Source organism: Bufo gargarizans, chromosome 1 (genome assembly GCF_014858855.1).
Source record: "Bufo gargarizans isolate SCDJY-AF-19 chromosome 1, ASM1485885v1, whole genome shotgun sequence".
Classification (NCBI taxonomy): Eukaryota; Metazoa; Chordata; class Amphibia; order Anura; family Bufonidae; genus Bufo; species Bufo gargarizans.
In genome coordinates this window covers 370,964,382-371,036,470 of record NC_058080.1, presented here as the reverse complement: position 1 = coordinate 371,036,470, position 72,089 = coordinate 370,964,382, and positions in this window count along the sequence as shown.

Sequence of the window (72,089 nt, the reverse complement as noted above, 5' to 3'; positions counted from 1 at the left end):
CGTACAGAATATACAAGTTTTGGCGCCTTTATATTAGGAGTGCCTGGACTGGCTATATATAATACTCGTACTATAAATTCTATTGCATGTAACTTAGCTAAATCTCTGAATCGTACCTCTATGTCATGGTCTTACCTCCTTGCTGTTCCCTTCGTTTGACATGTGCTGGCGGCCATCTTGGTTTCTGGGTTTTCTTGTAGCCTCCCACCCTGCGGCTCCTCCTTCCCACTGGGAGGAGCTGGATGCCCAGCTCATATATATAGGAGGTCTGTGGCTTCAGTTCCTTGCTTGGTCCTCCTGTGTTCACATGCTTCCAAGACTGCTGCTGCTTCTGGTTCCTGATCCTGGCCTCGTCTGACTACCCCGTTGATTCCTGATTCCGGCTTCGTCTGACTACCCCGTTGGTTCCTGATTCCGGCTTCGTCTGACTACCCCGTTGGTTCCTGTTCCTGGCTTCGTCTGACTACCCTTCTGGTTCCTGACCTCTGTCTCCGCAAGACCCTGCTTCGGTTTAGCCATCCGTTCGGACTTTGCTTACGGCTTGCTCTTCAATAAAACCTTCTTATTTTCCACTTATCTCTGTTGTACGTCTGGTTCATGGTTCCATGACATTAGGACCAAGCCATGAATTCTGACGGTACAGGGCCACCCTCGCTACCTACGCTGGTTGCCAGACTTGATCAGCAGGATCACCTGTTGGGTCTGTTCGCTGTGGCGTTGCAAACCCTGCTTGAACGCACGGCTCATTTAGCTTCCGTTGCCGATGGGTCGGTTGTCGCTCCTGGGCCCGCTCCTACTGCCGCTCCGGTTGTTGCGCCAGAGTCTACCCTGACACCCGTTGCTGCGCCTGTGGGGTTTCAGGGTATGACCGGTTCTGCCCCCCTTCCACAGCGCTTTGGGGGAGAGCCAACTCAGTGCCGAGGTTTCCTTAACCAGGTGGGCATTTACTTCGAGTTGCTGCCACATGCCTTTCCTACTGAGAGATCAAGGGTGGGCTTCTTGATCTCGCTGCTCTCGGACAAGGCCTTGGCCTGGGCCAGCCCTTTATGGGAGAACAACAATCCGGTGGTTGCCGAGTTTTCCGGTTTTGTTGCTTCCCTTCGGAAGGTATTCGATGTGCCGGCTCGTGCTGCCTCTGCTGCGAAGCTCCTTATGTCCATCAGACAGGGTTCACGATCCGTAGCTGAATACGCCATTGAGTTTCGTACCCTGGCAGCAGAGGTGGGCTGGAATAATGAGGCTCTGGTCGCTGCTTTCTCTCATGGTCTCTCGGATGCCTTGAAGGATGAGGTTGCAGCTAAGGACCTACCAGTGGAGCTCGAGTCTCTTATTTCTTTCCTGATTTTGATTGACACCAGACTCAGGGAGAGACCTTCCTTTAAGGAGAGCCTGCGGAGGTCTCCTAACAGATTGGCGCCTACGTTTGCTGTCCCACCCGTGCCTCCCTCTCCTCCCACGCCTCCTGGGGATGACTTGTCTGGGGGTGAACCCATGCAGCGGGGGTTTGCTCGCCTGTCTGAGGGGGAGAGGGTACTCCGGAGACGCGAGGGCCGATGCATGTACTGTGGTCTCGGTGGGCATTTTCGGTTGGCATGTCCGAACCGTCCGGGAGAACGCTCGCACCTGAGATCCTGTCGGGGGCAGATCTTGGGTGGAGTCTCCTCGTCCCCGGTTTCCCGTGTTGACAAACCACTGATCACGGTTGTCCTCTCCTGGGTCGGGGGCTCGGTGACGACCCAGGCGTTGGTGGACTCTGGTGCTGGTGGTTTGTTCATTGATAGAGTGTTCGTTGCCGCCAATTCCATTCCTCTGCAGCCTCGAGGTTCCCCACTGGCTCTTGAGGCGATAGACGGCAGACCCCTTCTGCCGCCACACGTGACTCATGAGACCCTTCCAGTGGGGATAGCCATTGGTGCCGTTCACAGAGAGTCGGTCTGTCTCCAGGTTATTTCGTCTCCACACTACTCGGTGGTCTTGGGGTACCCCTGGCTCCAGAAGCATAATCCGACTTTCGATTGGAGATCGGTCGAGATCCTCTCGTGGTCACCGCAGTGTGGGGCTAGTTGCATCCATGGGCCTGTCAAGTTGCTGTGTACTTCCTCGGACTCTCTGTTGCCTCCTGAATACGAAGAGTACCGGGATGTATTCGATAAGGTGCGCGCGGTTGCCCTACCTCCGCACCGCCCATACGATTGTGCCATAGAGTTACAATCCGGTGCCGTTCCTCCTCGTGGCAAAGTCTATCCACTGTCGGTAGCGGAGAACGAGGCCATGGAGGAGTACGTGAGGGAGGCGCTTTCACGCGGACACATTCGCAAATCCTCGTCCCCGGCAGGGGCTGGATTTTTCTTTGTGAAAAAGAAGGGCGGCGAGTTGAGGCCTTGCATCGATTACAGGGGTCTCAATCGCATCACGATCAAGAACGCTTACCCGATACCCTTGATTTCCGAGCTGTTCGATCGCCTCAAAGGGGCCACGGTCTTTACCAAACTCGACCTGAGGGCGGCATATAACCTGGTAAGGATCAAGGCGGGCGATGAGTGGAAGACCGCGTTTAACACCAGGACCGGTCATTATGAATCCTTGGTTATGCCCTTTGGGTTGTGCAATGCGCCCGCAGTCTTCCAGGAATTCATCAACGATGTTTTCCGTGACCTGTTGCAGCAGTGTGTGGTGGTCTATTTGGATGACATCTTGGTATATTCTGCATCCATGGAGGCCCACATTCTGGATGTCAGACGAGTGTTGCAACGCTTACGAGAGAACAAGCTGTTCGGTAAGCTTGAGAAATGCGAATTTCACCGATCCCAGGTAACCTTCTTAGGTTACATCATTTCCGCTGAGGGGTTCTCCATGGATCCTGAGAAGGTTTCGGCTGTCTTACAGTGGCCCCAGCCCAGTGGGCTTCGTGCCCTGCAGCGCTTTTTGGGCTTCGCCAATTATTATCGGAAGTTCATCAGGGACTTTTCCATGCTAGCCAAGCCTCTCACGGATCTGACCAGGAAGGGCAGTAATCCTCAGGTCTGGCCGCTCGAGGCCATCCGAGCTTTTGAGGCTCTAAAGTCCGCCTTTGTGTCGGCTCCGATTCTGTCGCATCCCAACCCTGGGTTGCCTTTTGTCCTCGAGGTGGACGCGTCTGAGACGGGAGTAGGCGCCCTCCTGTCTCAGCGTAGAACACCAGAGGGCCCTCTGCTTCCTTGTGGGTTTTACTCCCGGAAACTGTCTTCCGCTGAGTGCAACTATCAGATTGGTGACAGGGAGTTATTGGCCATCGTGCAGGCCCTTAAAGAATGGAGGCACTTGCTCGAGGGCTCGGTGGTTCCGGTTCTCATCCTGACGGACCACAAGAATCTGACCTACCTCTCTGAGGCCAAGAGATTGACACCATGTCAGGCCAGATGGGCTCTGTTCTTGTCACGTTTTAATTACGTGGTCTCCTACCTACCCGGCTCCAAGAACATCAGAGCGGATGCCTTATCACGGCAGTACTCCGAGCTGTCCGGGGAGGAGTCGATTCCGACTACGGTCATACCCCCGAATCAGATCCTGGCCGCTATTCGCACCAGCCTGACTTCTCCTCTGGGTGAGCAGATTTTGGCGGCTCAATCTGGTGCTCCCTCCGGGAGACCCAACGGCAGATGTTTTGTGCCTGAGGAGTTACGCACTCGGTTGTTGCGAACCTACCATAACTCCAAGGCCGCGGGGCACCCTGGAAAGAATCAGCTGTCCTGGGCGGTTTCACGTCTGTTCTGGTGGCCTTCTCTACGTTCCGACATCGCCGCATATGTAGCGGCATGCTCCGTTTGTGCCCAGAGTAAGTCCCCTCGGCACCTTCCGTTGGGCCTTTTGCAACCCATAGCCACCGGGGAGCGTCCATGGTCACACCTGGGGATGGATTTCATTGTGGACCTCCCTGCATCCCGAGGCCATACGGTCATTCTCATGATTGTGGATCGGTTTTCCAAAATGTGCCACTGTGTTCCTCTCAAGAAGTTACCCTCTGCACAAGAGTTGGCCTCGATTTTTGCCAGGAAGGTCTTCCGGTTGCACGGTTTGCCCAAGGAGATTGTGTCGGATCGGGGGAGTCAGTTTGTGTCCAGGTTCTGGCGCGCCTTTTGCTCCCAGTTGGGGATTCCATCTCTCTTTCTCCTCGGCCTACCACCCTCAGTCCAATGGGGCCGCAGAACGATCCAATCAGGCCTTGGAGCAATTCCTTCGTTGCTATGTCTCCGATCACCAAGACAATTGGGTTGACCTCCTGCCTTGGGCTGAGTTTGCCAGGAACACGGCGGTGAACTCTTCCTCTGGGACGTCTCCCTTCATGGCCAATTATGGGTTCCAACCTGCCGTGTTACCGGAGGTATTCTCTCCCCAGGATACTCCGGCTGTGGAGGATCACCTTTCCGTCCTACGTGCTTCTTGGGTACAGATCCAGAGGTCCCTTGAGGTCTCTGCGCAGCGCCAGAAACTCCAGGCTGATCGCAGACGAGCGCCCGCTCCTTCCTACCAGGTCGGAGACCGCGTATGGTTGTCCACCCGCAACCTCAACCTTCGAGTGCCCACTCCCAAGCTGGCGCCTCGCTTTGTTGGTCCCTTCCGAGTGCTTCGCAGGGTAAACCCGGTAGCCTATGCCCTTGCGCTTCCTCCTGGCATGCGGATCTCCAACGTGTTTCATGTCTCCCTGTTGAAGCCACTGGTGTGTAATCGTTTCACTTCCTCGATTCCTCGGCCTCGTCCGGTCCAAGTGGGCAATCGTGAGGAGTATGAGGTGAGCAATATCCTGGACTCACGCCTGGTCCGCGGCCGGGTGCAGTTTTTGGTCCATTGGCGTGGTTATGGTCCAGAGGAGCGTTCCTGGGTTCCCTCCGCAGATGTCCATGCTCCTGTCTTGCTCCGAGCCTTCCACGCACGCTTCCCTCAGAAACCGTTCCTTACTCCGCGGAGGAGGGGCCCTTGAGGGGGAGGTACTGTCATGGTCTTACCTCCTTGCTGTTCCCTTCGTTTGACATGTGCTGGCGGCCATCTTGGTTTCTGGGTTTTCTTGTAGCCTCCCACCCTGCGGCTCCTCCTTCCCACTGGGAGGAGCTGGATGCCCAGCTCATATATATAGGAGGTCTGTGGCTTCAGTTCCTTGCTTGGTCCTCCTGTGTTCACATGCTTCCAAGACTGCTGCTGCTTCTGGTTCCTGATCCTGGCCTCGTCTGACTACCCCGTTGATTCCTGATTCCGGCTTCGTCTGACTACCCCGTTGGTTCCTGATTCCGGCTTCGTCTGACTACCCCGTTGGTTCCTGTTCCTGGCTTCGTCTGACTACCCTTCTGGTTCCTGACCTCTGTCTCCGCAAGACCCTGCTTCGGTTTAGCCATCCGTTCGGACTTTGCTTACGGCTTGCTCTTCAATAAAACCTTCTTATTTTCCACTTATCTCTGTTGTACGTCTGGTTCATGGTTCCATGACACTCTATCGCCTTATCAGACATGCTTTTAGATATACAAGGCGTAAGAGGAGCAGTGCTAGAAACTAGATTTGCTGTAGATTATCTGTTACTGAAACATAATATAGGATGTCAAGATTTTAAAGGAATGTGTTGCTTTAATTTATCTGATCATTCCAGATCAATCCAGTCCCATATTCAAGCGTTACATGAAATTGCTAATAATATCAGTAAAGATGTTGATTCATCCTTTTGGTGGGACTGGTTATTGAGCTGGCTGCCGGATTTGAGTTGGTTATGATTATTGATCAGTATTATAATTATAATTGCTTCCTTGATTGCCATATGTTGTTGTATCCAATGTAGCCCGTCCTTCATACAGATGTTTTGTGTAATTTGTCCAAAACCCACAGACCCTGGACAATCATATGCTACTTACCTCTCTATGAGAGAAAGAAGATAAGTCATATTCATGACTTAAGAGGGGATTGAAGGGTTAAATAGAATTAGCTGTATGAAGGACAGGAGGTTGGGTGACATCATATTAGAGGGTGACTCATTTACATTTACCTTCTGTCTGTATAAGGAAATGTTCCTAGTCAGCATTATTATAATGAGAGCTGCAGCTGTTCTTGTATGTATGGATGGATGTATATATAGACCTGTATTGTAAGGAATAAATAGAACTGTTACTGACATCATACTGCATTTGTCACTGATAAGTTCTCCAGGCCTGTCTTCGGGGACAAAGGAAGGAATCAAGGTGCATTGAGAAGGAAATACCCTTTCAGGTATCAGGGCTGCGGGTAGTCTACTCACCGGTGCATCATCCATTTGTTCGTTCTGCAATTCTTCTAAACATAGTGAACATAGTGTCCTCCGTGCCACCCCTATGATACAACTTCTTAAAAATTTGTTTTTTTGCAAACATCTGTAAGTCCTTTACCGCTGTAAATAGATTAAATCCGGTTTTGGGGATAAAATTAAGACCCAAACTCAACACCTCCAATTGCTCATTACTCAGAATATGATTAGATAAATGAATTACCTGTAGGCGTTGATTATTAGGATCACCGGTACCCTGGAATCTCCTTGTTGGTGGGCGACTTCTCGCTACTTCATTCCGTTTTCTCCCATATCGTGTGGCATATGTTCTCATATTTGAGTCTGAGTTACTTGCCTCGTTATCGGTTGAGAGGAGTGACGACATAGATGCACTTCTGCTCCGTGGTTCGGCCCTCTTCTGTTTCCACTTGTAAATCCTGTTCTGATCCAGGTCCTGTAAATCTCTTTGAAATTTACTGGTCTTTCTTTCCTTAATTTGTTTCTCCCATTATTTGAAAGCTTCATCGACCTCATTTTGACTTAGTTGTTCTTCCAAATTCTTCAGTTCATTATCAACCTCTGCAAGCATCATGTCATTTGTGATAATGAGAGTCTGCATGAATGTCAAGGAACATAGATTGCAGGCTTCTTCCCATTTAGTATTTTTTTTTTTTTTTTTTTTTGTCAGACCCCTTTTTTTTTTTTTTTTCTTTTTATTGGGAAAACTACAAAACATTTACAATAAAAAATTTATTACAGTCTCTCAATTCTTAGTAACCCAAGTGATTATATGTGCGTATATTCCACTCATCTTTTCAAAATATTTAGAAAACCCTCCCCTCCCTCCCTCCCAGTTTGTGGTGCGTCAAAGTAGGACCCTTATATATAAAACAACTTGATCTCAGCTAACCAGACCTCCAACCACCCCATATCCTGGTCCATTGATATTCATTTTCCCTCCGTCTGTATAAAATTTTTCGTAGTTCATTACCTTATCAATTAAATTTATCCATGTGTTTTTGTTTGGAGTAGATCGGGCAAACCAGGTGCGGCTGATCAAAACTCTAGCCAACATCAATACTCTACTCAAAAGAATCTTTTGATACTTATGATTTTTTAATTTGGAGAGATCATTGAGAATAAATAGTTGTGGTTCAAAAGGAATTCGAATTTTTAGTTTACACATAATATAGTTATTGATACCGTTCCAGTAGTTTATAAGTTCTGGACAGGTCCATATCATATGGAGAAAGTCTGCTCCTACAGTGTCACATTTGGGACAGTTGGACGTGTCTCTTAACCCACATTTGTTCATCCACAATGGAGTAATATATAATCTGTGGCAGATATAAAATTGTATCAGGACATGGTTAAAGTTCTGGGATAGTGAAGATAGATTCCCAAAAATATTATCCCACCCTTCTATTTGTACATTCGGACAGTCCACCTCCCACGCTTTTTGTCCTGGAGAGTGTATGTCACTAAACCGTGCTTTAAGTAATAACTTATATATATTTGAAATTTTTATTCTGGAATGTGTACCTCCTACCCAATCATTCAAAAAGGATACATTATCTATATCCAACAGCCGCTTATCATCCAAGCTGGATAACACAGAACGCAATTGGAAATACCTAAACCATGAAAGATTTTTTAAATTTTGTATCATTTCTATATAGGATTTAATTTCTCTATCTTTAACTACCTGTGAGATATATAAAATTTTATTCTTCTGCCAAAATGTGTCAGCTGCAATTTCATCCAGCCTTTGTAAATACAAATTATGCCAAAGAGGCGTAAATGTAAGTGAACCCTTAACTTTCAACCATGTCCTAGTTGTAGCCCACACCTTAAGGAGTAGTTTTATAGTCTCTCTGTAGCCTTGCTCATAGCTCTTCAATAGGCCAGATTCCAACAAGGAAAAAATATTATTGTGGGCATGACTATTTACCAACTTCCCCAGTAGTGCGCTATGCTCTGATTCATAGCACCTCAATAGCTGGGCTGCAATAAAGTATCCCTTAAAGTAGGGGAGATTTAAACCCCCGCACTCCACTGATCTATACAAATACTCCAACTTAATTCGAACTCGCTTTCTTCCCCATATTAAATCATTAATTAGTCTCTCTATAAGTTTAAAATGTTTGTCTTGTATCCAAATAGGTGTATTCCTGAGCACATAGAGCAATTGTGGTAATATCACCATTTTGACTAGTGAAACTCGATCAGCTCTAGATAGGGGAAGTTTCAGCCAAATTCCTATTTTAGCTCTGATCTTTACTATTATGGGGATCAAATTAAGTTCTACAAAATTTTCGACCCGAGGCGATATCGTCAAACCCAAATATTGAAAAGTATCAACAATATCCAACTGTGTAACAGGAATCTCTTTCTGTGGTAGGGGGTCTATTGGAAGCAGACTAGTCTTGGTCCAGTTTATAAGAAGACCAGAAACCTCACCAAATAATTTAACCATTTGAATAATCCTAGGGAGAGTGGTTTCCGTATGATCTATAAAAAACAGAACATCGTCTGCATATAGTGAGATACGATCTTGTGTTCCTAGCGTACCAAATCCTTTGATCTGATCGTCCTGCCTAATGGCCATCGCAAGGGGTTCGATATATATATCAAATAATAAGGGAGATAGTGGGCAACCCTGACGGGTGCCTCTGTTTAACTCGATACTGCTACTCAAAATTCCATTAAGACTCAATTTAGCCCTTGGAGATCCATACAATAGCCTAAGAGTACGTATAAACCTCTCTCCAAAGCCCATCCTAGCAAGAACCTTCCAGAGGAAACGCCACTCCACCCTGTCAAAGGCCTTAGAGGCATCTAATGACAGGATGGAGCGGGCGGTCCCCCCAGGGGCCTGGATATTAGAAAAGAGCCGGTGTAGATTATAATGTGTACCCTTATTTTTAATGAAACCGCTCTGATCCGGATGGACTATGGAGGAGATGACCCCAGAGAGCCTTGTAGCAAGGACCCTCGCCAAAAGCTTTACATCTGCATTAAGCAGTGAAATTGGTCTGTAAGATTCTAAATCTAGAGGGTCCTTGCCTTTTTTTGGAATTAGTATCACTGTAGCCTCCATCATTGAATCTGGCAACCTCCCATCCTCCATTGATTCAGTAAAGACCTCCAGTAATCTAGGAAAAATACAGTCCCCATATTTGCTATAAAATTCATATGGAAGCCCGTCTGAACCAGGAGTAGAATTAGGTGAACATAATTTAATAGCTCCCTCAAGTTCCTTAATTGAGACCTCCAGTTCTAATGCTTTCTTTTGGTTCTCAGTAATAGTTGAAAAGTTAATCCTATCTAGGTAGAGATCTATCTTATCGTCTGTAATATTAGAATCAGCCTTATACATATCAAGAAAATAATCAAAAAAGGCCTTCTCCACCGGACCCTGACCAGTAACTGTTCTACCATCCCTCACTCGAACCTTCTCTATATGTTTTTTAGGTTGTTGATTGGAGATTACTCTGGAGAGTAGCCTACCGGGTCGCCCAGAATCAGTAAAATATTTTTGCCCTTTAAAGAAAAGATTCTGTTGAGCTTTATCCAGTAAAAAATTAGCATATATTTGTGTGGCTTTTTGCATATTTTCCCTATTTTTCTCCGTCTTATTTATATGGAAGGATTCTGTCGCTAAGATCACATGTTTCTCTAGATTTTTCTGTTTTTTTCCATATTCTCTTCTAAGATTCGTGATATTACTAACCATCAATCCCCTCATGTACGCCTTAAAGGTATCCCATACCACTTGAATTTTTGCTGAGCCGTCGTTGATATCCCAGAATCGGCCTATTTCATTTCGAATTATTTCATGTGTCTTTATGACTGATAGCCAGTAAGGGTTTAGTCTAAAGGGAGGTTTTGATATATATCTATCCTGAGAGAAGCATAATTCAAGTACTAACGGGGAGTGATCAGATATTGACCTTGTTTCATATTTCATTCGTTTTATCAATTTCATATATTTGCTATTTATCAGTACTAGGTCAATTCTAGACAATGATTTACCTGCTTTACTAAAACATGAAAAAACCCTTTTCCCCTGTCCCAGATATTCCCAAGCGTCCTCAAATCCAGCCTCCAGGCAGAACCGTGCGAGGGGGGACCCCTGGACCGTACTGTCACCCCTAGCACTCATAGAGACCCTATCACGTAAAGGATCGATGACACAATTAAAATCACCAATAATCAATGTTGGACATTCTGGCCATTTATCCATGAATAATAGAAGAGAGTTAAGAACCAGAAGAGAAAATGGCGGAGGGATATAGACAAAGGCCAAAATACATAACTCTCCCCCTAACCTGCAATATAGAAAAATAAATCTTCCCTGTTGGTCGACAGAGGATGCCTCACAAACGAAGTCAATAAGTCTATGTATCAACACCGTAACACCTCTCGAGTAATTGGAGAGGGTAGAATGATACGTATGCACAGCCCATCCCCTGTCGACCACTCTAGTGGTCTCCTCAGTAAGATGGGTCTCGAGCAAACATACTATTGCTGGTAGATGGGCCTGAGTCAAGTCAAAAACCGCTTGTCTCTTACCTCTTTCCCCCAAACCACGTACATTCCAAGAAAAAATTCTAATCATCGTCATCAACAATGGTTAAATGGAAGATTAGGAGAGAGGGAAAAAGGAGAAAACAAGATGGAAAAAGAGAATAATAAACTGAAAAAAAAGGGAACCACACCTACTTTGACGCACCACAACCCAACCCCCCCCCCCTCACCCCCCTCCCACAGGCAACCCACCACATATTGTAGTAGATTTCTTTCCTATGACCAACCCTCGACCCTCCCCCCAGTCAACCACCCCCACACCGCCATTTTGAAGCAAAGAAGACTACATTTAGGGGTATGAGCCCCTTATATTACTAATTATTCCCGTCAATTCATAACCCAATTGAGTCATCGATTGTTTCGCTCAATCCAGTCCGCGGCTTCTTCTGAGGTATCAAAAAAAAAAGTTTTATCTTCAAAAATAATCCGCAGTTTGGCCGGGAATATAAGAGAATATTTAATATCCCTCTCTCTTAGCTTCTTTTTAACAATCATGAATGTGCGTCTCTTTTCTTGTATTTCTTTCGAAAAGTCAGGAAAAAAGGCCAGTCTAATCCCGTTATACACAACCGGTGAGGATTCCCTCGCCCTTCTCAGGAGGACATCTCTGTCCCCTGAAGTCAGTGACTTAGCAAGGATTGTCCGAGGTTGTCTCCCTGGAATTGGTTTTCCTCCTGGGACCCGATGAGCTCTTTCAATCATGAAAAGAGGAGAAAATGACTCTTTACCAAAGTTCTCAAGAATTAGTTTCTGTACAAATTCGGTTGGATTTTTTCCTTCCTCACCCTCTGGAATCCCTATTATTCTCACGTTATATCTTCGTGACCTATCTTCAAGGTCCACTACCTTTTTCTTCAGGAGATTATTTTCCACTTTAAGTATAGAAACTTCCGTATTTATTTTTTTGGATTCCTTCTGTATAAGGGTGACAGAACTTTCAAGGGTGTTGAGTCTGTCTCGCATTTTGGTCAATTCATCTTTTATTAGTCCCACATCAACTTGAATAGATCCAAGTTGGGTTGTAACCACCTGTATTAAATCTCCGTTCTGTTTAACCGCTAGGAGTATTTCTTCCAGCGGGGACGAATTGTCATCAGGGATAACTTCCCCCATTATTCCATCCTCCTCCTCAGGGTATCTAGCGCCTTTTTGTATTTCTCGCTCAGTTACCTCTAATTCATAATTTTTTTTTTCAGAGAATTCCTTTTGTCCGCCCCTCGTATTGACCCTTGGGGATTTCAGAAACTGGTCAAGTTTTGTTGGTTCAGCCGTTCTAGACCCATGTTTCTGACCTGATAGATCGGTCGAACGCCTTGGGGCTTTTGGGCCCATATCTTATTCCTCTTTATTTTTTTTTATTTTTTTTTTTTTTTTTAATATATATTTTTTAGATATTTATTTGATTTTTTTTTCCCCTTATTCCGCCTCCTTTCTCTCTTTTAAATATATACCTTTTTTTTTTTTTTTTTTTGCTCTCCTTCTTTCTCTTTTTTTTTTTTTTTGTTCCTTTTCTTTTTCTTTTTTTTTTCCTTTTTTTTTTCCTTATCCCCCTTTTCCTTTTTTTTTTTTTCCTTTTTTTTTTTCAGTGCCTTCTTCTTAGTTCTTGTTTTTTTTCCCTTTTTTTTTTCACTCTTCCCTTTTTTTTTATTTTTTTATGTCCACTCTTCTTTATACTCTTTCTCCTCTTATTTCCTTTTTTTTTTATTTTTTATTTTTTATTTTTTCCCCCTTCTCCAGCTTATATTTTAGACTTTAAAGTTGGCTTTCTTGTGATCTTATGATCAAATGCAGCTTATAATCATATGCAATCATACACAACTTATTCAAAGTCCGTTCAAGGTTAGTTGGAGTCAGCAGTTTATAGGGAGGTTAGTCACTAGAGGAGAGAAGCTTATAGCTTCTTCAAAAAACCATCAGATATGAGGGAACACAAGGTTACTCACTGACATCAGAGCAAGGGGGGGTAGCGGATCAGGCAGGAACCGGAGGCACACTCCACGGAGGTAAAGGAGAGAAAACCTCCAGACGGCAAAACTGTTCACAGTGAAATGGAGAGCAGGAAAGGAGGCAGGTAGCGGCAGCATCAAGCACGGCACAATCAAGAAAGAGCCGGAGGCAGCCTGAACCTAACAGCCGATATCAGCAGCGTGGCAGGCTTTGGGCAAAAGGCAGCAGCGCTGATCACACGGTCCCGGTCACAGAGAGGGTAGATGGAGGATTCGGCACACAGACGCCAGCATACTCGAAGCGGCAGCGAGGTAGCAGAGCAGCGGGGAGAGCCGGGAGCGCGACGTCCACTACGTCATCACGTCACCACCTGTATTAGTATTAAGTTGTTCCGTGCCAAGATTATGGGACGGAAAAACTTGTACTCTTAGGCCACGCGGGATCAAATTCCTCATAATGTACTGCTCCAGTGATGTTCTATTCCACCAAATTTTTAGGCGTCTATGTGAAAGATTTTTAAATTTCACCTTAAGTTCCCGTGAATTCCTCTGTTCCACATCCTGTGAGCGACAGATGCCGCTATTAAAAATACTTTCTGCCTGGGACGTCCACGAGGCCTCCCGGACTGAAAAATCCATTATAATTGATACTGAATATCTGCAAAGAGAATAAATTCACTTGACAGGAATACACACCCAAATCGCGAAGTGAATAAACCCCCGGTATTGTTGCTGTCCAGACTAACTATAAGTATTTACCCAAAACTAGACTCAGAACAGCATAAATTATAGAAATACAAAATCTTGTATTGGACATACACTTGTATAAAACATAGAAATCCATATACATAAGCAGCATTACATCACACAGGATGATCTCCACAGGTCTGTCACATTGTGTTACATATAACTTTGCAATAAGAATTCCCAAGCTGTAAGGAAAGGTAATCAATACCAGCCTTTAGTCAATATATATATAAATTGCATAGTGCCTCAACTAAACATAGGGACATAGGGAAAAGATATGCAGTAAAGGTAAATACAGACCAAACAGTCCTGGATCCCAACACGTGTTTCGCGGTCGTTTCTCAAGGGATACAGATCATATATACTCTGCAAATTAGGTGAATAAAAATCACATGGGCTGCAAATTAACATCTAGAGGCAAAAACCGGAAGTGCGATGCGTTCCACACTAGAATGCATCGCATCACTTCCGGTTCCGTCAGTGTCCGGACACTTCTCTTATTCCTCCTAATCTAAAACCAATGATGGGGCAGAAAACACACACACATACATTTAAAACCGAAGGGGGTAAAAAATGGTGATAAAACTGTGTGGGGATCAAGCGGAGACTGGCAGAAGTAGATCGCTCCACAAGGGAGCGCATCAAAAAAACGGATATCCGGTATACGTTCCACCGTGGAACACATCGGCCCCAAAACCAGCGGCATAGTCTCCTCCAACCTGAGAGCATAGGACAACCGCAAAATCCCACGAGATCAATGAGATGAGATACATGATGTGTTCCACGCCGGAACGCAAGCGACACTCTGCTGTTAGATTATATCCGAGGTTCATCATTAGTGATGAGTAGGGATGAGCGAACTCGAACTGTATAGTTCGGGTTCGTACCGAATTTTGGGGTGTCCGTGACACGGACCCGAACCCGGACATTTTCGTAAAAGTCCGGGTTCGGGTTCGGTGTTCGTCGCTTTCTTGGCGCTTTTGTGACGCTTTCTTGGCGCTTTTTGAAAGGCTGCAAAGCAGCCAATCAACAAGCGTCATACTACTTGCCCCAAGAGGCCATCACAGCCATGCCTACTATTGGCATGGCTGTGATTGGCCAGAGCACCATGTGACCCAGCCTCTATTTAAGCTGGAGTCACATAGCGCCGCCCGTCACTCTGCTCTGATTAGCGTAGGGAGAGGTTGCGGCTGCGACAGTAGGGCGAGATTAGGCAGATTAACTCCTCCAAAGGACTTGATTAACTGATCGATCTGCAGCTGTGGATCATTGAGCTGCTGATCCTCAATTGCTCACTGTTTTTAGGCTGCCCAGACCGTTTGTCAGTCACATTTTTCTGGGGTGATCGGCGGCCATTTTGTGTCTTGTGGTGCGCCAGCACAAGCTGCGACCAAGTGCATTTAACCCTCAATGGTGTGGTTGTTTTTTGGCTAAAGCCTACATCAGGGTGAAGCTGTCACACCAAGTGCATTTAACCAGCAATAGTCTGTTCATTTTTTGGCCATATACAAAATCAGGGGCAAGCTGCGCCTGTCACCAAGTGCATTTAACCCTCAATGGTGTGGTTGTTTTTTGGCTAAAGCCTACATCAGGGTGAAGCTGTCACACCAAGTGCATTTAACCAGCAATAGTCTGTTCATTTTTTGGCCATATACAAAATCAGGGGCAAGCTGCGCCTGTCACCAAGTGCATTTAACCCTCAATGGTGTGGTTGTTTTTTGGCTAAAGCCTACATCAGGGTGAAGCTGTCACACCAAGTGCATTTAACCAGCAATAGTCTGTTCATTTTTTGGCCATATACAAAATCAGGGGCAAGCTGCGCCTGTCACCAAGTGCATTTAACCCTCAATGGTGTGGTTGTTTTTTGGCTAAAGCCTACATCAGGGTGAAGCTGTCACACCAAGTGCATTTAACCAGCAATAGTCTGTTCATTTTTTGGCCATATACAAAATCAGGGGCAAGCTGCGCCTGTCACCAAGTGCATTTAACCCTCAATGGTGTGGTTGTTTTCTGGCTAAAGCCTACATCAGGGTGAAGCTGTCACACCAAGTGCATTTAACCAGCAATAGTCTGTTTATTTTTTGGCCATATACTACATCAGGGGCAAGCTGCGCCCGTCACCAAGTGCATTTAACCCTCAGTAGTGTGGTTGGTCAAGCTGTGACACCAAGTGCATTTAACCAGCAATAGTCTGTTCATTTTTTGGCCATATACTACATCAGGGGCAAGCTGCGCCCGTCACCAAGTGCATTTAACCAGCAATAGTGTGGTTATTTTTTGGCCATATCCCAGTCTAATTCTGTCACTAAATCCATACCGGTCACCCAGCGCCTAAATACTAGGCCTCAAATTTATATCCCGCTAAATCTCTCGTTACCGCTGTCCTGTTGTAGCTGGGAAAGTTATTTAGTGTCCGTCAAAGCACATTTTTTGTTCTGGGTTGAAGTACAATTCCCAATTTAGCAATTTCATAATTTAGTGGTTTCTGCTATATCAGAGCTATTTGAAATCTATCCCTAAAAGGGTATATAATATTCAAGGTGCACATTGGGTCATTCAGAATAACTTCACACACACCCGCTACTGTGTATTTTCAAGTCTAATTCTGTCACTAAACCCATACCTGTCACCCAGCGCCTAAATACTAGGCCTCAAATTTATATCCTGCTAAATCTCTCGTTACCGCTGTCCTGTTGTAGCTGGGAAAGTTATTTAGTGTCCGTCAAAGCACATTTTTTGTTCTGGGTTGAAATACAATTCCCAATTTAGCAATTTCATAATTTAGTGGTTTCTGCTATATCAGAGCTATTTGAAATCTATCCCTAAAAGGGTAGATCATATTGAAGGTGCACATAGGGTCATTCAGAATAACTTCACACACACCCGCTACTGTGTATTTCCAAGTCTAATTCTGTCACTAAACCCATACCTGTCACCCAGCGCCTAAATACTAGGCCTCAAATTTATATCCCGCTAAATCTCTCGTTACCGCTGTCCTGTTGTAGCTGGGAAAGTTATTTAGTGTCCGTCAAAGCACATTTTTTGTTCTGGGTTGAAGTACAATTCCCAATTTAGCAATTTCATAATTTAGTGGTTTCTGCTATATCAGAGCTATTTGAAATCTATCCCTAAAAGGGTATATAATATTCAAGGTGCACATTGGGTCATTCAGAATAACTTCACACACACCCGCTACTGTGTATTTCCAAGTCTAATTCTGTCACTAAACCCATACCTGTCACCCAGCGCCTAAATACTAGGCCTCAAATTTATATCCTGCTAAATCTCTCGTTACCGCTGTACTGTTGTTGCTTGGAAAGATATTTAGTGTCCGTCAAAGCACATTTTTTGTTCTGGGTTGAAGTACAATTCCCAATTTAGCAATTTCATAATTTAGTGGTTTCTGCTATATCAGAGCTATTTGAAATCTATCCCTAAAAGGGTATATAATATTCAAGGTGCACATTGGGTCATTCAGAATAACTTCACACACACCCGCTACTGTGTATTTCAAGTCTAATTCTGTCACTAAACCCATACCTGTCACCCAGCGCCTAAATACTAGGCCTCAAATTTATATCCTGCTAAATCTCTCGTTACCGCTGTCCTGTTGTAGCTGGGAAAGTTATTTAGTGTCCGTCAAAGCACATTTTTTCTTCTGGGTTGAAATACAATTCCCAATTTAGCAATTTCATAATTTAGTGGTTTCTGCTATATCAGAGCTATTTGAAATCTATCCCTAAAAGGGTAGATAATATTGAAGGTGCACATAGGGTCATTCAGAATAACTTCACACACACCCGCTACTGTGTATTTCCAAGTCTAATTCTGTCACTAAACCCATACCTGTCACCCAGCGCCTAAATACTAGGCCTCAAATTTATATCCCGCTAAATCTCTCGTTACCGCTGTCCTGTTGTAGCTGGGAAAGTTATTTAGTGTCCGTCAAAGCACATTTTTTGTTCTGGGTTGAAGTACAATTCCCAATTTAGCAATTTCATAATTTAGTGGTTTCTGCTATATCAGAGCTATTTGAAATCTATCCCTAAAAGGGTATATAATATTCAAGGTGCACATTGGGTCATTCAGAATAACTTCACACACACCCGCTACTGTGTATTTCCAAGTCTAATTCTGTCACTAAACCCATACCTGTCACCCAGCGCCTAAATACTAGGCCTCAAATTTATATCCTGCTAAATCTCTCGTTACCGCTGTACTGTTGTTGCTGGGAAAGATATTTAGTGTCCGTCAAAGCACATTTTTTGTTCTGGGTTGAAGTACAATTCCCAATTTAGCAATTTCATAATTTAGTGGTTTCTGCTATATCAGAGCTATTTGAAATCTATCCCTAAAAGGGTATATAATATTCAAGGTGCACATTGGGTCATTCAGAATAACTTCACACACACCCGCTACTGTGTATTTCCAAGTCTAATTCTGTCACTAAACCCATACCTGTCACCCAGCGCCTAAATACTAGGCCTCAAATTTATATCCTGCTAAATCTCTCGTTACCGCTGTACTGTTGTTGCTGGGCAAGATATTTAGTGTCCGTCAAAGCACATTTTTTGTTCTGGGTTGAAGTACAATTCCCAATTTAGCAATTTCATAATTTAGTGGTTTCTGCTATATCAGAGCTATTTGAAATCTATCCCTAAAAGGGTATATAATATTCAAGGTGCACATTGGGTCATTCAGAATAACTTCACACACACCCGCTACTGTGTATTTCCAAGTCTAATTCTGTCACTAAACCCATACCTGTCACCCAGCGCCTAAATACTAGGCCTCAAATTTATATCCTGCTAAATCTCTCGTTACCGCTGTACTGTTGTTGCTGGGCAAGATATTTAGTGTCCGTCAAAGCACATTTTTTGTTCTGGGTTGAAATACAATTCCCAATTTAGCAATTTCATAATTTAGTGGTTTCTGCTATATCAGAGCTATTTGAAATCTATCCCTAAAAGGGTATATAATATTCAAGGTGCACATTGGGTCATTCAGAATAACTTCACACACACCCGCTACTGTGTATTTCCAAGTCTAATTCTGTCACTAAACCCATACCTGTCACCCAGCGCCTAAATACTAGGCCTCAAATTTATATCCCGCTAAATCTGTCCCTAGTGCTGTAGCTGGGCGAGTTATTTAGTGTCCGTTCAAGCACATTTCTTGTTCTGGGTTGAAATACAATTCCCAATTTAGCAATTTCATAATTTAGTGGTTTCTGCTATATCAGAGCTATTTGAAATCTATCCCTAAAAGGGTATATAATATTCAAGGTGCACATAGGGTCATTCAGAATAACTTCACACACCCGCTACTGTGCATTTCCAAATCTAATTCTGTCACTAAACCCATACCTGTCACCCAGCGCCTAAATACTAGGCCTCAAATTTATATCCCGCTAAATCTCTCGTTACCGCTGTCCTGTTGTGGCTGGGAAAGTTATTTAGTGTCCGTCAAAGCACATTTTTTGTTCTGGGTTGAAATACAATTCCCAATTTAGCAATTTCATAATTTAGTCGTTTCTGCTATATCAGAGCTATTTGAAATCTATCCCTAAAAGGGTAGATCATATTGAAGGTGCACATAGGGTCATTCAGAATAACTTCACACACACGCTTCTGTGCATTTCCAAGTCTAATTCTGTCACTAAATCCATACCGGTCACCCAGCGCCTAAATACTAGGCCTCAAATTTATATCCCGCTGAATTTGAATACAATACATTGGGCCAAATAATATATTTGTTGTTGTGGTGAACCATAACAATGAGAAAAACATCTAGTAAGGGACGCGGACGTGGACATGGTCGTGGTGGTGTTAGTGGACCCTCTGGTGCTGGGAGAGGACGTGGCCGTTCTGCCACATCCACACGTCCTAGTGTACCAACTACCTCAGGTCCCAGTAGCCGCCAGAATTTACAGCGATATATGGTGGGGCCCAATGCCGTTCTAAGGATGGTAAGGCCTGAGCAGGTACAGGCATTAGTCAATTGGGTGGCCGACAGTGGATCCAGCACGTTCACATTATCTCCCACCCAGTCTTCTGCAGAAAGCGCACAGATGGCGCCTGAAAACCAACCCCATCAGTCTGTCACATCACCCCCATGCATACCAGGGAAACTGTCTCAGCCTCAAGTTATGCAGCAGTCTCTTATGCTGTTTGAAGACTCCGCTGGCAGGGTTTCCCAAGGGCATCCACCTAGCCCTTCCCCAGCGGTGAAAGACATAGAATGCACTGACGCACAACCACTTATGTTTCCTGATGATGAGGACATGGGAATACCACCTCAGCATGTCTCTGATGATGACGAAACACAGGTGCCAACTGCTGCGTCTTTCTGCAGTGTGCAGACTGAACAGGAGGTCAGGGATCAAGACTGGGTGGAAGACGATGCAGGGGACGATGAGGTCCTAGACCCCACATGGAATGAAGGTCGTGCCACTGACTTTCACAGTTCGGAGGAAGAGGCAGTGGTGAGACCGAGCCAACAGCGTAGCAAAAGAGGGAGCAGTGGGCAAAAGCAGAACACCCGCCGCCAAGAGACTCCGCCTGCTACTGACCGCCGCCATCTGGGACCGAGCACCCCAAAGGCAGCTTCAAGGAGTTCCCTGGCATGGCACTTCTTCAAACAATGTGCTGACGACAAGACCCGAGTGGTTTGCACGCTGTGCCATCAGAGCCTGAAGCGAGGCATTAACGTTCTGAACCTGAGCACAACCTGCATGACCAGGCACCTGCATGCAAAGCATGAACTGCAGTGGAGTAAACACCTTAAAACCAAGGAAGTCACTCAGGCTCCCCCTGCTACCTCTTCTGCTGCTGCCGCCTCGGCCTATTCTGCTGCTGCCGCCTCGGCCTCTTCCTCCGCCTCTGGAGGAACGTTGGCACCTGCCGCCCAGCAAACAGGGGATGTACCACCAACACCACCACCACCACCTCCGTCACCAAGCGTCTCAACCATGTCACACGCCAGCGTTCAGCTCTCCATCTCACAAACATTTGATAGAAAGCGTAAATTCCCACCTAGCCACCCTCGATCCCTGGCCCTGAATGCCAGCATTTCTAAACTACTGGCCTATGAAATGCTGTCATTTAGGCTGGTGGACACAGACAGCTTCAAACAGCTCATGTCGCTTGCTGTCCCACAGTATGTTGTTCCCAGCCGGCACTACTTCTCCAAGAGAGCCGTGCCTTCCCTGCACAACCAAGTATCCGATAAAATCAAGTGTGCACTGCGCAACGCCATCTGTGGCAAGGTCCACCTAACCACAGATACGTGGACCAGTAAGCACGGCCAGGGACGCTATATCTCCCTAACTGCACACTGGGTAAATGTAGTGGCAGCTGGGCCCCAGGCGGAGAGCTGTTTGGCGCACGTCCTTCCGCCGCCAAGGATCGCAGGGCAACATTCTTTGCCTCCTGTTGCCACCTCCTCCTTCTCGGCTTCCTCCTCCTCTTCTTCCACCTGCTCATCCAGTCAGCCACACACCTTCACCACCAACTTCAGCACAGCCCGGGGTAAACGTCAGCAGGCCATTCTGAAACTCATATGTTTGGGGGACAGGCCCCACACCGCACAGGAGTTGTGGCGGGGTATAGAACAACAGACCGACGAGTGGTTGCTGCCGGTGAGCCTCAAGCCCGGCCTGGTGGTGTGTGATAATGGGCGAAATCTCGTTGCAGCTCTGGGACTAGCCAATTTGACGCACATCCCTTGCTTGGCGCATGTGCTGAATTTGGTGGTGCAGAAGTTCATTCACAACTACCCCGACATGTCAGAGCTGCTGCATAAAGTGCGGGCCGTCTGTTCGCGCTTCCGGCGTTCACATCCTGCTGCTGCTCGCCTGTCTGCGCTACAGCGTAACTTCGGCCTTCCCGCTCACCGCCTCATATGCGACGTGCCCACCAGGTGGAACTCCACCTTGCACATGCTGGACAGACTGTGCGAGCAGCAGCAGGCCATAGTGGAGTTTCAGCTGCAGCACGCACGGGTCAGTCGCACTACAGAACAGCACCACTTCACCACCAATGACTGGGCCTCCATGCGAGACCTGTGTGCCCTGTTGCGCTGTTTCGAGTACTCCACCAACATGGCCAGTGGCGATGACACCGTTATCAGCGTTACAATACCACTTCTATGTCTCCTTGAGAAAACACTTAGGGCGATGATGGAAGAGGAGGTGGCCCAGGAGGAGGAGGAGGAGGAGGAGGAAGAGGGGTCATTTTTAGCACTTTCAGGCCAGTCTCTTCGAAGTGACTCAGAGGGAGGTTTTTGGCAACAGCAGAGGCCAGGTACAAATGTGGCCAGCCAGGGCCCACTACTGGAGGACGAGGAGGACGAGGATGAGGAGGAGGTGGAGGAGGATGAGGATGAAGCATGGTCACAGCGGGGTGGCACCCAACGCAGCTCGGGTCCATCACTGGTGCGTGGCTGGGGGGAAAGGCAGGACGATGACGATACGCCTCCCACAGAGGACAGCTTGTCCTTATCCCTGGGCAGCCTGGCACACATGAGCGACTACATGCTGCAGTGCCTGCGCAACGACAGCAGAGTTGCCCACATTTTAACCTGTGCGGACTACTGGGTTGCCACCCTGCTGGATCCACGCTACAAAGACAATGTGCCCACCTTACTTCCTGCACTGGAGCGTGATAGGAAGATGCGCGAGTACAAGCGCACGTTGGTAGACGCGCTACTGAGAGCATTCCCAAATGTCACAGGGGAACAAGTGGAAGCCCAAGGCCAAGGCAGAGGAGGAGCAAGAGGTCGCCAAGGCAGCTGTGTCACGGCCAGCTCCTCTGAGGGCAGGGTTAGCATGGCAGAGATGTGGAAAACTTTTGTCAACACGCCACAGCTAACTGCACCACCACCTGATACGCAACGTGTTAGCAGGAGGCAACATTTCACTAACATGGTGGAACAGTACGTGTGCACACCCCTCCACGTACTGACTGATGGTTCGGCCCCATTCAACTTCTGGGTCTCTAAATTGTCCACGTGGCCAGAGCTAGCCTTTTATGCCTTGGAGGTGCTGGCCTGCCCGGCAGCCAGCGTTTTGTCTGAACGTGTATTCAGCACGGCAGGGGGCGTCATTACAGACAAACGCAGCCGCCTGTCTACAGCCAATGTGGACAAGCTGACGTTCATAAAAATGAACCAGGCATGGATCCCACAGGACCTGTCCGTCCCTTGTCCAGATTAGACATTAACTACCTCCCCATAACCATATATTATTGGACTCCAGGGCACTTCCTCATTCAATCCTATTTTTATTTTCATTTTACCATTATATTGCAAGGCTACCCAAAGTTGAATGAACCTCTCCTCTGCCTGTGTGCTAGGCCTAAATATATGCCAATGGATTGTTGCAGTGGTGGCTGACGTGAAGCCTCATTCTCTGCTATGACATGCAGACTGATTCTCTGGTGACATGAAGCCAGATCCTCTGTTACGGGACCTCTCTCCTCTGCCTGGGTGCTGGGCCTAAATATCTGACAATGGACTGTTGCATTGGTGGCTGACGTGAAGCCTGATTCTCTGCTATGACATGCAGACTAATTCTCTGCTGACATGAAGCCAGATTGTCTGTTACGGGACCTCTCTCCTCTGCCTGGGTGCTGGGCCTAAATTTATGAAAATGGACTGTTGCAGTGGTGGGTGACGTGAAGCCTGATTCTCTGCTATGACATGAAGACTGATTCTCTCCTGACATGAAGCCAGATTGTCTGTTACGGGACCTCTCTCCTCTGCCTGGGTGCTGGGCCTAAATTTATGAAAATGGACTGTTACAGTGGTGGGTGACGTGAAGCCTGATTCTCTGCTATGATATGAAGACTGATTCTCTGCTGACATGAAGCCAGATTGTCTGTTACGGGACCTCTCTCCTCTGCCTGGGTGCTGGGCCTAAATTTATGAAAATGGACTCTTACAGTGGTGGGTGACGTGAAGCCTGATTCTCTGCTATGACATGAAGACTGATTCTCTGCTGACATGAAGCCAGATCCTCTGTTACGGGACCTCTCTCCTCTGCCTGGGTGCTGGGCCTAAATATCTGACAATGGACTGTTGCATTGGTGGCTGACGTGAAGCCTGATTCTCTGCTATGATATGAAGACTGATTCTCTGCTGACATGAAGCCAGATTGTCTGTTACGGGACCTCTCTCCTCTGCCTGTGTGCTAGGCCTAAATATATGCCAATGGATTGTTGCAGTGGTGGCTGACGTGAAGCCTGATTCTCTGCTATGACATGCAGACTGATTCTCTGGTGACATGAAGCCAGATCCTCTGTTACGGGACCTCTCTCCTCTGCCTGGGTGCTGGGCCTAAATTTATGAAAATGGACTGTTGCAGTGGTGGGTGACGTGAAGCCTGATTCTCTGCTATGACATGAAGACTGATTCTCTGCTGACATGAAGCCAGATCCTCTGTTACGGGACCTCTCTCCTCTGCCTGGGTGCTGGGCCTAAATATCTGACAATGGACTGTTGCATTGGTGGCTGACGTGAAGCCTGATTCTCTGCTATGATATGAAGACTGATTCTCTGCTGACATGAAGCCAGATTGTCTGTTACGGGACCTCTCTCCTCTGCCTGTGTGCTAGGCCTAAATATATGCCAATGGATTGTTGCAGTGGTGGCTGACGTGAAGCCTGATTCTCTGCTATGACATGCAGACTGATTCTCTGGTGACATGAAGCCAGATCCTCTGTTACGGGACCTCTCTCCTCTGCCTGGGTGCTGGGCCTAAATTTATGAAAATGGACTGTTGCAGTGGTGGGTGACGTGAAGCCTGATTCTCTGCTATGACATGAAGACTGATTCTCTGCTGACATGAAGCCAGATCCTCTGTTACGGGACCTCTCTCCTCTGCCTGGGTGCTGGGCCTAAATATCTGACAATGGACTGTTGCATTGGTGGCTGACGTGAAGCCTGATTCTCTGCTATGATATGAAGACTGATTCTCTGCTGACATGAAGCCAGATTGTCTGTTACGGGACCTCTCTCCTCTGCCTGTGTGCTAGGCCTAAATATATGCCAATGGATTGTTGCAGTGGTGGCTGACGTGAAGCCTGATTCTCTGCTATGACATGCAGACTGATTCTCTGGTGACATGAAGCCAGATCCTCTGTTACGGGACCTCTCTCCTCTGCCTGGGTGCTGGGCCTAAATTTATGAAAATGGACTGTTGCAGTGGTGGGTGACGTGAAGCCTCATTCTCTGCTATGACATGCAGACTGATTCTCTGCTGACATGAAGCCAGATTGTCTGTTACGGGACCTCTCTCCTCTGCCTGTGTGCTAGGCCTAAATATATGCCAATGGATTGTTGCAGTGGTGGCTGACGTGAAGCCTGATTCTCTGCTATGACATGCAGACTGATTCTCTGGTGACATGAAGCCAGATCCTCTGTTACGGGACCTCTCTCCTCTGCCTGGGTGCTGGGCCTAAATATCTGACAATGGACTGTTGCATTGGTGGCTGACGTGAAGCCTGATTCTCTGCTATGATATGAAGACTGATTCTCTGCTGACATGAAGCCAGATTGTCTGTTACGGGACCTCTCTCCTCTGCCTGTGTGCTAGGCCTAAATATATGCCAATGGATTGTTGCAGTGGTGGCTGACGTGAAGCCTGATTCTCTGCTATGACATGCAGACTGATTCTCTGGTGACATGAAGCCAGATCCTCTGTTACGGGACCTCTCTCCTCTGCCTGGGTGCTGGGCCTAAATTTATGAAAATGGACTGTTGCAGTGGTGGGTGACGTGAAGCCTGATTCTCTGCTATGACATGCAGACTGATTCTCTGGTGACATGAAGCCAGATCCTCTGTTACGGGACCTCTCTCCTCTGCCTGGGTGCTGGGCCTAAATTTATGAAAATGGACTGTTGCAGTGGTGGGTGACGTGAAGCCTCATTCTCTGCTATGACATGCAGACTGATTCTCTGCTGACATGAAGCCAGATTGTCTGTTACGGGACCTCTCTCCTCTGCCTGTGTGCTAGGCCTAAATATATGCCAATGGATTGTTGCAGTGGTGGCTGACGTGAAGCCTGATTCTCTGCTATGACATGCAGACTGATTCTCTGGTGACATGAAGCCAGATCCTCTGTTACGGGACCTCTCTCCTCTGCCTGGGTGCTGGGCCTAAATATCTGACAATGGACTGTTGCATTGGTGGCTGACGTGAAGCCTGATTCTCTGCTATGATATGAAGACTGATTCTCTGCTGACATGAAGCCAGATTGTCTGTTACGGGACCTCTCTCCTCTGCCTGTGTGCTAGGCCTAAATATATGCCAATGGATTGTTGCAGTGGTGGCTGACGTGAAGCCTGATTCTCTGCTATGACATGCAGACTGATTCTCTGGTGACATGAAGCCAGATCCTCTGTTACGGGACCTCTCTCCTCTGCCTGGGTGCTGGGCCTAAATTTATGAAAATGGACTGTTGCAGTGGTGGGTGACGTGAAGCCTGATTCTCTGCTATGACATGCAGACTGATTCTCTGGTGACATGAAGCCAGATCCTCTGTTACGGGACCTCTCTCCTCTGCCTGGGTGCTGGGCCTAAATTTATGAAAATGGACTGTTGCAGTGGTGGGTGACGTGAAGCCTCATTCTCTGCTATGACATGCAGACTGATTCTCTGCTGACATGAAGCCAGATTGTCTGTTACGGGACCTCTCTCCTCTGCCTGGGTGCTGGGCCTGAATTTATGACAATGGACTGTTGCAGTGGTGGCTGACGTGAAGCCTGATTCTCTGCTATGATATGAAGACTGATTCTCTGCTGACATGAAGCCAGATTGTCTGTTACGGGACCTCTCTCCTCTGCCTGGGTGCCGGGGCCTAAATATCTGAGAATGGACTGTTCCAGTGGTGGGTAACGGGAAGCCAGATTCTCTGCTATGATATGAAGACTGATTCTCTGCTGACATGAAGCCAGATTGTCTGTTACGGGACCTCTCTCCTCTGCCTGGGTGCTGGGCCTAAATTTATGAAAATGGACTATTACAGTGGTGGGTGACGTGAAGCCTGATTCTCTGCTATGACATGAAGACTGATTCTCTGCTGACATGAAGCCAGATTGTCTGTTACGGGACCTCTCTCCTCTGCCTGGGTGCCGGGGCCTAAATATCTGAGAATGGACTGTTCCAGTGGTGGGTGACGGGAAGCCAGATTCTCTGCTATGGAACCTCTCTCCAATTGATTTTGGTTAATTTTTATTTATTTAATTTTTATTTTAATTAATTTCCCTATCCACATTTGTTTGCAGGGGATTTACCTACATGTTGCTGCCTTTTGCAGCCCTCTAGCCCTTTCCTGGGCTGTTTTACAGCCGTTTTAGTGCCGAAAAGTTCGGGTCCCCATTGACTTCAATGGGGTTCGGGTTCGGGACGAAGTTCGGATCGGGTTCGGATCCCGAACCCGAACATTTCCGGGATGTTCGGCCGAACTTCTCGAACCCGAACATCCAGGTGTTCGCTCAACTCTAGTGATGAGCGGCAGGTGCCATATTCGATTTCGACGAAATTCGCGAATATTCGATAGAATATTCGTTTTATATACGTCGAAATCGAATATTCGTCATTATTCTTGTTATCGCGATTAATATGCGATTTAAATAATCGCGTATTGCGATTGTAACTTAAAGGCTACTCTCCTATTAAAATAGCAATGCGTCTCCATATACTAGAATGTACTGTCGGATTTGAGAATTACATTGAAATTGCAATTCGATTATTTCAAGTTATAATAATCGAATTTCGATTTTAACTTAAAGGCTACTCTCCTATTGAAATAGCAATGCGATTAATTCAAGGTATAATAATCGAATTTCGATTTTAACTTAGCACTGCTATATTCCATATTCGTTAATTCTAGCCTAATATGGAATATAGCAGTGCTAAGTTAAAATCGAAATTCGATTATTATAACTTGAATTAATCGAATTGCGATTTCAACTTGGACCTGGTTTACTATGGTTGGCTTGGTAGAATTAGCGAATATGACAAATGTATTCGTCATATTCCACAAAACGAAGATAACGAAGTATTCTGCATCTTCGTTTTAGCTACCTATTCGTCAACTTCGCTAATTCTAGCAATCATATAGGAAAGTTTACTATAGAGACAGCTAAGTTTAATTCGCTATGCAATTATATTACTTTGCTTTTTTTTTATAAATAGAATAATTATAATAATTATCAGGTATTATAATTATTCTATTTTTTTTTAAAAAAAAGCAGTCATATAATCGCATAGCGAATTAAACTTAGCTGTCTCTATAGTAAACTTTCCTATATGATTGCTAGAATTAGCGAAGTTGATGAATAGGTAACTAAAACGAAGATGCAGAATACTTCGTTATCTTCGTTTTGTGGACTATAACGAATATATTCGTCATATTCGCTAATTCTACCAAGCCAACCATAGTAAACCAGGTCCAAGTTGAAATCGCAATTCGATTAATTCAAGTTATAATAATCGAATTTCGATTTTAACTTAGCACTGCTATATTCCATATTAGGCTAGAATTAACGAATATGGAAAATAGCAGTGCTAAGTTAAAATCGAAATTCGATTATTATACCTTGAATTAATCGCATTGCTATTTCAATAGGAGAGTAGCCTTTAAGTTAAAATCGAAATTCGATTATTATAACTTGAAATAATCGAATTGCGATTTCAATGTAATTCTCAAATCCGACAGTACATTCTAGTATATGGAGACGTTCCCATGGTGATGGGGACGCTCCATGAGCACGGAAGTCGGCAGAAGCGGCAATGGGCACTGACTGGAGCAGCCAGGAAGCCAGGAATCCAAAGGACAGGTAAGAACAACTTTAGGGAAGTGGGAAAGAAAAAAATATAACAATAAAATAAAAAAAACTAATATTCGAAATATCAAATTTCTATCACTATATTCGAAATATTCGCGAATTAGCGAAGTGCCGATATTCGCAAAAAAAAATTATATTCGAATATTCGCGCTCAACACTATTCATCATTCATTATGAATATATATACATCAGGACAAAACTCGCCTATATAGATGTTTCTCTCCACAGGTGTACACAGTATATATCTCCCTATAAACCACCTAAGATATACAACCATACCAACTACCAGCACATAAGTAACGGAATTCTATATTAAAAAAAACTGCATAATAAATAAGACCATATCTAGTTATACAGTACAGATTTGAATGCTTAATGACCATCCGTCCATTCTAATATTAGTGACAATAAAAGTGAAAAGGTGATTCATGCAAAAATATAAATAAAAAGTGAAAAAATAATAACGTGAAAAAAAGGGGGGAAAGTGAGGTGAATATCAGTGCTATATATTATACAAATATATTTAATAATGATAAAACCCTCCTTGCTGATGCTCTCCATCATATATGATTCATCCTCGGATAGTGTGACTCAATGTATATGCACAGGGGCGTAACTACCATAGCGGCAGACCATGCGACTGCTATGGGGCCCAGGGCAAGAGGGGGCCAGATAGAATCCTCTCCTCTTCTACTGGAGGTGAAAACTTGGTCAGGACTCTACCCTCTAAAGCAGGGATGGCCAACCTGCGGCTCTCCAGCTGTTGCAAAACTACAACTCCCAGCATGCCCAGACTGACTACAGCTATCAGCCTACAGCAGGGCATGGTGGGAGTTGTAGTTTTACAAAAGCTGGAGAACCGCAGGTTGGCCACCCCTGCTCTAAAGGAACAACTTTTAGCACATGAAGCAGTGGAAAAATGGCCCAAGGGTAATTGAAAAGGGTTTAGGCGGAAACCCTTCTGACCTGTTTGGGGGGCCCCGGTTTGATCCTTGCTATGGGGCCCTTACTTCTCTATGTACGCCACTGTATATGCATATACTGTTGGATGTAGCCATCAGAGACATTGCAACCCACAAGAACCTTAAGGAGAGAGGATATTCTTATTGCAAAGTCATATGTAATACAATGTGACAGACCTGTGGAGATCATCCTGTGTGATGTAATGCTGCTTATGTATATGGATTTCTATGTTTTATACAAGTGTATGTCCAATAAAAGATTTTGTATTTCTATAATTTATGCTGTTCTGAGTCTTGACTAGGGATGAGCGAACTCGAACTGTATAGTTCGGGTTCGTACCGAATTTTGGGGTGTCCGTGACACGGACCCAAACCCGGACATTTTCGTAAAAGTCCGGGTTCGGGTTCGGTGTTCGTCGCTTTCTTGGCGCTTTTTGAAAGGCTGCAAAGCAGCCAATCAACAAGCGTCATACTACTTGCCCCAAGAGGCCATCACAGCCATGCCTACTATTGGCATGGCTGTGATTGGCCAGAGCACCATGTGACCCAGCCTCTATTTAAGCTGGAGTCACATAGCGCCGCCCGTCACTCTGCTCTGATTAGCGTAGGGAGAGGTTGCGGCTGCGACAGTAGGGCGAGATTAGGCAGATTAACTCCTCCAAAGGACTTGATTAACTGATCGATCTGCAGCTGTGGATCATTGAGCTGCTGATCCTCAATTGCTCACTGTTTTTAGGCTGCCCAGACCGTTTGTCAGTCACATTTTTCTGGGGTGATCGGCGGCCATTTTGTGTCTTGTGGTGCGCCAGCACAAGCTGCGACCAAGTGCATTTAACCCTCAATGGTGTGGTTGTTTTTTGGCTAAAGCCTACATCAGGGTGAAGCTGTCACACCAAGTGCATTTAACCAGCAATAGTCTGTTTATTTTTTGGCCATATACTACATCAGGGGCAAGCTGCGCCCGTCACCAAGTGCATTTAACCCTCAGTAGTGTGGTTGGTCAAGCTATCACACCAAGTGCATTTAACCAGCAATAGTCTGTTCATTTTTTGGCCATATACTAAATCAGGGGCAAGCTGCGCCCGTCACCAAGTGCATTTAACCAGCAATAGTCTGTTCATTTTTTGGCCATATACTACATTAGGGGCAAGCTGCGCCCGTCACCAAGTGCATTTAACCCTCAGTAGTGTGGTTGGTCAAGCTGTCACACCAAGTGCATTTAACCAGCAATAGTGTAGTTATTTTTTGGCCATATCCCAGTCTAATTCTGTCACTAAATCCATACCGGTCACCCAGCGCCTAAATACTAGGCCTCAAATTTATATCCTGCTAAATCTCTCGTTACCGCTGTCCTGTTGTGGCTGGGAAAGTTATTTAGTGTCCGTCAAAGCACATTTTTTGTTCTGGGTTGAAATACAATTCCCAATTTAGCAATTTCATAATTTAGTGGTTTCTGCTATATCAGAGCTATTTGAAATCTATCCCTAAAAGGGTATATAATATTCAAGGTGCACATAGGGTCATTCAGAATAACTTCACACACACGCTACTGTGCATTTCCAAGTCCAATTCTGTTAGTAAATCCATACCGGTCACCCAGCGCCTAAATACTAGGCCTCAAATTTATATCCCGCTAAATCTCTCGTTACCGCTGTCCTGTTGTGGCTGGGAAAGTTATTTAGTGTCCGTCAAAGCACATTTTTTGTTCTGGGTTGAAATACAATTCCCAATTTAGCAATTTCATAATTTAGTGGTTTCTGCTATATCAGAGCTATTTGAAATCTATCCCTAAAAGGGTATATAATATTCAAGGTGCACATAGGGTCATTCAGAATAACTTCACACACACGCTACTGTGCATTTCCAAGTCCAATTCTGTTAGTAAATCCATACCGGTCACCCAGCGCCTAAATACTAGGCCTCAAATTTATATCCCGCTAAATCTCTCGTTACCGCTGTCCTGTTGTGGCTGGGAAAGTTATTTAGTGTCCGTCAAAGCACATTTTTTGTTCTGGGTTGAAATACAATTCCCAATTTAGCAATTTCATAATTTAGTGGTTTCTGCTATATCAGAGCTATTTGAAATCTATCCCTAAAAGGGTATATAATATTCAAGGTGCACATAGGGTCATTCAGAATAACTTCACACACACGCTACTGTGCATTTCCAAGTCTAATTCTGTTAGTAAATCCATACCGGTCACCCAGCGCCTAAATACTAGGCCTCAAATTTATATCCCGCTAAATCTCTCGTTACCGCTGTCCTGTTGTGGCTGGGAAAGTTATTTAGTGTCTGTCAAAGCACATTTTTTGTTCTGGGTTGAAATACAATTCCCAATTTAGCAATTTCATAATTTAGTGGTTTCTGCTATATCAGAGCTATTTGAAATCTATCCCTAAAAGGGTATATAATATTCAAGGTGCACATAGGGTCATTCAGAATAACTTCACACACACGCTACTGTGCATTTCCAAGTCTAATTCTGTTAGTAAATCCATACCGGTCACCCAGCGCCTAAATACTAGGCCTCAAATTTATATCCCGCTAAATCTCTCGTTACCGCTGTCCTGTTGTGGCTGGGAAAGTTATTTAGTGTCCGTCAAAGCACATTTTTTGTTCTGGGTTGAAATACAATTCCCAATTTAGCAATTTCATAATTTAGTGGTTCCTGCTATATCAGAGCTATTTGAAATCTATCCCTAAAAGGGTATATAATATTCAAGGTGCACATAGGGTCATTCAGAATAACTTCACACACGCTACTGTGCATTTCCAAGTCTAATTCTGTCACTAAATCCATACCGGTCACCCAGCGCCTAAATACTAGGCCTCAAATTTATATCCCCCTAAATCTCTCGTTACCGCTGTCCTGTTGTGGCTGGGAAAGTTATTTAGTGTCCGTCAAAGCACATTTTTTGTTCTGGGTTGAAATACAATTCCCAATTTAGCAATTTCATAATTTAGTGGTTTCTGCTATATCAGAGCTATTTGAAATCTATCCCTAAAAGGGTATATAATATTCAAGGTGCACATAGGGTCATTCAGAATAACTGTTAGTAAATCCATACCGGTCACCCAGCGCCTAAATACTAGGCCTCAAATTTATATCCCGCTGAATTTGAATACAATACATTGGGCCAAATAATATTTTTGTTGTTGTGGTGAACCATAACAATGAGGAAAACATCTAGTAAGGGACGCGGACGTGGACATGGTCGTGGTGGTGTTAGTGGACCCTCTGGTGCTGGGAGAGGACGTGGCCGTTCTGCCACATCCACACGTCCTAGTGTACCAACTACCTCAGGTCCCAGTAGCCGCCAGAATTTACAGCGATATATGGTGGGGCCCAATGCCGTTCTAAGGATGGTAAGGCCTGAGCAGGTACAGGCATTAGTCAATTGGGTGGCCGACAGTGGATCCAGCACGTTCACATTATCTCCCACCCAGTCTTCTGCAGAAAGCGCACAGATGGCGCCTGAAAACCAACCCCATCAGTCTGTCACATCACCCCCATGCATACCAGGGAAACTGTCTCAGCCTCAAGTTATGCAGCAGTCTCTTATGCTGTTTGAAGACTCCGCTGGCAGGGTTTCCCAAGGGCATCCACCTAGCCCTTCCCCAGCGGTGAAAGACATAGAATGCACTGACGCACAACCACTTACAGTATGTTTCCTGATGATGAGGACATGGGAATACCACCTCAGCATGTCTCTGATGATGACAAAACACAGGTGCCAACTGCTGCGTCTTTCTGCAGTGTGCAGACTGAACAGGAGGTCAGGGATCAAGACTGGGTGGAAGACGATGCAGGGGACGATGAGGTCCTAGACCCCACATGAAATGAAGGTCGTGCCACTGACTTTCACAGTTCGGATGAAGAGGCAGTGGTGAGACCGAGCCAACAGCGTAGCAAAAGAGGGAGCAGTGGGCAAAAGCAGAACACCCGCCGCCAAGAGACTCCGCCTGCTACTGACCGCCGCCATCTGGGACCGAGCACCCCAAAGGCAGCTTCAAGGAGTTCCCTGGCATGGCACTTCTTCAAACAATGTGCTGACGACAAGACCCGAGTGGTTTGCACGCTGTGCCATCAGAGCCTGAAGCGAGGCATTAACGTTCTGAACCTGAGCACAACCTGCATGACCAGGCACCTGCATGCAAAGCATGAACTGCAGTGGAGTAAACACCTTAAAACCAAGGAAGTCACTCAGGCTCCCCCTGCTACCTCTTCTGCTGCTGCCGCCTCGGCCTCTTCCTCTGCCTCTGGAGGAACGTTGGCACCTGCCGCCCAGCAAACAGGGGATGTACCACCAACACCACCACCACCTCCGTCACCAAGCGTTTCAACCATGTCACACGGCAGCGTTCAGCTCTCCATCTCACAAACATTTGAGAGAAAGCGTAAATTCCCACCTAGCCACCCTCGATCCCTGGCCCTGAATGCCAGCATTTCTAAACTACTGGCCTATGAAATGCTGTCATTTAGGCTGGTGGACACAGACAGCTTCAAACAGCTCATGTCGCTTGCTGTCCCACAGTATGTTGTTCCCAGCCGTCACTACTTCTCCAAGAGAGCCGTGCCTTCCCTGCACAACCAAGTATCCGATAAAATCAAGTGTGCACTGCGCAACGCCATCTGTAGCAAGGTCCACCTAACCACAGATACGTGGACCAGTAAGCACGGCCAGGGACGCTATATCTCCCTAACTGCACACTGGGTAAATGTAGTGGCAGCTGGGCCCCAGGCGGAGAGCTGTTTAGCGCACGTCCTTCCGCCGCCAAGGATCACAGGGCAACATTCTTTGCCTCCTGTTGCCACCTCCTCCTTCTCGGCTTCCTCCTCCTCTTCTTCCACCTGCTCATCCAGTCAGCCACACACCTTCACCACCAACTTCAGCACAGCCCGGGGTAAACGTCAGCAGGCCATTCTGAAACTCATATGTTTGGGGGACAGGCCCCACACCGCACAGGAGTTGTGGCGGGGTATAGAACAACAGACCGACGAGTGGTTGCTGCCGGTGAGCCTCAAGCCCGGCCTGGTGGTGAGTGATAATGGGCGAAATCTCGTTGCAGCTCTGGGACTAGCCAATTTGACGCACATCCCTTGCTTGGCGCATGTGCTGAATTTGGTGGTGCAGAAGTTCATTCACAACTACCCCGACATGTCAGAGCTGCTGCATAAAGTGCAGGCCGTCTGTCCGCGCTTCCGGCGTTCACATCCTGCTGCTGCTCGCCTGTCTGCGCTACAGCGTAACTTCGGCCTTCCCGCTCACCGCCTCATATGCGACGTGCCCACCAGGTGGAACTCCACCTTGCACATGCTGGACAGACTGTGCGAGCAGCAGCAGGCCATAGTGGAGTTTCAGCTGCAGCACGCACGGGTCGGTCGCACTACATAACAGCACCACTTCACCACCAATGACTGGGCCTCCATGCGAGACCTGTGTGCCCTGTTGCGCTGTTTCGAGTACTCCACCAACATGGCCAGTGGCGATGACGCCGTTATCAGCGTTACAATACCACTTCTATGTCTCCTTGAGAAAACACTTAGGGCGATGATGGAAGAGGAGGTGGCCCAGGAGGAGGAGGAGGAGGAGGAGGAAGAGGGGTCATTTTTAGCACTTTCAGGCCAGTCTCTTCGAAGTGACTCAGAGGGAGGTTTTTGGCAACAGCAGAGGCCAGGTACAAATGTGGCCAGCCAGGGCCCACTACTGGAGGATGAGGAGGACGAGGATGAGGAGGAGGTGGAGGAGGATGAGGATGAAGCATGGTCACAGCGGGGTGGCACCCAACGCAGCTCGGGTCCATCACTGGTGCGTGGCTGGGGGGAAAGGCAGGACGATGACGATACGCCTCCCACAGAGGACAGCTTGTCCTTACCCCTGGGCAGCCTGGCACACATGAGCGACTACATGCTGCAGTGCCTGCGCAACGACAGCAGAGTTGCCCACATTTTAACCTGTGCGGACTACTGGGTTGCCACCCTGCTGGATCCACGCTACAAAGACAATGTGCCCACCTTACTTCCTGCACTGGAGCGTGATAGGAAGATGCGCGAGTACAAGCACACGTTGGTAGACGCGCTACTGAGAGCATTCCCAAATGTCACAGGGGAACAAGTGGAAGCCCAAGGCAGAGGAGGAGCAAGAGGTCGCCAAGGCAGCTGTGTCACGGCCAGCTCCTCTGAGGGCAGGGTTAGCATGGCAGAGATGTGGAAAACTTTTGTCAACACGCCACAGCTAACTGCACCACCACCTGATACGCAACGTGTTAGCAGGAGGCAACATTTCACTAACATGGTGGAACAGTACATGTGCACACCCCTCCACGTACTGACTGATGTTTCGGCCCCATTCAACTTCTGGGTCTCTAAATTGTCCTTGTGGCCAGAGCTAGCCTTTTATGCCTTGGAGGTGCTGGCCTGCCCAGCGGCCAGCGTTTTGTCTGAACGTGTATTCAGCACGGCAGGGGGCGTCATTACAGACAAACGCAGCCGCCTGTCTACAGCCAATGTGGACAAGCTGACGTTCATAAAAATGAACCAGGCATGGATCCCACAGGACTTGTCCGTCCCTTGTCCAGATTAGACATTAACTACCTCCCCTTAACCATATATTATTGGACTCCAGGGCACTTCCTCATTCAATCCTATTTTTATTTTCATTTTACCATTATATTGCGAGGCTACCCAAAGTTGAATGAACCTCTCCTCTGTCTGGGTGCCAGGGCCTAAATATATGCCAATGGACTGTTCCAATGTTGGGTGACGTGAAGCCTGATTCTCTGCTATGACATGCAGACTAATTCTCTGCTGACATGAAGCCAGATCCTCTGTTACGGGACCTCTCTCCTCTGCCTGGGTGCTGGGCCTAAATATCTGACAATGGACTGTTGCAGTGGTGGCTGACGTGAAGCCTGATTTTCTGCTATGACATGCAGACTGATTCTCTGCTGACATGAAGCCAGATCCTCTGTTACGGGACCTCTCTCCTCTGCCTGGGTGCTGGGCCTAAATATATGCCAATGGACTGTTGCAGTGGTGGCTGACGTGAAGCCTCATTCTCTGCTATGACATGCAGACTAATTCTCTGCTGACATGAAGCCAGATTGTCTGTTACGGGACCTCTCTCCTCTGCCTGGGTGCTGGGCCTAAATTTATGAAAATGGACTGTTGCAGTGGTGGGTGACGTGAAGCCTGATTCTCTGCTATGACATGAAGACTGATTCTCTGCTGACATGAAGCCAGATTGTCTGTTACGGGACCTCTCTCCTCTGCCTGGGTGCTGGGCCTAAATTTATGAAAATGGACTCTTACAGTGGTGGGTGACGTGAAGCCTGATTCTCTGCTATGACATGAAGACTGATTCTCTGCTATGACATGAAGACTGATTCTCTGCTGACATGAAGCCAGATTGTTTGTTACGGGACCTCTCTCCTCTGCCTGGGTGCTGGGCCTAAATTTATGACAATGGACTGTTGCAGTGGTGGCTGACGTGAAGCCTGATTCTCTGCTATGACATGCAGACTGATTCTCTGCTGACATGAAGCCAGATCCTCTGTTACGGGACCTCTCTCCTCTGCCTGGGTGCTGGGCCTAAATTTATGAAAATGGACTGTTGCAGTGGTGGGTGACGTGAAGCCTGATTCTCTGCTATGATATGAAGACTGATTCTCTGCTGACATGAAGCCAGATCCTCTGTTACGAGACCTCTCTCCTCTGCCTGGGTGCTGGGCCTAAATATCTGACAATGGACTGTTGCATTGGTGGCTGACGTGAAGCCTGATTCTCTGCTATGACATGCAGACTAATTCTCTGCTGACATGAAGCCAGATTGTCTGTTACGGGACCTCTCTCCTCTGCCTGGGTGCTGGGCCTAAATTTATGAAAATGGACTCTTACAGTGGTGGGTGACGTGAAGCCTGATTCTCTGCTATGACATGAAGACTGATTCTCTGCTGACATGAAGCCAGATTGTCTGTCACGGGACCTCTCTCCTCTGCCTGGGTGCTGGGCCTAAATTTATGAAAATGGACTGTTGCAGTGGTGGGTGACGTGAAGCCTGATTCTCTGCTATGATATGAAGACTGATTCTCTGCTGACATGAAGCCAGATCCTCTGTTACGGGACCTCTCTCCTCTGCCTGGGTGCTGGGCCTAAATATCTGACAATGGACTGTTGCATTGGTGGCTGACGTGAAGCTTGATTCTCTGCTATGACATGCAGACTAATTCTCTGCTGACATGAAGCCAGATTGTCTGTTACGGGACCTCTCTCCTCTGCCTGGGTGCTGGGCCTAAATTTATGAAAATGGACTGTTGCAGTGGTGGGTGACGTGAAGCCTGATTCTCTGCTATGACATGAAGACTGATTCTCTGCTGACATGAAGCCAGATTGTCTGTTACGGGACCTCTCTCCTCTGCCTGGGTGCCGGGGCCTAAATATTTGAGAATGGACTGTTCCAGTGGTGGGTGACGGGAAGCCAGATTCTCTGCTATGGGACCTCTCTCCAATTGATTTTGGTTAATTTTTATTTATTTAATTTTTATTTTAATTATTTTCCCTATCCACATTTGTTTGCAGGGGATTTACCTACATGTTGCTGCCTTTTGCAGCCCTCTAGCCCTTTCCTGGGCTGTTTTACACCCGTTTTACTGCCGAAAAGTTTGGGTCCCCATTGACTTCAATGGGGTTCGGGTTCGGGACGAAGTTCGGATCGGGTTCGGATCCCGAACCCGAACATTTTCGGGAAGTTCGGCCGAACTTCTCGAACCCGAACATCCAGGTGTTCGCTCAACTCTAGTCTTGACCTTTTGGGAAGTTGCTCCATCTGCACACAGGATCTTTACAGCTTAACAAAAGTGAACATTTGGTTCTTGATCACCTCTAGGAAAAATCTTGGTTGTTCCAAACTTCTTCCATTTAAAGATTATAGAGGCTACTGTGCTCTTGAAAATTTTCAGTGCAGCAGAATTTTTTTTATAACCCTTCTTCAGATCTGAGCCTCCACACAATCCTGTCTCTATGCTCTACAGTCAGTTATTTCCTCCTCATGGCTTGGTTTTTGCTTTGATATTCATTGTCATCTGTCAGACCTTATAAAGACAGGGGTGTGTATTTTCAAATCACATCTAGTCAACTGAACTTACCACAGGTGGACTCCAATCAAGCTGCAGAAACATCTCAAAGATAATGGGAGGCCCCAAGAGCTTATTTTCAAGTGTTATAGCAAAGAGTCTTAGTATTTATGTCCATGTGAATTTTTAGTTTTTCCATTTTAATAAAATCTTTTCACTTTGTCATTATAGGGTATTGAGTGCAGATTGATAGGGAAAACTTGAATTTTGTTTATCTTAGCACAAGGCCAGAACCTAACAAAACGTGAAAAAAGTAAAAGGATCCAAAGACTTTCTGCTTTAACTGAACTGTTAGGTTCTCTTCCCAAAGCCCAAGCAGAGATTAACCTTTGTGTCGCCATATTCAGACACCCACTTTATTTTTCTAGTGACAGATTTGTGTGTGCACTTGTTTTTTCCTGGGGTGAACTGAGTTTTTGTTGGTATCACATGGGGGACATACAACATTTTCAAAACTTTTTATGTAGGTTTAGTATATGAGTTGGCAAAAAGAGGTCAGTTCTGACAGTGCCACAAACGTACCTGTCCGGGCTGCGTAACGAAGCTACTCCCCCTGGTGACACAACAGCATGCCGAGCAACAGGATACAATGCTCTGTTTCTCTCCACAGCAGGCGTGTGCTGGAGGAGAACTAGCAGTGCTTGATTATTCAGCTGTTCTGTTCCTGTGTGCTGTGTCTGACTAATAGAGCACTGAGTCATGGACCTATCAGGTTCTGATCCTGGGACTCGGCGCTCTATTTAAATTCCTTGCTGGCAATTAACCCTTGCCACTTATAGGTTTACTCCCTTGCTGTGCTCCTAGTTCTGTTCTGTTCTTGTTTGGATTGCTTATTATTATTATTGACCTCAGTTTGCCTCAGACCACCCTCTGTCTCGTGATTTGGTACTGTGATTCCCGCCTACGGTTTGGCTTTTCTGACTAACCGCTGTCTTCTGATTTTGTACTGTTTTGTCTACCCAGTTCCGACCCTTTCCCGCATGAACACGTTTTCTGTGTTGTTCGTCTCAGTGTGTCTGTCTGTTTTGCACTTAGCAGTGCAGGGAATGTTGACCAATTGCGGACTTGCTACTTAGGGCTTGCACTGCAAGTAGGCAGGGAAAGTGGGTTAGGTGTCAGTCAGGGCTCACTGTCTTTGTGTTTCCTGCCTACTGTGCTAATAGACAGTGGGAATTTCTTTCTTACAGTATTTACCGTGACAGATCAATAACATGATAAATGCTACTCTTTTACTACTTGGGTTTTTTCATATTTTTAAAAACTTTATTAGGCTTTAAGAACACGACCATATACAGGATACTAATTTTTTGTGGTTCGGACACCTTTCCCATTCATTTAAATGAGGTTCTCAAAAAAAAAGGACAGCATACGGATGTCATCTGTGTGCTACCTGCATCCGTATGTCCATACCACAAATTATAGAACATGTCCTATTCCCGGCCACAAACTGGAGTCTGTGCTTCCATTCAAGTCAATGGGTCTGCAAAAAAATGGATAGCACACAGAAACCATTCATGTGCCATCCAGGGTTTGCAGACCCTTTGCCTGAAAACACCAGGGACAGTCCTCTAAGCCATGCGGAGGAACACTTTAGACAGACCCTGAAAGAACAGAAGAGTGCTGATAGGCCTTACTGCTGTAAAATTCCAAACTGACACAGGTGGATGTTAAAATATAGATCACCATGGTGCAGGAGAGGCCCCAGGTTTGGGATACATGCACAGACTCCTACCACTACCATGTCTACAAGGATGTGTCATGAGAGGAGGTTACAAGGAAGCTACTGCCCACCGAATAGGAGAAAGTGAGCTAAAGCCAGCATCGAAAAATGGGTAAGTGCCTAAACTGGCATATATGTATGTGTACCCTAAAGTATGTCAACCCCTAATGCACACTAAAGTATCTTAACTTACTATTGCACCCCAAAGTATGTGAACGCCCAATACATAAACAAATCACTGCAAAAAATGCGCCAATATGATACGCAACTGACAATACTAGCTAATTCCTCAGGCCGATGTTAAAAACTGAAAACTTTGCCAATATCTTAGAGTCAGGAACATATCGGAGCCCCTCATGCACCACGTCACAGTGTCTCAGCACGCATGGGGCCCTACCACTCAACTGCCTGTGGTGTGTGAACAGGGTCTGAACAGTGCTAGAACCCAACTCACAGCCAGACTTTCACATGCCTCCATAGTGGTATCACCAATGCACTGTGAGGTAGAATAAAGCTCTGAGCCACACCCCCAACAAACCATGTGACACAGAAGCTACCAGGTGCAAAAGAATGTTACCAACAAAATAAAGTGGCACATTCCAAACACATAAAGACAAAAACTCACTGAACAAAGTGGCCTAAACAGGTGAAAATTATCACGGGGCGCCAAAGGCGCACTCAGTCTCCCATCAGCCGCAGACCTGCTGCTTAGCTTCGCGAGCGAGGATCTGTGTTTGGCCTCGTTCCCAGGGCAGCTTTGCTAGCTGGGAGGCTCCCTGCTTCTAGGTCTGCCTTGAGCGCCGAGCTGATCTCTCGGTGCTCGACTTGTCTGTCTGTTGGTCATGTGACGCTGGCCACGTCACATGACCCTCAGACCCCACTATAAATACAGGCAGCCTGCTGGCCACAGGTTGCCTGTTAATTCTAGGTTCCTGGCTATTTGTTGGACTACTAATTACTCACCTGATCCTGTTCCCCAACGGTCCTCTGGCTGCTCCTCCTGTACTGCGCATCCCTCCTGGTATTGTGACCTCGGCTCCCACCTGACTTCTCTTTGCGGACTCCTCTGGTACTTATCTACTCTCCTGGTATTTGACCCTGGCTTCTCCTGACCATTCTTTGCTTAACCCTTTGTACTGTGTAGCTCTCTTGGTTCTCACCCGGTCCATTCACATTCCGTTATTTGTCTTGTCTGTCTTCCCAGCACGTATCCTAAGTTAGGGACTGCCATCTAGTTGTCCCCTGCCATTAGGACTTGCGAGGCAAGTAGGCAGGGCCAGGGGTCAGGGTGTAGCCCATTGGTCACTATCCTCCCCCTGTGTGTAGTATACGTGACCGTCACAGATTAACAGGCCTGTTAATCTAACCACTGTATCATGAATCCTCTGGTGACCCTGAATGACCATGTCTCTAACCTGATGCAGATAGTGCAGGAGCTAGGGGAGAAACTCTTTTGAGCTAGGACAAGGTACTTCCATCCCTGAGGCCTCCAGTCCACATTTAGAGCCCCAGATTAAGCTTCCTGAGTCCTTTTCTGGAGATCGGAAGAAGTTTCTTTCCTTTAAAGAAAATTGTAAAAGTTTTTTCCATTTGCGTCCCGTATCCTCTGGCCCCGAGAGTCAACGCGTGGGCATTGTCATTTCCCGGTTACGGGGTGATCCCCAGGACTAGGCATTTTCTTTACCTGCTGACGCCAGTTGTTTAACATCAGTGGAGGTTTTTTTTCAGGCCCTGGGTACCCTGTATGATAAACCAGACAGGACACTGGTAGCCGAGACTGCTCTAAAGGTTCTGGTTGAGGGCGATCTACCTGCGGAGGAGTATTGCACCCAATTCAGAAGGTGGTATGTTCCCTCAGGGTGGAATGAACCAGCACTTAAGAGTCAGTTCAGGTCAGGTCTGTCTGATAACTTAAAGGATATTCTAGTGAGTTATCAGCTTCCAGAGACTCTAGAGGAGATGATGACCCTTGTAGTCCCACTTGACAGACGGGTTAGAGAGAGACGACAGGAACGACAGTTCTCTTCTCAGATGGTGGTCCAGCCTGAGGTCTATCCCAGAAACAACGCTGAGGTCTCTACCGAGGAACCCATGCAGGTTGGCATGACACACGGAATCTGGAGTGTGTTTTTACTGCGGAGATCCTGACCATTGGATCAACCAGTGTTCTAAGAAGGCCCTCTCCGTTAAGTATCCCAAGGCAAGGCAACCTAAAGACCAGGCACACCCTGATATTACGAAATGTAATCTTTTGGTACCTATAACAATTTCTCTGGGGGTTAATAAATGGCCGTGTTTCGGCGGCCAGCTTTATTGACGTACGCCATTAGACTGGGTATTCCAATTTTTTCTCTTCCTACACCTATCTATGTCATGGCTATTGACGCCACTCCCCTGGTAGGTGGTATGGTGAGGTCATGTACCTCAGAGATTTGTTTAACCGTGGGGGTGTGCCACTCTGAGAAATGTTCCCTCTTAGTCCTGGAGAACTTACCAGTCGAGGTGGTATTAGGGTTGCCTTGGCTCCGATTACACAACCCCACTATTGATTGGTCCAGGGGGGAGTTGGTGAAACGAAGACCTAAGTGTGACTCGTGCTTGTCTGTGGTACAAGCTGGAGTCTCAGTAGAATCTGATATATTACCAACGGTCATTAGGGAATATTCTGATGTGTTCTCATCACCTACCCCAGAGGTTCTACCACCCCATATACCTTATAGAGTTAGTAGAAGGTGCCAGGTTTCCCAAGGGGCGTATTTATAATCTCTCTAAGCCCGAACGCAAGGCCATGGAGGATTATATTAAGGAAAGCCTCGGTAAGGGGCACATTAGACCTTCTGTCTCTCCTACGGGAGCTGGGTTTTCCTTTGTTAAGAAGAAGGATGGTGGTCTTAGGCCTTGTATCGATTACCGGAAATTAAATAAGATCACTATCCAGAATAGATACTCTCTCCTATTTATTCCGGATTTATTTAACCAGGTTCTGGGGGCAACCGGGTTTTCTAAGATTGACATGAAAGGGGCATATAATCTAATCCGAATCAAGGAGGGAGACGAATGGAAGACGGCGTTCAATACTCCGGCAGGACACTTTGAATATCAGGTTATGCCTTTTGGACTCAGCAATGCCCCAGCTGTGTTCCAAAACTTTTTGAATGATATTCTTACAGAGTTTTTAGGTAAATTTATCATTGTCTATCTTGACGACATTTTGATATATTCTCCTGATTTTAAATCTCATGTGTCTCATGTTAGACAAGTATTAGAGGTGTTGAGGGAGAATCAGTTGTCCGCTAAACAATAGAAATGTGTCTTTGGTGTACAGGAGATATTGTTTCTAGGGCATGTCCTGACCCTTTACGCCTTCAAAATGGATCCTGGTAAGGTACTAGCTATTAAGGAATGGGTAAGGCCTTCATCCTTAAAGGCCTTACAACGGTTCTTAGGTGTTGCCAATTACTACCGCAAATTTATTAAGAATTTTTCAGTAATTGCAAAACCGTTGACCGACCTTACTAAGAAAGGGGCGGATTTGGAGAACTGGTCTACTGAGGCCATTACTTTGTTTGAAACGCTAAAAAAGGCATTCAGTAGTGCTCCCATTCTGTCCAGCCAGATCAGGAGAGACCTTTAATTGTGGAGGTGGAGGCGTCTAAGGACCTTTCACAAGGTCCTGCTAGTCTAACTAACCTGAGACCGTGTGCATTCTTTTCCAGAAAATTTTCTTCCACCGAGAGAAACTACGAGATAGGGAATCGGGAGTTGCTGACCATTAAGTGGGCATTTGAGGAGTGGAGGCATTTTCTGGAGGGGGCAAGGCATTGTGTAACTGTTACTGACCATAAGAACCTTATGTTTCTCGAATCTGCTAAGAGGTTGAATCCCGGTCAGGCTAGATGAGCACAGTTTTTTATTTGTTTTGAATTCTCTATAACTTTCAGGCCTGGAAGTAAAAACGTGAAGGCTGATGCATTATCTCGGAGCTTCCATGCTTTTCAGCCTACAGAGGCACCGCCTGAATCCATCCTACCAGCAAATATGTTCGTAGCAGCCTTAACCCAAGATATCTCGGCTCTCATTAAGGCTGAACAACACCTGGCACCGGCAACCACCCCAACAGATAAGTTGTTTGTCCCCATACAATTTAGTCTCCAGCTGTTGGGTGAGTGTCACGAATCTGCCTTTTGTGGACATCCTGGTTTTTAGGGCACTAGAGAGCTGGTTTCTAGATCCTATTGGTGGCCCACTCTATTTAGGGATGTCAAGTCCTACGTGTCAGCCTGTGAGGTTTGTGCTAGGTCTAAGACACCTAGGACTCGCTCTGCTGGTAATCTACGACCCCTACCCATTCCTAGTAGACCCTGGTCCCATATCTCGATGGACTTTATTACTGACCTGTGGTAAGACTGTGGTTTGGGTAGTGGTCGATAGGTTTAGCAAGATGGTTCATTTCATTCCTCTGTCTAAACTCCCGAATGCCAAGACCCTGGCGTCTATTTTTGTGAAAGAAATTGTACGGTATCCCGGAAAATATTGTATCTGACAGGGATGTGCAGTTTGTGTCCAAATTTTGGAGGGCTTTCTGTCAAAGATGTCAGATTTCGTTGTCTTTTTCCTCCGCCTACCACCCTGAGAGTAATGGGCAGACTGAACGCCTTAATCAGTCTGTGGAACAATTCCTGAGGTCGTATGTTGCTGATAACCAACAATTATGGGTTAAATACCTTCCGTTGGCAGAATTTGCCTTGAATAACCATGTTAATTCTTCTGCTGGGGTCTCCCCTTTCTTTTGTAACCATGGTTTTCATCCCCGTTTTCATTCGGGGTCGTCCGTCTCCTCCTCTAACCCTGAAGCGGATAAACTCTCTAGAAAAGGCTCAAAGTTCCCAAAAACTCAAGGCCGATAGGAGACGTTCCAAGGGGTGAACTTTCAGGTTGGGGATAAAGTATGGTTGTCCTCCAAGAATCTATCTCTCAAGGTAGCTTCTAGAAAATTTGCTCCTCGTTTTATTGGACCGTATACGATCACGGAGGTGATTTATCCGGTATCGTTTAAGTTGGAGCTGCCCGAGTCGTTCCACATTAATAATGTATTTCATTTCTCTATTTAAAAAATATTTTGAACCTGTTGTACTGTGGAAAGCCTCGCCTCTGCCGGTTCTTGTTAGTTATGCTGTCGAGTATGTGGCGTCTAAGATAGTGGATGTCAGGAGACTGTGTAATTCCTTACAGTACCTGATTCACTGGAAGGGGTATGGACCCGAAGAGAGATCTTGGGTTCATGCTCCTAGACTGGTTCAACATTTTTATTTAGAACACCCTGAAAGGCCATCGCCTGAAGTCTTGGGTCCAGTGGTCCCTCATAAAAGGGTGGGTACTGTCACGGGGCGCCAAAGGCGCACTCGGTCTCCCATCAGCCGCAGACCTGCTGCTTAGCTTCGGGAGCGAGGATCTGTATTTGGCAATCCCCAGCAAACAATGCGTACAATGGAGGATGCCTGGGCGGACCGCATGCACCACAAGGACATCTTACACAAAATTATACATTGTGCAGATAAAGAAATATACATACACAAATCCCTGCAAAAAATGCACCTAAATGATACGCAACTGACAATACTAGCTAATCCCTCAATCCGATGTTAAAAGCGGAGAACTTTTAACATCGGTCCGCCCTGGCATCCTCCATTGTACGCCTTTTTCGCTGGGGATTGCCATTATCTGCGGACCGCATGTGGAGGAATTGCTCCCCCGGTTACAGACACGCTACAGTGTCTGGGTTTGGAGCATTTTCACCTGTTTGGTCCACTTTGTTCAGTGAGTTTTTGAACTCCCAATACACCCTAAAGTATGTGAACCCACTATTGCACCCTAAAGTACAAGAAGTCACTAATGCACCATGAAGTATGTGAACCCACTATGCACCCTAAAGTTGGTGAATCCCCAGTGCACCCTAAAATGTGGTGGGATGGCCATATCTTCAGTTAGATCGCCTCTATAATTGAGTGAAAATATACAATAATCACTGCGGTGAGAGAGAAGGAACTCAAACGGTTAAATTTTGGGTCCGAATTTAATGCCTTCTCCGATCTAATAATCCACAACCCATTTAATTTATGAATCACTGTACAAACATTAGGCAGTCATTGTTTATGCACTTAAAGAGGCTGTCCCATCTCAGCAAATGGTATTTATCATGTAGACAAAGCTAATACAAGGCACTTACTAATGTATTGTCCATATAGTCTTCTTTGCTGGCTTGATTTATTTTTCTATCACATAATACACTGGTCATTTTCAGGGGTTACTACCACCACTACAGCGCAGATGCACGATGGCTGGGATGGGAGCTGCTGCATATGCGTGACTATGTGAGCTTCCAGGCTCCCGTCCACCAGAGTGGCCGGCACTTTTTCCTATAGTGTGCAAGCACGACCACCGCTGCTGGATTGCAGGGTGAAAGAGAAATAAATCAAGCCAGCAAAGGAGGCAATATGGAGAATCCAGGGGCGTAGCGTGGGGGAGGGCCAGGGGGGCCGTTGCCCCGGGCGCCAAATTGTAGGGGGCGCCAGGCAGAAGGCAGTAAAATGAGGGTGATGGAAGCCTATGGCTCCCATCCCCTCCGATCCGCCTGGCCTGAAGCTTTAAGAAGCAGCAGAGCGTAGCAGGAGTCCAGGAGATCGCGATTATATCACCGAGACCTCCTGCGCTGGGTCTCGCGAGAAGACGCAATGATGTGATGACGCGGCGCAGGAGGGCAGTGTGATCTGTTCCTGACCACCTGCGCCGGGACGCCCAAGCAAAGACTACAAGAAGTGATGAAGAGAGGTGAGTATTATTATTATTTTTTTATGTAAATACTGGGGGCCATACTGGGGGCACGATGGAGGTGGGAAGAAGAGATACAAAGGAGGCCAGTATATTTAGAAAGAATGGGCACCATTTTATATTATACAGGGTGGCCATGATATATTATACAGGGGGCCATTATATATTATAGTTATACAATGGGGCCATAATATATAATAATTATACAAGGGGGCCATCATATATTATACATAGGGGCCATTATATATTATAATTATACAGAGAGGCTATTAATAATGGGCCCTCTGTCTCTGTATAATTCTAATATATAATGGCCCCCCTGTAAAATTATTATATATTATGGCCCCCCCCCCCTGTATAATTATTATATATTATGGCCCCACTGTATAACTATAATTTATAGTTATACAGTGGGGCCATAATATATAATAATTATACAGGGGGGGAATTATATATAATAATTTTACAGGGGGGCCATTATTAATAGCCTCTCTGTATAATTATTATATATAATGGCCCCTCTGTATAAGGCCTCATGCACACGACCGTTGTGTGCATCCGTGGCCGTTGTGCCGTTTTCAGTTTTTTTTTCGCTGACCCATTGACTTTCAATGGGTCCGTGGAAAAAATCGGAAAATGCACCGTTTTGCAGCCGAGACTGTGATCCGTGTATCCTGTCCGTCAAAAAAATATGACCTGTCCTATTTTTTTGACGGACAACGGTTCACGGACCCATTCAAGTCAATGGGTCCGTGAAAGAACACGGATGCACACAAGATTGGCATCCGTGTCCGTGATCCGTGGCCGTAGGTTACTTTCATACAGACGGATCCAAAGATCCGTCTGCATAAAAGCTTTTTCAGATCTAAGTTTTCACTTCGTGAAAACTCATATCCGACAGTATATTCTAACACAGAAGCGTTCCCATGGTGATGGGGACGCTTCTAGTTAGAATACACTACAAACTGTGTACATGACTGCCCCCTGCTGCCTGGCAGCACCCGATCTCTTACAGGGGGCCGTGATCAGCACAATTAACCCCTTCAGGTGCGGCACCTGAAGGGGTTAATTGTACTATCATATCCCCCTGTAAGAGCTCAGGGATGCCAGGCAGCAGGGGGAAGACCCCCCCCCCTTCCCAGTTTGAATATCATTGGTGGCCAGTGCGGCCCCCCCCCCCCCTCCCTCCCTCTATTGTAATAATTAGTTGGTGGCACAGTGTGCGCCCCCCCCCCTTCCTCCCTCTATTGTAATAATTTGTTGGTGGCACAGTGTGCACCCTCCATCGCCCCCCCCCCCATATAGCATTAACAACATTGATGTCCAGTGTGCCACCAACAAATTATTACAATAGAGGGAGGAAGGGGGGGGCGATGGGGGGTGCACACTGTGCCACCAACAAATTATTACAATAAAGGGAGGGAGGGGGGGCGGGGGGCCGCACACTGTGCCACCAACCTATTATTACAATAGAGGGAGGAAGGGGGGGCGCACACTGTGCCACCAACCTATTATTACAATAGAGGGAGGAAGGGGGGGGGGCAGGGGGGGTGCACACTGTGCCACCAACCTATTATTACAATAGAAGGAGGGAGGGGGGCGGGCCGCACTGGCCACCAATGATATTCAAACTGGGGAGGGGGGGGTCTGCCCCCTGCTGCCTGGCAGCCCTGATCTCTTACAGGGGGATATGATAGTACAATTAACCCCTTCAGGTGCGGCACCTGAGGGGTTAATTGTGCTGATCACGCCCCCCTGTAAGAGATCGGGTGCTGCCAGGCAGCAGGGGGCAGTCATGTACACAGTTTGTAGTATATTCTAACTAGAAGCGTCCCCATCACCATGGGAACGCCTCTGTGTTAGAATATACTGTCGGAAATGAGTTTTCACGATCTAACTCATATCCGACAGTATATTCTAACATAGAGGCGTTCCCATGGTGATGGGGACGCTTTAAGTTAAAATATACCATCGGATTGGAGAAAACTCCGATCCGATGGTATAAAAGGGACTCCAGACTTTACATTGAAAGTCAATGGGGACGGATCCGTTTGAAATGGCACCATATTGTGTCAACGTCAAACGGATCCGTCCCCATTGACTTGCATTGTAATTCAGGACGGATCCGTTTGGCTCCGCACGGCCAGGCGGACACCAAAACGACTTTTTTTTCATGTCCGTGGATCCTCCAAAAATCAAGGAAGACCCACGGATGAAAAAACGGTCACAGATCACGGACCTACAGACCCCGTTTTTGCGGACCGTGAAAAAATACTGTCGTGTGCATGAGGCCTAACTATAATATATAATGGCCTTCTGTATAATATATAATGGCCCCTTTGTATAATTATTATTTATTATGGCCCCTCTGTATAACTATAATATATAATGGCCCCCTTGTATAATGATTATATATTATGGCCCCTCTGTATAACTATAATATATAATGGCCTTCTGTATAATATATAATGGCCCCTTTGTATAATTATTATTTATTATGGCCCCTCTGTATAACTATAATATATAATGGTCCCCTTGTATACCAAGTTTAATGAGTATTACTTGAAAATAACATCTTATTTTAGTATACTGGAGCGGCGGGGCGGTGCTATACTACACTGACTGCACCGCCCCGCCGCTACTGCCAGCCCCTAGATCCTCCTCCCAGTCCCTCCCCCGGCCCCCGCTCCGTACATCGCAGCTTGCGATGTAAAACTGCAAGCATTCGCCCCATAAGACGCAGGGGCATTTCTCCCCCATTTTGGGGGAAGAAAAAGTGCGTCTTATGGGGCGAAAAATACGGTAATTATTATTTATTATGGCCCCTCTGTATAACTATAATATATAATGGTCCCCTTGTATAATTATTATATATTATGGCCCCAGTGTATAACTGGAATATATAATGCCACCTCTGTATATTATATATAGTGACCCCTCTGTAATATTAGGATATATAATGGCCCCCTCTGTATAATTATTATATATAATGACCCCTCTGTAATATTAGGATATATAATGGACCCTTTGTATAATTACTATATATAATGACCCCCCCCCCCCCCCTGTATTATTATAATATATAATGGCCCCCTCTGTATTATTAGGATATATAATGGCCCATTATACAGTATAGCCCAGTGATGGTGAACCTTTTACAGACGAGTGCCCAAACTGCAACCCAAAACCCACTTATTTATCGCAAAGTGGAATGTAACCTGGATACTGCAGTCCAATCTAGTATATCTTCCATGTACTTTATCATTTAGCTATAATAGCCTGCCTACATTCTGTGTGCTGCCTGTGCCGTTCATAGCGCTCCCTGCGCTGATGAATGGCAGGAAATGTCTAAGGCATATTGGTACACCATAGATATTTTCCAGGGTGCGGGTGCCCACAGAGAGGGCTCTGAGTGCCGCCTCTGGCACCCGTGCCATAGGTTCGCCATCACTGGTATAGCCTAATATTACAGAGGGGCCATTATATATAATAATAACTAATAATAATAAAACGCTGCAGAGATGTCATGGTGGTCTTATCTCCAAATTAAGACGCTGAGGAAAATCGACATCACAGGAGATGTCACTGGATGGATGAGGTATGTGGTGCTGTATTCTCCTGTATATTTTGTAGTGATGAATGTAATAGCCAAACACATTTGTTATACGGTAGGGTTGGGGGGTGGATTGAGAATTTGTCCCACCCTGCCGCATCCTGGCCTCAGACTTCAGGTCACACTGTGCGTGTTCTGAATTCTGGGGCCTTATACCCATCTACTACATCTGTACTTAGAGAGTAACCACCATGTTATCTGTGGTGTTATATAGGACTGCTACATTATCTGTAAAAGGGGCGTGTCCACAGGTTGGGAGGGGGGGGGGGGCGCGCCATACCTGGCTTGCCCCGGGTGCTGGCAACCCATGTTACACCACTGGGAGAATCACAATACATTAGTTAGTGCCTTGTATTAACTTTCTGTACATCAGAGGGCACAGACAGCATGACGTAGCAGAGAAGCTACGTAGACGTGCTGCACGTCCGTATGGGTACCGCCCCCTTGTTCGCCCGCCCTGACCTGGCGTCTCGGCGTGTGGTTCTTGCACCTGCCCTGCCTCTCTTCAGCGCGGTCTGTTGAACTGAGCTGGGAGCCATTGATGTCTGCCAAGCTACCGGGCGATAGCAGTTAGCTGTATCCCTCCCTATGGACCCGATGTGATCCTGGGCGCTATACCTGTCTTGACGCTGGAGTGGAAAGAGCACTGGGAGTCGTCTGTTACAATGAAAGGGGTCGCTGCCTGCAGACAAATCCGCAGTGGAGAGGCATACGCGGTGGAGGGTGATGACACACTTGGACGGGCCGGCTGGCTGAAAATCCGGTGAGATCGGTCCTGTGTGCTTACCTACTAACATCCGCTCCTGCTAATTAGCGTTTTGTAAACCTACCCTGCGTATATAGAAACTCGCCCCCCATTCGATCCATCTGACCCGGCTCTCTTACTCACCTTCTGTTTGCTGCCCCCTGGTGCCGCGCTGGTCGGGTGTGTGCCTCCGGTGTGTCTCTGCTGATTGGCGATAGGGGAGGACTCTGTGGTGGCCTTCGGTGAGGCTGACGGCTTGGGAATAAGAGCCGGAATAACCTTTGCCCTTCCTGGATATAGGGGATATAGGGGTACTCTGTGGCCTCATGTGTTTCCCCCATTGTTCAAGGGTTGTAACATATACATACCCCTTTATAGTGAATGTGCACTGATTACACTACCGCAAAAAAAAAAAAAAAACGTGTATCATAGGAGAATATGGGGGGCCAATACTGAATGTTGGACATGCTGGACATTCTCCCTACAACAAGCCAATAGAGGCTCCCTGAGGCGACACATTGGATTTGCTGGACTGTCCCTGATATAAACCTCTGGCGACTACTGGAGACTATTGCCCATTATCCCGAAAATCCTGGGGAAGGAAGGACATGGTCCATCTGGCCCATCGCTCTATTTTTGGGCAGTTAAATGATAACTAGGCGAACTCTTGACATGCGCAGAGAGTGACGAGGGGAGCTGTGTCCTCTTCCCCTTACTAACTCTCCTCTCTCCTTTTTTTTTTTTTTTTTTCTTTTTTTGTGTTATTGACATAATTAGGCGCCCTCCCTCCGCCTGCTCTCCCCCTTTTTTTTTTTTTTTTGATCTTTTGCAAGACCTAGGTACCCACTGGGCTTAATGCTACGTTAATAACTGCCGTCGTCATTTCATGTGTATATGTATATATATATGTTCTAAATAGCGGTCTATATTTATACCCCTTTTAAAAAGGTCTTTGATAAACTAATGCTTTAGGGGGGGAGGTAGGAGGTGGGAGAGAGAGGGGAGGGAAGGGGGAAGGAAAGGGAAAGGAGAAAAAAAAGGAAAAGGGAAAGAAAAAAGAAAAAAAAGGGGTACAGTGCTAGGATATTCATGTCAAGGGGCGAGATTATAAGTGCGTCCGCCCTTTGAATTGCCTGCCTTTTTCTCTTTCCACCCTTCCTCTCTTTTTCCCTGTACGGATTATCCGTGACTTATACATTGGAACTATGCCCCCTAAATATAATAGGAGATCTGGGGGTATGGGATCCCCGAGGGCTGATGATGAGAATAGTTCACAGGCGAGATTGGATAAATATCTAAAATCGCCTCCACCTAAACAGAGGGGGGGGGAAAAAATACCTGAACCAGTGGAGACACAAATAGACCTGCCTGCACAGATTGAGCAGTCTGTGCGATTTGACATGATTGAGAATAAATTAGTGGACATATTATCGGCAGTGCAGACTACCAACCAATCGGTTTTAGATGTTGCCAGCACAGTACAGACATTACAGACTGAGCTTACCCATATCAGAGAAGACATGAATAAAATCAGGGTTAGCGTTTCAATAGTTGAAACCGAACTATCCAAGGTCCAAATAGAACAGCGACAAATGTCAAAAAAAATAGATGAATTGGATAAGGAAAATAAACGGATTAATACAAAATTGACCGATATGGAGGATAGAGCACGCCGAAATAATCTTAGAATATTGGGTCTCCCAGAGGGAGTAGAGGGGGGGAACCCCGCGGCATTTATGCAAAAATGGCTGATTGAAATGCTGGGACCCTGTGGAGACACTCCTGGATTTTGTGTAGAGAGAGCGCACAGAGTCCCTGTAAAAAAGGTCCCGCCGGGGGGCCCCCCTCGCCCCCTCCTAATTAGGATACTATCGACTAGTGATAGAGATTGGGTTCTTCGACGTAAGCGGGAATTGGCAGAGGTAACTCTGGACGGCCACATGATACGGATATACCCTGATTTTTCTAAAGACACTCAGAATAAGCGTAGGGAGTATTATGACATTAAAAAAAGATTACGGGATGGAAACATCAAATACTCTATGCTATACCCGGCCAAGCTAAGAGTAGTATACAGAGATACTGTAATGTTTTTCTACTCGCCTGGAGAAACCCTGGAGTGGTTAGACACTGTTAGGGATTAGATATTGAGTCTTGACTGATATGGCAGGAGGCTGATCAGGTGTAGGGGACTGGGGGAACAATAGGGGCGGCCCACGGATGGAGGGGCGAAATGTAAGAGGTTTACAATGATGCTTTGCATCAGTGAACCAGTAAGGGGGATATGGGGGGGTGGGAGTCAATTGGGTGGGGTGGGTGGTAGGCGGGGGTGGATTCTGGTCTGGGTGCGGCTGCCTGCGGGGGGCGATGGACGCCTCCTTCATAATTCATGACATGATTAATAATAGAGTTATGATATGGAATGTACGTGGGCTGGCGGATAGAACGAAACGGGTTGTGGTCTTTGATTTGATTAACCGTCATCTCCCTGCAATAGTGGCCCTATTGGAGACGCATGCCACGCCAAACATTCCAGAATATTTAATAAAGAGATGGGCGGGGCATCAGTTCCACTCTGGCTTCTCGCCATATTCCCGTGGGATCAGTGTGTATGTACATCAGAACATCGATTTTACTCCGCTTGATCAGTTGATCGATAGGGATGGGCGATTCATCTTTCTTTACGCTCAATGGAATGGCAGAAAGTGTGTCCTGGCCTTTTTGTATATCCCGCCACCATTTACAATGAATGTTTTAAAGCAACTTGCCCTCTTTTTGCATAGTAGGGAGCGGTCTCCGGTATTAATATGCGGCGACTTTAACTGCGTACTGGATCCGGAGCTAGATAGATTTTCATCTGCCCGGAAAAATACGCAGGAAAAGTATGCCCTATTTCGTGGGTTCTGTGAGGAGATGGGATTAATAGATGTCTGGAGACGGCTCTATGGTAATAGACAGGTGTTTTCCTGTTTCAGCAGAGCGTATAGTGCTATGTCCAGGATTGATATTGCCTTGGCCAATGGCGAGATGCTTGAATCTATTTTAAAAATGACATATGAGATACACGGCATCTCTGACCATTCACCAATTTTACTGGTGATGAAGACCGGACAACAAGTCGGCATTAGCAGGCCGTTTAGATTGAATGAACATTGGTTAACTATATTAAATGACTCTGTAGGGATTGATAAAGAACTTATACAATTTTGGCAGGAAAACATCGCTACAACACATGTTCATTATGTCTGGGATGCTATGAAGGCATTTATACGCGGGATATACTTCTCCCGAATAAAAAAGAAAAAAAATGTTTTCTTTGAGGAACAAAGGAAGTTGGAGGTAAATATTGCATACCTGGAGGGCTGTATTCGCACACAAAACGATGCTAATATACGCACTAAGTTAAAATCTGCTAAAGACCAATACTCCATCTTTATGCGGGAGAAAGCCCAGAACCAACTGTTTTTTATGGGATATAAAGACTTCTGTGAGTGCGGCACTCCGGGTAGGTTATTGACCTCCATTATTGCGAATCAAAGACCCTCCCAAAAGATCCAACAACTATTGACAGATGATGGGCACAGACTGGGAGGTGGAGTGGAGATGGAGGGAGAGTTTTTTAAATACTTCGATAATCTATATCGCTCTGGTGTGGCGGATGCAGGACCTCAGATAGATGAATTCCTGAAACAAGTTAAGATCCCGGCACTGTCGGACTTGGACTCGGCCGCCTTGGGCTCCCCCATTTCTTTGGGGGAGCTACAGGCGGCCCTGCAAGAGACTCGGGGCTCCTCGGTGCCCGGGTTGGATGGGCTCCCGTTTGGCATATATAAATGCCACACGGGGGTACTTCTCCCCGGGTTATTACAGGTCCTGAATAGATCTAGTGAGTGTGGAAAACTGCCCCCGTCCATGACTGAGGCAACAGTCACACTGATCCTAAAGAAAGGAAAAGACGGCAATAAGGTTGAGGACTATCGGCCTATATCACTGCTTAATGCGGACTATAAAATTATTGCCAAAGCTCTCTCTAATAGGCTAAAAAAAGTAATAGCTCGGTTGGTCCATGTTGACCAGACTGGATTTATACCAGGGCGACAGATACAGACAAATATACGCCGGACCATCCTTAATATCCAGATTGGGGGGGGGGAGGACCACTCCATCCTGTCATTAGACGCCGCTAAGGCGTTTGATCGGGTGGAGTGGCCCTTCCTCTGGCGTGTTATGCATAGGATGAACCTGGGTCAGACATTTATTGGATGGGTCAAATTGCTATACTGTGACGCCACCGCTAGAATTAAGGTCAATGGGGTACTCACCCCTGCCGTCTCCCTAAAGCGGGGGACGCGCCAGGGGTGCCCACTCTCTCCGCTCCTCTTCTCGATCTTTATGGAACCATTCGCTTGCAGGATACGCACAGAACCTGGCATAGTGGGCTTTGGGGGGAAGGGTACGGATGATAAGATCTGTCTATATGCAGACGACGTGTTACTCTACCTGAATGACGGATGGAGAAATGTCCCCGATGTTATACGGATAACAGAGGAATTCGGTAGAGTTTCCGGCTATGCGATAAATTGGGTAAAGTCTGTGCTCTTCCCTCTCAATCGGATGCCTCCCCCGAACGACCTACGGGTCAGAATTATTGCCCCAACTGATCATTTAGACTATCTTGGGATAAAAATTAGTAATACCATCAGGAACTACAACAAGTTAAATATTATCCCCTTAGTCGGGAAGATAAAAGAAAAAATAAGGATCTGGCAGAAACTCCCACTGTCGCAGATAAATAGGATTGTGTTGATTAAAATGATTCTACTGCCGTGGATACTATATACGGTAAGCTCTTGCCCGGCTTGGATTGAGGATAGTGTTTTCAATCTGATTGATCGTTTGATAAACGACCTGATATGGGGCAGGAAAAGGGTTCGCATTAAACTACAATACTTGCGAATGCCAGCTAGCAATGGAGGCCTAGGCTTGCCCCATTTTCAAATATACTATTTGTGTGCACAACTACAGTGGTGCGTTAACAACGGAGATGGAGCATTACTGCCCCATATTCTAGGGCAACGACATCAACCCACGTATAATATATTTAATATACTTGAAACTGGAATTCTCCAACATGCAAGTCAGTCTTGTCCCATTGGGGCTGCGCTGCAGAAAGTTTGGAACAGGATTAAGAAATTGACTCTGGCTCCAAAAATTCTGGACTTCTCCCCGATATGGGACAATCCCGCGTTAACAGAATTCTCGACACTTAATGCAAAGGAATATTGGATTCAAAAAGGTATCACATTAGTTTCACATATATATATGAAAGGGAAAATTAAACCAATAAGGGAATTGAATCAACTGACACCAAGAACTGCACTAGAGCACTATAGATACTTTCAACTACATCACGCACTAGCATGTACTCTTAAAAAAATACCTATAAAAGACACCCCAGGGTTTTTAGTATTTTGTTATAATTTATTCGGGAATAAAATTAAGATTTCACTAATTTATAAGAGATTTATTGAGGAATTAAGTACAACCACTAAATTTAAAAGTGTAGATAAGTGGAATGCGGATATAGGGGAATGTAATCCCTCACAATGGCGGGAAATCTATCAAAATATCAAGAAGGCCTCCTCTTCACGACAATATCAATTGTTACAATTTAAAATAATACACCGTCTATATGTCACTCCGAGCCTCCTATCCAAAGTATATAGCAATAAGGGCTTAGAATTTAGCTGTTTGAAATGCTCCCTTGTAGCTGCCGGGATCGTACACATGCTGTGGGATTGTCCTGTGATTAGGACCTTTTGGGATAGTATATTTCAGATAATGACGGCACAAAACAGGACCAGCCCCCCTTTAACCATTCAAGTAGTTGTGCTTGGTTTTCTCCCTCTTGAATATAAAAAAAAAACCTCCAAAGATGAACAGGCTTATTGGTTGAGGGGCTTCCTATTGGCCAAGGTAATAATCTTGAGACAGTGGGTGAAAGATAGACTTCCGACAATTAATGAATGGCAAACCTTAATGACAAGAATGACAAACTTCGAGAGTATGAAACGATGTGGGGTGCATTTTGCTACTGAAATGGGCATATAGAGAAAGTTGATATGGGGAGAGGAATTTTCCTGACTGGAACTGATGCCCTTTTAGTGCTATCATTGAGGCTACACTCCAGTATTAATAAATATACCCCACTTTCTTGAATAATAAATGTTACTAAACACGGCCCACACTAATTGGTTTGGATACTATAAAACTCTGATAGATACCTCAGATGGGGGCAAGAGTGCTCCATCGCCCCGCGGGGCCGCCGCACCAGACCAGACTAGATGGGATTGGCGGGTGGGGGACAATGGGGGGGGGGGGGAAATGGGTCTCCCACTTTTTTTATTGTTTTTTTTTGGGGGTAGAGCTGATGAACCTCGATATGTATTTAAGAAATGATATTAATGTCAGGATAACTTCGGCTATAGATGTCTTTTATATATGTATGTCACCATAACATGTAACTAGATACACTGCTCTAAATGTATTGACATATGTATTGTTATATGTGCTCCCCCCTCTATTACTTGGCATATATAAGAAAAAGAATAAAAGATAAATGCATATAAAAAAAAAAAAAAAAAAACTTTCTGTACATAATAAATGCCATTTGCTGAAGTGAAACAATGTCTTTAATATTACTTCACTATTGATTTTATTAATTTTGTATGCACATAGATACATATGAATACAGATAGTCATAAGTTAGAGAATGCCCTCCAATAACTCTTTCTGTTTAATTGGAAACTCTTTTAGTCTGAAATACTATGACAAACCCCTCTAAGAACCATAGTAGTTAGGCATTGTCAGTACTTCACCTCCTGTAAATAGGGATGGGGGACTTTCCTCCTCTTCACCCCATTCCTAAACCCATCCCCAACCTTACTATGGTTCATCCTGAGGCCTGTTCATTGAGATACAGATAATTAATATAACCCTTAGCAGACATACTATTTTGTGTGGATAGCCAGGCCATAGTGTCTGTATTTAGTTCCTTTTATGCTGATTTGTATCAGTCACATCTCGGTTGTAATAGGGAAGATATATCATCATATCTACATAGGGTATCCTTGCCTAGACTGTCTGATTCAGATAGAGCATACCTTGATGGTCCGTTACAGTTGCTGGAAATTAAGGGAGGCGGTGTCTTCCATGGCAAATAATAAATCACCGGGTACTGATGGGCTGCCGGTAGAAATTTATAAAAAGTTTGGAGATATCTTACTGCTCCAGTTGTTGAAGGTTTACCAGGAAGCCTCGGAAACGGGGACTCTTCCGGCATCCATGCAGGAGGCTATTATAGTTGTTCTCCCTAACCCGGGTAAAAATCCTCTCCTCCTGGATTCATACCGGTCCATATGATTGTTACCCACAGACATAAAGATACTGGCTAAGGTGCTGACTATGCCCCTCTCGAAAGTTGTCTCTTAACTAGTACATATGGATCAGTCTGGATTTTTGCCGGATAGGTCCAATTTGGAACGAGGGGTTTATAGGAAGAGGGGTGCTATGACCAAATTTGAGAAACTATGGACTCCTTGGATTGACGGCCCAGGGCTGGCATCCAGGGAACTCCAGAGATACTGTCTGGGACTAGTGTGAGGGGTACTAATGCCTGATGTGTGTAGCTGGATCCGTGATTGGTGGTCTCTTGCAGGATTTAGGGAATGTGTCTCCACTATTTAATAAGGGGAAGTTGTGTCTGATGACAAAATGTAATTTTACCCACAAGATTTAACACAGTATTGTTGAGAGTGCTTTAGGAAAGGAGCATGTATTTATCACAAAGACATGATGGTGAGGTCGGGTGGTGAGGAATGTGGAGGATGGAGAGCATCATCAAGATGTTATAAGGGGGGAGGGTATGGGGGTGTTGGGATTTTGTGTTTTGTAAAATTTAAAATATGTTAATAAAAAAATTACTTAATAAAAAAAAAAAATACATACCGGTACTATTCTGGCATCATGAATCATGGTGGCGCGTTTATTTGTCTGGTGGGACAACCATAGGGATGGACTGAGGTGTTGACTTTAGGCATAAGGCACTTTAACAACTGAAACTGTAAGCATGAAAATCTTTATTGCAAAATGAAGAAAATCAAATATCCACCTAGTGCTGCTGTAATGTAGTCTAACACTATAGTAAAAAAAAAAGAATCAGTTTTTTTGAGCATCAGTTATGATCAGTTTGTGTCACTTCCATCAGAGATCAGTTATTTTTGACGGGATAAGGCCTCATGCACATGGCCGTTGTTTTGGTCTGCATCCGAGCTGCAGTTTTGGTGGCTTGGATGCGGACTCATTCACTTCAATGGGGCCGCAAAAGATGCAGACACCACTCTGTGTGCTGTCCGCACCCGTTGCTCCGTTCCGTGGCCCTGCAAAAAATAAATAAAACATGTCCCATTCTTGTCCGCGCTTTGCGGACATGAATAGGCATTTATATTGAAGGCTGTCCGTGCCGTTCCGCAAAATGCGGAACGCGCACGGACGCCATCCGTGTTTTGCGGACCGCAAAACACACCACGGTCGTGTGCATGAGGCCTTAGGCTACTTTCACACTAGGGTTTTAGTTTTCCGGTATTGAGAACCGTCATATGTGCTCAATACCGGAAAAAAAAACGCTTTTGTTTTGTCCCTATTCATTGTCAATTGGGACAAAACTTAACAGAACGGAATGCTCCAAAATAGATTCCGTTCCATTTAGTTGCATTCCCATACTAGAGAGCAAACTGCAACATGTTGTAGTTTGCTTTCCGTCCTGGGATGCGGAGCAAGACGAAAATAGAAAACGTCTTGGCAATGTTAAAGATAATACAACCGGATCCGTTCATAATGGATGCAGATGGTTGTGTTATCAGTAACGCAAGCGTTTTTGCTGAACCCTGCCGGATCCAGCAAAAACACTAGTGTGAAAGAAGGCATGCATACAATAACTTATCCCTGATGGAAGTGACACAAGTGCAAACCGATCAGATGCTCCAAAAAAGATTGGATCAGTTATTTTTTGTACAAACCGATGCAAACTGACCATAACTGATGCTCAAAATAACTGATTCCTAAAAAGAAAAAAAATATTTCTGTTCTTCTGATGGATTAGAAGACCGGAAAGCTAAATGGTAATGTGAACTCAGCCTAGGCTAGTTTCACATTTGCAGTAGTAATTCTGGCAGACCCTGTTTTGGTCCGCATCCGAACCGCAGTATTTGCGGCTTGGATGCGGACCCATTCACTTCAATGGGGCCGCAAAAGATGCAGACAGCACTCCGTGTGCTTTCCGCATCCGTTGCTCCGTTCCATGGTGCACAAAAAAATATAACCTGTCCTATTCTTGCCTGTTTTGCAGACAAAAATAGGCAGTTATATTAATGGCTGTCAGCGCCGTTACGCAAGTTGCGGAACGCACACGGAAGCCATCCGTGTTTTGCGGATCCGCAATTTGCGTATCAAAAAACACACAACAGTCGTGTGCATGAGGCCTTAGGTGAAATTCTTTGTTGGACTACGCTCAGTCAAGCAGAGCTACCTGTCTAGGGCCCATCACAGCCTGTACTGGGATGATCATGTAGAATTCACTCCTATGGAGAGTATACGTGGGCACTTTGCTTCTGGGGTCACTATATTATTTATACCCCTGGTTCCTGACACACTACCTGAGGTCTGGCCCCAGAATCAGCTGGGCCCTTCAGTGCCTCAGGTCCTACAGGAGATTGTGTCAGAGACTTTTTGTTTTGGCCCCTTGCCGCAGCCCATGCAGGGGCCATTGATACCAGATCTGCCCAAACCTTCTACATCTGCTACCACATTGACAATGAGCCCTAATATCACCCTTCACAGGGAGTGATGGCCTGAGAGAGTACACCCTGACACAACATCTCATCAGGGCCACTACCATTCCCACCCACCAGTTTCTCAGAGGCTTGCTGCATGGGCCATCAAATCTGATATGTTTCCTGACGACTACCCAATCTTCAAATTTGAGATGATGGGACCCCTGGGTCTGGTCACATTTTTGTGAATTCCAGTGAGGTGACCATGCATTATGGACAAATAAGCAGTCAAATCCATGTGCTGGGCCTGCAACTGCTTGGAAAAGTATATGCCTATCTGAGAGATATTTCCAAAAAACACTTCATAGTTTATCCAGTTTTCCTGTTAGGAGTGGTACATACTACAAACAAAGCAATGTGGAGAAATTCGGTCCATGGTTTCCCTGTCTTTGTTCTGGTGTTTTGGATTTTTGGCTTCAAAGTCCCATTAAGCCTTTCCACTTTTCCACTGGTTTGGAAGTGGCACAATGTGTGGAATTTTTTGTGAGATACCTAAACTTTCAAGGGTTGCTTCCAACATGTCTCCAGTGAAATGTGTACCTTATTCAGTTTCAATCACCTCTGGAGCGCCATACCTGCAGACCACCTCACTGAGAAGTTTATTTGCAGTAGTTTTGGCCATGGCAGTTTTGTAGGGCCAGTCTTCGGGTCATCCTCAGAAAAGATCAATACAGACCCGCATATACTCATACACACCTACCTTGAGTAGTTGTATGAAGTATATCTGCAGTCTCTGAAATGGGTTATAAGGGCAGGGTGTATAGTTAGTGGGTACATTTTTACCTGGGTCATGACAGGTGCATATCATGCAAGCCTGCATGAACCTCATTTCAGCATTATTGAACCCTGGGGCAAGCCAATGGTAAGACACAATACTACACATTACCTCTTAAGACTGGTGGGTTGGTCCATGCGCTTAGTGAGTCATCATGGTATACAAGGGTTGGGGGAGATAAAGCAAGTTACCTTTTTTCCCATGCACCATCATCTTGTTCTGCTCCTTTGCTGACACAAGTTTCCTTCTCTAGTTTCTGTACATGTTTATTAAAAATAAATAAAAGGACCATATCTACCCCTAAATCAGGGGCAGAACCTGAATAATAACATGGGGGGAGAAAGAAAGCTTCATATTTAGTAAGACATGCAGTAGACAGATGTTTTGTTTAAACCTTTAGATGAACTGAACATGAATGTGGGACCATAAGAACAAGTTGGTGATCCAGGACAATATCTGTAGCTTTGGCCTTTAAAAGAGCAGCAGGTGCAACAGCGCAGATACATGAGGGGGCACATCAAATGACAGGGTCGAGATGCAGGGAGTAGTAAGCCAAGGGGCACTGTTTACCACCATGAGATTGACACTCCTTGGGCATGGCAAGAGACCTGACAACACAACGTGATTATGAGCTTCTCATAATCTGGCAGACCAAGAGCAGAGGCATTAGAAACTGCTTGCTTCAGAGCCCTGAACGCTGTTTTTGCTGTAAAATCAAGGGAATAAGGATCAGAGGCCAAAGTATCACAGTGTGGTTGCAGGAGACTAGAGGCTGCTGGTATCCAGTCTCTACAATAGCTAACAAGTCCTAAAAACTGTTGGATTTGCCTGGGTGACTTTGATAAAGGAACTAGTTGGATGGCTTTCATTCTGTCTGGTGAGAGGTGTCAGGATCCTGGTGACACACAATGGCCCAGAAATGTCACGGTGTCCTGGCAGTACTGAAACTTGGACTTCGAGGATTTACAACCATGATCAGACAGGAACATAAAAAAGAAGACAGATTGTGTATGACAGACTTCTAGAGAAAAAAACAACATAAACAGTAAATCATCTACATATTTGAGCAGGATTATGTCAGGGCTGACAGGCTGCCAAATAGAAAGAATGAAATGCAATTGTACTGTATTATGTTGGTAAGTTTGCTGCCCCTTATGGTAGTACAATGCAGCAAGGCTGTATGTAAATTACTGTGAAACACAAAGAGGAAGGAGGGACCTGTGAGAGGAGGGTACAGATTAAAATAAGGAGGTGGGATGTAACTTTTATACCATGTGGGCTGTATTGGATGGTGCCTTGCCAAGCCTTGAGAACATCTGCATGAGATTGCTATGGCAGGCATCAGACACTAGTACCCATTTTGCTCATAAGTTTACATACCATTGCAGAATTTATGGTTTCTTAACCATTGTTCAGAGAATATGAATGATAACACAAAAACTTTTCTTTCACTCATGGTCAGTGGTTGGCTGAAGCAATTTTTGTCAAACAACTGTGTTTACTCTTTTTAAATCATAATCACAACACAAACTACCCAAATGACCCTAATCAAAAGTATACATACCCCAGTTCTTAATACCGTGTATTGCCCCCTTTAACATCAATGAAGGCTTGAAGTCTTTTGTGGTAGTTGTGAATGAGGCTCTTTATCTTCTCAGATGGTAAAGCTGCCCCTTCTTTCTGGCAAAAAGCCTCCAGTTCCCCAAAATTCTTGAGCTGTCTTGCATGAACTGCATGTTTGAGGTCTCCCCAGAGTGGCTCAATGATATTGAGGTCTGGAGACTAGTGATGTCCCGAATAGTTCACCGGCGAATAGTTCCCGGCGAACATTGCTTGGCTGCGGGTGAACATATGCGATGTTCGGTCCGCCCCCTATACATCATCATTGAGTAAACTTTGACCCTCTACCTCACAGTCAGCAGACACATTCCAGCCAATCAGCAGCAGACCCTCCCTCCCAGACCCTCCCACCTCCTGGACAGCATCCATTTTAGATTCATTCAGAAACTGCATTCACAGAGAGAGGAGGGACAGTACTGCTGCTGCTGATTCAATAGGGAAAGCGTTAGCTAGGGCATTGTTCTGTGTCCACAGACTCATCTGCTGTAAGGACAGCATCCAGACAGCACCCCAAAAAGCCCTTTTCAGGGCTGGTACATCAGTGTGCTTTTTATTTTTTTTCATATATATATATTGCAGTTGCCTGGCTGCCCGTGTGTGAGAGGCTGCAGGCTCAGTCATAGACAGCACTGTGTGCACAGTGCACACCATCCATACAGGGTGTGACAGAAAATACCTTGCAGACAAAAAAATATTCTATTTAATATTTTTCTGTGATCTAATCACATTAGCAAGCCCGTGTGTGTCAGGTGCCCACACATACTGTATTGTGTCCACTGGCTAGTGGCTGGTTTGGCCTGCACTCATACCGTTACAGGGTGTCAGTCAGTCAAATACCTTGCAGAAAAAAAAAATATATTTAAAATTTAACTGTGATCTAATCACATTTGCGAGCCCGTGTGTGTCAGGCGCCCACACATACTGTATTGTGGCCACTGGCTAGTGGCTGGCTAGGCCTGCACTCATACCATTACAGGGTGTCATTCACTCAAATACCTTGCAGAAAAAAAATATATATTTACATTTTTTGGGGGATCTAATCACATTTGCAAGCCCGTGTGTGTCAGGCGCCCACACATACTGTATTGTGGCCACTGGTTAGTGGCTAGGCCTGCACTTATACCGTTACAGGGTGTCATTCACTCAAATACCTTGCAGAAATTTTTTTTAAAAAATTTAACTGTGATCTAATCACATTTGCAAGCCCGTGTGTCACGGACGGTGTACAGGAAACAAGACAATGCATCATGCATATATGACTCACTGGATCCAAAGCTAAGGAACCAAAAGAGAGACCCCTGCACAAGACCTGGCACTTTCCCTGGCTGCTCAGCCTATGCAAAAATCCCAAAGGTGGATGGTTGCATATCCACATACCTCGACTATATAACCCCTGAACACCCTACAATAGTGAGGGGACACGACCACCGGCTCCCTACACCAGACACGGAGGGATTCAGGGTCACCTGGGATCCAGCAAACAGACAATAACAGATAAATGTACAGCACTTAACTTTGTAGCAGACTGGGAAACAGGATCAGCATGCACACACACTCCAGGAAGTAGTATAAGCCGCCCAGTAATGCATTATGGGGCGGAATTTAAAGGGATGCAATCAGTCCAACTACATGACAGCTGAGAGAGGCTAACGAGATGAGGAACTGAACACCACAACAAGGAAAACTCAAGGAGGAGGTTCTGAAAGGCTTCTGTCAGAGCTTCTCAGCTGTCTGGTTGTGACACCGTGTGTGTCAGGCGCCCACACATACTGTATTGTGGCCACTGGCTAGTGGCTAGGCCTGCACTCATACCGTTACAGGGTGTCATTCACTCAAATACCTTGCAGAAAAAAAACAATCTATTTAATTTTTGGGGGGGATCTAATCACATTTGCAAGTCCGTGTGTGTCAGGCCCAGACATACTGTATTGTGGCCACTGGCTAGTGGCTGGCTTGGCCTGCACTCATACCGTTACAGGGTGTCATTCACTCAAATACCTTGCAGAAAAAAAATATATATTTAAAATTTAACTGTGATCTAATCACATTTGCAAGCCCGTGTGTATCAGGCCCACACAGACTGTACTGTCCCCACTGCCCACCACTTATATAGGGTGTCACAGTACCTTGCACGCATAGTAAAACTTATCTAATAAAAAATGACAGGCAGAGGCAGGCCACGCCGCAGGGGCCGTCGTGTTCGTGGTGCTGTGATTTCCACTGGCCCTGGAATAATGCCCAGTGTTCAGAGGCCACGTAACCTGAACCCAAAAAATTTTGAGAAAATAGTTGACTGGCTTACACAGGACACCCAATCTTCAACAGCTTCCGCTAGGAACCTTGACGCACCATCCTCCTCCAGCTCAGCTTTGGTCACCTGCTCTCAAGTTACCACTCTCCCGCCCGCCGCCACTACCACCACAGCCACCACAGCCACCACAGCCGCTTCACTTGATCCCTCAGAGGAGTTATTTACACATCAGTTGGAAGAAATTAGTGATGCGCAACCATTATTGCCAGGGGATGTAGATAACAGGGATATGTCTCAGTCAGGCACACACAATCGACGTACAGTGTGATGATGATGATGATGTTGTACCCGCTGCTGCTTCCTTTGCTCAGGTGTCAGATACAAGTGAAGTTGATGATGACGATGTGTCCGTGGATGCCACGTGGGTGCCTGCTCGAAGAGAAGAAGAAAAGGGGAAAAGTTCAGAAGGGGAGACAGAGAGAAGGAGGAGACGAGCTGGAAGCAGCGGGAGGTTGTCGCAAGGAGCAAGTGGCACAGTCAGACAGCATGTATCGGCACCCAGGGTCAGCCAGACAGCACGCCAATCAACGCATGCTGTTGCCATCACCAGAATGCCGTCATTGCAAAGCTCAGCAGTGTGGCATTTTCTTGGGGTGTCTGCCTCTGACAACAGCGATGCCATTTGCAACCTGTGCCAAAAGAAACTGAGTCGTGGGAAATCCAACACCCACCTAGGTACAACTGCTTTGCGAAGGCACATGATCGCACATCACAAACGCCTATGGGATCAACACATGATGACGAGTAGAAGCAGCACACAAGCTCAAAGCCACCATCCTCCTCCTGGTCCAGCATCTTCAGCCACGTCAACCACTGCTGTCCTCCTTGCCCCCTCTCAACCACCCGCCACTCCGCCTCTCACCTTCAGCAGTTCCATCTCATCTGCCCACAGTCAGGTGTCTGTAAAGGAAATGTTTGAGCATAAGAAGCCAATGTCACAGAGTCACCCCCTTGCCCGGCGTCTGACAGCTGGCTTGACGGAACTCTTAGCCCGCCAGCTTTTACCATACCAGCTGGTGGAGTCTGAGGCCTTCAAATTTGTTTCTATTGGGACACCACAGTGGAAGGTACCCGTACGATTTTTTTTTTCTAATAAGGCAATCCCAAACCTCTACTCAGTGATTGAAAAGGAAGTCATGGCATCTCTGGCATACAGTGTTGGGGCAAGGGTCCATTTGACCACTGATACCTGGTCTGCAAAACACGGTCAGGGCAGGTATATCACCTACACTGCGCATTGGGTCAACCTGCTGACGGCTGCCAAGCATGGAATGCGTGGCTCTGCAGCGGAGTTGGTGACACTGCCACGATTTGCAGGCAGGCCTACTGCCACCTCCTCTACTCCTCCTACTCCATCCTCTTCCATAACCTCCTCGGCTGAGTCCTCTTCTGCTGCGGCGTCTGGCTGCACATCAACTAAATCCCCCCAGCTCCCCAGGGGCTATTTCACATCCCGGATACAACAGTGTCACGCTGTCTTGGGGTTTACTTGCCTGAAAGCAGAGAGCCACACTGGACCAGCACTCCTGTCCGCCCTGAACGCACAGGTGGATCAGTGGCTGACCGTGCACCAACTGGAGATCGGCAAAGTGGTGTGAGACAACGGAAGCAATTTGTTGGCGGCATTGAATTTGGGCAAGTTGTCACATGTGCCGAGCATGGCACATGTGTTGAATCTCATCGTACAACGCTTTGTGTCTAAGTACCCAGGCTTACAAGACGTCCTCAAGCAGGCCAGGAAGGTGTGTGGCCATTTCAAGCGTTCCTACACGGCCATGGCGCACCTTTCAGACATTCAGCGCCGAAACAACATGCCAGTGAGGCGCTTGATTTGCGACAGCCCGACACGTTGGAATTCAACACTCCTAATGTTCGACCGCCTGCTCCAACAAGAAAAAGCCGTCAATGAGTATTTGTATGACCGGGGTGCTAGAACAGCCTCTGCGGAGCTGGGAATTTTTTTGCCACGTTACTGGATGCTCATGCGCAATGCCTGTAGGCTCATGCGTCCTTTTGAGGAGGTGACAAACCTAGTCAGTCGCACCGAAGGCACCATCAGCGACCTCATCCCATTTGTTTTCTTCCTGGAGCGTGCCCTGCGAAGAGTGCTGGATCAGGCTGTAGATGAGCGGGAAGAGGAAGAGTTGTGGTCACCATCACCACCAGAAACAGCCTTGTCATCATCGCTTGCCGGACCTGCGGCAACGCTGCAAGAGGAGTATGAGGAAGAGGAGTCAGAGGAGGAATGTGGCTTTGAGAAGGAGGAAGACCAACCACAGCAGGCATCCCAGGGTGCTCATTGTTGTCACCTATCTGGGACCTGTGGTGTTGTACGTGGCTGGGGGGAAGAACAGACCGTCAATGACATCAGTGAGGAGGAGGAATGGGAAATGAGTAGCTCGGCATCCAACCTTGTGCAAATGGGGTCTTTCATGCAGAAAGTGGCGGAAATGTTACCAAATTACCGGAAGTCAGAAAGAATGCAGCAGTTCAAAACCAAACTAAAAAATATGCTTTACACAGCTTATAAGGGGGATGTCACAGCACAACGGGAATCTAACAGGGGAAGAGGGGAAAGTAATCCTCCTCCTTCCATGACCACGGCGGCAAGGACAGGACGCTTTACAGATGTGTTGTTGATGGAGGACATGCAGAGCTTTTTCAGTCCTACACATCGCCACAGCCCTTCGGGATCCAGCCTTAGAGAACGACTCGACCGACAGGTAGCAGACTACCTCGCCTTAACTGCAGATATCGACACTCTGAGGAGCGATGAACCCCTTGACTACTGGGTGTGCAGGCTTGACCTGTGGCCTGAACTATCCCAGTTTGCAATAGAACTTCTGGCCTGCCCCGCTTCAAGTGTCCTGTCAGAAAGGACCTTCAGTGCAGCAGGAGGCATTGTCACTGACAAAAGAAGTCGCCTCGGTCAAAAAAGTGTTGATTACCTCACCTTCATTAAGATGAATGAGGCATGGATCCCAAAGGGACTGACAGTAGGGGATACGTTTAACTAACAAAAGGCCTGATGACATGCCTTGGCCTCAAAATGGTCCCCATGCTGCTGTATTTATTGTCTGCATACCGGATGACTTTCGTGAATTCTCCGCCACCAACTAGTGTTCAAGCCGCAATGTTTTAGTCACCTTTCTGCCTGTAAAACATCAATTTTTCCGGCCGCTGCTACAATAACATTGTTTTTCAGGCATGTCAAATTTTTCTGGCCTCTGGTGCTGCACTGTGGCTGCAAAAACAAAACAAAAAAAAAGGCACATACAAGTGTCAATTCCCCTTTCGTGATCGTTACCTTGTTGTGGTGAAGGGGCTTGCGTATCACAATGAAGCGATCATCACCTCTATGAGTGTGTTGGCAATGTTGCCACACCCCAGATGATAAGGCCTTTGCTTCATTATGATCAGACCAAAAGCGATCGACTGGATAATTTTTCATAGAATTATTTTTTTTAAGTTGTATGGGTGGGTTTTTAATACATAAAATAAAAAAATCATAATAAAGTTTCTTAATAGTTTATTAGAAATAATGCAGACAATTTAAAAAATCCCCATCAATTCCAATACAAAGCAAGTACAAAGCTCAGAACTAAATTATTCCAGGATGTCGTAATGGTTCGTTAATTCGACAATGGTTAATCAATTCGACACACGTCCCCGGATAGGGGACGTAACAGGGATTAAACTGATAGGAATAGTACTAGTTAAGACACCACTCATATAGGGTGTCACAGCACATTGCTCCGTGCACGCGCAGTGCCCCAACTTGGGAGTAAGAGGACCGACCAAGTTGCTTTTTCCATCTCACGGTTCCTAAAATCAATTCAGTTTGGTGTATCAGAGTTTGGTCTGTCACTGTGAAGGCAGTCGAAGGTACCCGGCCTAAAAATTTTTTCACAAAAGGCAATCCCACCCTGATATGGGACGTAACAGGGATTAAACTGATGAGAATAGTACTAGAGAAAATACCACTCATATCGGGTGTGACAGTAAATTGCACGGCGCAGACGCAGTGACCGTGGCGTGGATTCAAACAAAGGGGAGGGAGACAACGTTTTTTTTAACCATCTCCCCGTTCGAAAAATCAATTTAATAAATGGACCCCAGATTAGGGACGTAACAGGGATTAAACTGATGAGAAGAGAGAAATACAGGAAATACCACTCATATCGGGTGGGACAGTAAAGTGCACGGCGCAGACGCAGTGACCGTGGATTCAAACAAAGGGGAGGGAGCCAGCATTTTTTTAACCATTTCCCCGTTCGAAAAATCCATTTAATAAATGGACCCCAGATTGGGGACCTAACACAGGGATTAAACTGATGAGAAGAGAGAACTATAGAAAATAGCACTCATATCGGGTGGGACAGTAAATTGCACGGCACAGACGCAGTGACCGTGGATTCAAACAATGGGGAGGGAGCCAGCGTCTCCGTTCGAAAAATCAATTCAATTCACCTTTCCGGGACCCTTGGTGTTGTACGTGGCTGGGTGGAGGAAGAAACCTTCAATGACATCAACGGGACATGGCTAGCTTGGTATCCAACCATGTGCAAATGGGAAGTTTGCGGTTGGGCAAATGGACTGTTTGCGGTGCATTAAAAGGGGAGTTTGGTCTGTCAATGTCGTGAAGCGGCCGTAACCCTTACACTACCTGATCGATAAAACATCATACCTGATCGTATACACACACTGGATGTTTTAAACCACGTTGTTAAAAAAAAAAATGGATTGTTAGGTGATTTATGCCCTTTATGGATTAAAATCCAACTCTGCGTCAACTATGTAATTTTCCATGGGAGTTTTGCCATGGATCCCTCTCCGACATGCCACAGTCCAGGTGTTAGTCTCCTTGAAACAACTTTTCCATCACTATTGTGGCCAGAAAGAGTCCCTGTGGGTTTTAAAATTCGCCTGCCTATAGAAGTCAATGGCGGTTCGCCAGGTTCGCGAACATTTGCAGAAAATCGCGTTCGCGAACTGAAAATTTTATGTTCGCGACATCTCTACTGGAGACTGAGATGGCCACTCCAGAACCTTCACTTTATTTTGCTGTAGCCAATGACAGGTCGACTTGGCCTTGTGTTTTGGATCATTGTCATGTTGGAATGTCCAAGTTTGTCCCATGCACAGCTTCCGGGATGATGAGTGCAAATTTTCCTCTAGTATTTGTTGATACCTTACTGCATTCATATTGTCATCAATTCTGACCAAATTCCCTGTGCCTTTGTAGCTCACACATCCCCAAAACATCAGCTATTCACCACCATGTTTCACAGTAGGAATGGTGTACCTTTCATCATAGACCTTGTTGACTCCTCTCCAAATGTAGCGTTTATGGTTGTGTCCAAACAGTTAAATTTTAGTCTCATCACTCTAAATGACTTTGTGCCAGAAGGTTTGAGGCATGTCTCTATGCTATTCGACATTATTGAAAGCTCTTTTTAAACATCTTCTCATCTGCTGCCAAAGCAGACAAGTATCCAAAGTCCTCAAATGCAATCTCCCTTCTTTTCTGATAGTCAACCACATCCTTTAAACTTTCTTCTGCACTATATTAGTAAGCTGACTTCCATCTCTATCTGCTGTTGGACATTAGCAAATGGCTGCACCTGCCCCCTGGGCTGCTGGAGGCACCAGTACTGCAGGAGTTTCAAACACTTTCATATTAGTAATTACTGGAAAGAGTCGGTGTGGACTCAGGGCTCCACATGATACACACCTATCAGCGGTCAAGGGATTCTGCTGTCCATAAATACAACACAGCCAACACTGGGGTCCTTTTCCCTGCTGCAGTTGTTGGTACACTAGAATTTACATAGAACCAATTTCACCAAAGCAAATGTACACATACTTATTGCCATTATAGATTTACTTGTAACCTGCTAGTTAAATGTTCTGAAACCAAATGCTTTCTCGGTTGATAAATTCTGACAACTTCTCACTCTCCAAGCATACCAACCTTCCAGAACATATTTTCAACATCCTCGACAGCCCACCCACAACTTCTGAAGTTCACTAACTCCCCTGGCCCCCCTGACCATGACTTTGACTGTTATCCATAGCAATGTCTTATTCAGTCAATCCCC